This window comes from Amborella trichopoda, chromosome 10 (assembly GCF_054954075.1).
Source record: "Amborella trichopoda isolate Santa Cruz 75 chromosome 10, AtrichopodaSantaCruz75HAP2 v2.0, whole genome shotgun sequence".
NCBI lineage: Eukaryota > Viridiplantae > Streptophyta > Magnoliopsida > Amborellales > Amborellaceae > Amborella > Amborella trichopoda.
Genome location: NC_142345.1, coordinates 9,410,730 through 9,482,818, shown reverse-complemented (window position 1 = coordinate 9,482,818; position 72,089 = coordinate 9,410,730). Strand labels below are relative to the sequence as shown.

At 36.8% G+C, this 72,089-nt stretch overlaps 2 protein-coding genes across 2 annotated transcripts; one reads left to right on the top strand and one right to left on the bottom strand.

The window, feature by feature from the left end:
* Nucleotides 1-6,941: 6,941 nt before the first annotated feature.
* Nucleotides 6,942-19,324, top strand: LOC18446155 (cytochrome P450 CYP749A22). The gene is made up of 5 exons (XM_011629531.3): nt 6,942-7,341; nt 8,183-8,409; nt 8,708-8,940; nt 17,724-18,099; nt 18,854-19,324. Exons 1-5 carry the CDS (start codon nt 7,044-7,046, stop codon nt 19,280-19,282), a joined length of 1,563 nt encoding a protein of 520 aa, XP_011627833.3. The 5' UTR covers nt 6,942-7,043; the 3' UTR covers nt 19,283-19,324.
* Nucleotides 19,325-39,753: 20,429 nt separating this feature from the next.
* Nucleotides 39,754-71,386, bottom strand: LOC110008278 (cytochrome P450 CYP749A22). Its single transcript, XM_020674864.2, has 5 exons — nt 71,091-71,386; nt 70,628-70,854; nt 62,036-62,268; nt 54,307-54,682; nt 39,754-40,415 (listed from the first exon to the last, which is right to left on the bottom strand). The coding sequence occupies exons 1-5, from the start codon at nt 71,380-71,382 to the stop codon at nt 39,990-39,992; spliced, it is 1,554 nt and encodes a 517-aa protein (XP_020530523.2). The 5' UTR covers nt 71,383-71,386; the 3' UTR covers nt 39,754-39,989.
* Nucleotides 71,387-72,089: the final 703 nt, after the last annotated feature.

Genomic DNA, 72,089 nt, shown 5'->3' with positions numbered 1-72,089 from the left:
GTAAGCATTTTTGGGCTAAAGTTGCTAGTACAGCTGAATATTTGATCAATAGATCTCCTAATACACCCTTGAATGGTGAGATACCTAAAATTCTATGGAGAGGTAAAAGTGTGTCATATGAACACTTGAGAACATTTGGGTGTGAAGCTTATGTTCAAGTGCTCAGTGAACGTAAAGCCATGTTGGATGCCATGTTAAGAAAATGTGTTTTTCTTGGGTACGGTGGTGATGATAAATGTTATAGGATTTGGGATCCTATTGCAAAGAAGACTATTAGAACTAGAGCTATTCTCTTTAATGGGAATGTAATGTTTGTTGAAAAGAAGCTGGAAGAGACAAAACAAGAAAGACTTGTTATGGATATACAAGAACCAAATCCCATTGTATTACCTCGATAAGTACTAGAGAGTCAAGCTCAAGCTCAAGACAGTTTTGATGTAGGTGATGCTAGTTATGAGGATAACACTGAATTAATTGAAGATGAAGAAAGACTACAAGTTACACTTGAACCAGAATTGAGAAGATCCACATGCCCTCACAAGCCCACACAAGGTATTCTCCTTCCTTATATTATGTTTTATATACTAATAATGGTGAACCTGAGTCTTCTCAAGAGGCTATTTATTGCTCTAATGCTGAAAGGTAGCATAAGGCAATGGAACAGGAGATTGATGCTTTGCATAAAAATGATACGTGTGAGTTGGTGGAACTTCCACATGGGAAAAAAGCATTGAAGAATAGGTGGGTATATGCTATTAAGTAGGAGGCAAATAATCTTATACGATATAAGGCCAAACTTATGGTGAAAGGTTATGGGCAAAAACTAAGTGTTGATTTTAATGAAATTTTTGCCCCTGTTGTTAAACATAGCTCTATTAGAGTTGTTTTATCTTTGGTTGCTAACTTGAATTTGGATCTAGAACAAATTGATATTAAAACTGCCTTCTTACATGGTGATCTTGATGAAGAAATTTATATGTGTCAAATGAAGGTTTTGAGAACAAAACCAATCCTAACTTGGTTTGTAAGTTGAAAAAGGGATTGTATGGTTTGAAATAAACATCTAAGAAATGATATAAGAAATTTGACAGTTTTATGCTGGGTGAATGTTATTCTAGATGCGATTTTGATCATTGTATGTACTTCAAGGATTCAACATATGATTCTTTTATTGTTTTGTTGCTTTATGCTGATGATACGCTTATTGCTAGTAATGATTTGAGTGAAATCAAGTGTTTAAAGCTTGATATGTCCAAGCATTTTGCCATCAAGGATCTTGGACCAACCAAAAAGATTTTGGTCATACACATCCATAGAGACAGAAAGCAAGGTAAGCTTAGGTTACGTCAATCTGAATATATTTCTAAAGTACTTGGACGCTTCAACATGACTGATTGTAAACATCATTCTACACCATTAGTTGCACATTTCAAGTTGTCTAAAGGGACACTCCAATGAATGAGACAGATAGAAGTTAGAAGAAGAATGTTTCATATACTTATGTAGTGGGTAGTTTGATGTATGCAATGGTTTGTACTAAACCTGACATTGCCCATGTAGTGGGAGTTGTTTCCAGATTTATGTCTAATCCAGGTTGGGAACATTGGCAAGCAGTTAAGTGGATTCTTTGGTATTTGAAGAGAACATGAAAAATATACTCGTGTTTTGAAAGTCATCATTAGAACTTGTTGGTTATGTAGATGCAGATTATATAGGATGCCGTGATACTAGAAGGTCTACCACTAGATACATTTTCAATATTGGTGGAGGTGCAGTCAGCTGGATATCAAGGTTACAGGATATTGTTGCCTTGTCATGAACTGAAGCTGAGTATGTTGCATTGACTGAGGCAGCGAAGGAAATGATTTGGTTGAGAAGGTTACTTTGAAAGTTTGGGATAAAACATAATAACTATGTTGTGCATTGTGATAACCAGAGTGCAATTCATCTGGCTAAGAATGTAACTTATCACTCCAAGACAAAGCATATAGAGGTTAGATATCATTTTATTAGGTTGGCCCTCAAACATAGAGATTTGCAGGTAGACAAGATTCACACTGAGAAGAACCTTGCTGATATGTTGATAAAGGTTGCCTCAATTGAAAAGAATATGATGTGTAAAAGACTTTCAGGGTTGAAGGAGATGTAATCTCAAGTGGATGGAGAGTGATGCATTGGTGATTATTTCGGAGACTTTGTGATTTGTTTTCAAGTCGGAGATTGTTACATGTGTGAAAACAAAAAACACACGTGGAAATTTTATTTAAATTTTCTCTCTTTTATTTTGGGCCATTAGATTAAATTTAATCTAATGGTTGTAGTGTTGTATGAACTTTAGTCTTTTAAAGGGATTAAAACCCTTTTGTTTAGGGAGAGAAAGAGTGTGAGCAAAAGATAGAGAGACTGGGATGCAATTGGGTTTTCTGGCTTAATATGCTATGTTTTAAAGAGAGAAAGTGAGCAAAAGGCTTGAACAGTGAGCAAAAGGCTTGAACTCCATTGTGGGTTTGCCGTGTGCCATGTTTCAGTGAGAGAAAGTGTTAAAGAAAACTCATTTTTGGGCTCTGTTTGGAGTAGGAAATGACTGTTGGAAATTGATAGTTTGAGCTTGATTTCACTTTGTAATCTTCCCAAATCAGTCAATAAAGTCTCATGTCATTTTCGTGTGGAGGTAAGTGAAGATTTGTGATCGAACCACGTTAAATCTTTATGCTCTGTGGAATGAATGTTGTTGGATTTGTCAATCCATGTTTTTGCTTTGATATTGTGTAGTTTCAATTACTTGTTTATATTGATATGAATACACAATAGTTATAAATGTTATAAACTCATGCTGAATTTTACCAATCGATTCCAACATCCTAAGGCATGGAAAAAGATTGATGATTTTAGGTGGGGTCTTTCTTTCCAGGCATACCTAAGCTTTTCTGAGGGTTTAGGTTGGATTTTCTAAAATTGATGATTTTAGGTGGGGTCTACCTAAGGTTTTATGAGGGTTCATGATGGATTTTCTTTTGAAAAGGTTTAGGGTAGATTTTCTTTAGTTTTTTATAGTTTTTGTAGGCTCTTAAGATTAAATCTGAATTTGAGGATTTTTTGGTATTGTTGGGGATTTTTTGGTATTGTTGGGGATTTTTTGGGATTTTTTCTTATTATTTAGGAAAATTCTAAGGCTTCTTCCTAATTTGTAAGGAATTTATGAATCGTTTTTTTATTATTTTTCTAGTCTCTGTGCAGGGTTATTTATAAGTTTGAGGTAGGGTTAAGGTTGAAATTAATCAAACTCAATTGGGATTACGATTAGGTATTTTTCTCAATTGTTTTGAGATTTTTTGGATATTTTTGGGGCTCAAAAAAAACTAAAACTAGCTTCTAAAAGGTTCCTGGGTGGGGCCGGGCCCATCGAACCACACGATACCAACCTTGGTGACTTGCGTGATGCGCAGAGCGTCGTGCACGTCTCTCTGGGCACATTTAGGCAAGGACAAAAGTGTCATTCTTTAATCTTTTTAACTGTAGGTCCGATTCGGGTGATTCTTGGGCCGTTGAAAAGCTCTTTGGGTCTACTTTAATTTGGGTTAGGTTGAAGGCAATTTTGGAATAATTATATTAGGTTTCGGTTGTCTATGATCTACTAAAGTTTTTGTGGTTCTTTGGACTCAAAATTGAGGTTTTAAGGAATTTCCTTAACCAGAATTTCAAAGAGACTGTCTACAAATTTAGCAAGTGATAGCATCTAGTGCTCATTTGCCTATGTAATTTATCAAATTTTTGTATAGGATCAATAGGTATAGTTGGTCCAACTATTGAATCTAGTACTCATTTCAAAGATGCACACGTGGTGTGCTATATGGATGAGGCTAAGCACTTTCTACAAGTTTATATAGCTGAACATACATTATTGAGATACAATGACCTTTTCTTGAGGAATTCTCATTTTCAATGAGCAATCATTGCATTTTGATTAATTTAGTAACACACAGGTCCCAAGATCTTGGTTACAATTTTTGGGTTGAAGAAGGTGGTGGTACTAATACAAATTTCATCTTAATGTATTTTACCATTCAAGGACAAGTTTTCTCCAACCAGGGGAGAATGAAGCAGATCAAGATCAGATGGATACAATATTTTTTATTTTTTAAAATTTTGGGGACTGAATTATTTCTCTTTTTTTTATGAGTGAGTGTTTTATTTTTATTTATTGAGGTCAATTTTTTGAAATAGGATTAATAGGAATTTTTTTTAGTTTAGTTTGATAAAATCTATATTTTAATAAGTACATTTTATATGCAAATTAGGTCTCTTTTTTTCGGAGGTATGAATAAGTTATCTTATATTAAGATCTTTTGTGGGTGAGGTCCGTTCCTACCTTTAGATAAGAAACACAGAGATAGGCGTCTTTATCGTTTGTCTTTAGAAAGGGGTGATTATGTTTTTTTATGGATTGGGGTTGAACAAAAAAAAAAAAGGCTGTTTTGTAGAGAAAGAGAACATGACTCTTGTTATTCTTTTTTCTTCTCTAATTGACTGTATTTGGCGGCTCTCTTGGATCCCCACATCTGTGCTTTCGTCTCATTTTTTAGTTCTCTCTAAAACACGGTTGATTTACCGATTATTAGAGGCCAATACATTTCAACTGCATCAGTGGCAAACTTTAAGATCCCTTCCATCGACATTATTTCGTCCATATATTATTATTTTTTTTCTTCAGTAAGTCAAAATAAGTCTATTTGAGAGTAGGTTCACGTCGCTATTGTCCAAGTTTCTAAACCAAACTGTAAGGACTCCTTCCCGTGGATGGTTGTGAAAGCCGTTTTCACATATTTATTTAGCCAACGTATTCTAAGGACTATATATATATATGTCATGGGCAAATGACTTTTATTGATTAAATATACACATCTTACTTCGTTGTTGACAAAATTGACAATACCCAAGATTTAGGGGTGGCAACGGGTCGGGTCCCGTCTTATGGACCCAAACCCAAGACGAGTCGAATTCATTTGGACCTTGACACACGTCTAAAAATTTAAAACAAAACATTTATTTTGTTCATTGTATATATATTTCTTATATTTATACCAAGTGGACTTGACCCAACTCAATAAAGTCCAAGTTGGATATGAACCCACACCCAACCCAGATTAAGTCCAATCCCTAGGACCCAAACCTGACTTGCGGGGTCTAACATATAGAAGCTAACCCAGACCCGGGACCCGATGGCCACCGTACCCTTGTTCTTTTCAAGGATAATCTCCCAAACAAATTAGAAAAGTGGAGAAGCGTCCGAAAAGATAACCTGTCCTCGGCCCTCGATTAAAAAAATTAAGATCCCATATTCTATATAGGGAAGAGTGTTTCGTGAGTCAGCGGACTCACTAGCCTGCGCAATCATAAATGTCCATCTTTAAGATAAGCATCTACAACTAAAGATTCCTATCCGGTGGATAAAAAATATTGTAATAAAAAACAATTTAAATTTTATTTTATTATCTTTTATTTGTTATATTCATGATTATCGTAGTGTAGATCATGGATCACAACAAATTCGAATCCAAGATGGATACAAATAATGGGTGTTCAAGGGAACCTGCATGAAAATAGTACGAATCGGAGGACTCATAAAACCCTGTCCTTTATACAGTGAAAGCATACTTTCCTACTAAATCATTTCTTCTTTTTTTTTGGGTGCGTGGTCGGATAAGCACAATACAAATCTATGGAAAATGCTTCGGCTGGCCCATGGGCTATCCATCCCCTCATAAAAAAATTTATTTAATATGGGTAATTTTATTTGCTTCGTTTTTATGCATAGGACCTGGTTTCTATGCGGCCAAGCCCGCATTTGTGGAAATGTAGGCATCTTAATAAATCTTTTTTGCGATGAATTTTAAGACTCATTTTTTAAGGACATGTAATCTCTAATATGGAGACCATGCATATGAAAAAAGAAATAAATTAGTAATTTTAAATTATAAAATATAAAATTAATAATTCTAGTAAGAAAACATTTGGATCGTTAGTTTTCATTGTTTTTAGATAGAACACCAACTTGCATCCATCTTAAACCAGTTTTCATTGTTTTTAGATAGAACACCAACTTGCATCCATCTTAAACCAACCTGCATCCATCTTTAAGACGGATGCTTTACAGTTTCCAGACCGCATATGTAGAAATGCGGTCCAGCCTGCATGAAATAATTTTCCTTGTGTACATGTATTCTATGGACTGTAGTGAACATTCTAATAAAATATTTCAATAAACAAAAACAAAAAACAAAACCTAAAAGCAGTTTTATGGGGAGACAAAAATTAGGTTTTGCCAGCTCTATATTTGGTGCATCGTTAAATCTAGGCATAAATGTCCCCAAAATATTTTTTTAAAATTTTACTTAAATCTATTATATTTAAGACCAATTCCAAATGCCGCCCATTATATTCCACTACTTTCGATGGATTACCGAAAAGATGGGTGATCGTAGTAGCTATGATAAGCACACGATGAAATAATTTGAACTCTGACAAATGGACGTATATTGTACCCATTTGCATCCATCTTTATGATCCATCTTTATGAGCGATGCTTTATACCTTTGGACCTTATATTGCACAAATGAGGACTAGACCGCATGAAACAATTGTTCATTTCATGCATCAAAGTCCATCTTCATGAAAGAGTTGAAAGAATCCCACAAGCCTATATATGGACGGTGTAGAAATATCCTTAAAAGAATCGTATTTTAAATGTTCAAATTTTTTATTTTTAGCTTAGATCATCAATCCCTAATTAAAAATCCATCATTAAGATAAATTTGAGAGGGGGCCCGCATATGTCCAATATGCATCAGTCAACCTTTCTGTAAGGAGCGGTCCTTTGTCTCATAGAAGTAAACGCCCAAATTTTTAAATGAAAAGATTCACATGCTCTATTCTGTGCAATGAAATCTTGAGGTTTTGGGAGAACCAATTGAAAAGCAACCATTTCATATTCAATCTACTTATAAATTGAATTTCAAAGTGCAGCAACCTTGAGCAGGAAGCTAATGGAGAACAACACCATAATCCCAGCGTCCACCACCTTGTTGTGCTCATCATCTTTGTTAATCTTATTTTTGGTGTTTAAATTGGTGGAATTTGTGGTAAGAGTATGGTGGGTTCCTCTAAGAATAACCAGGTTAATGGAAAAACAAGGAATTAGAGGGCCACCATATAAATTTCTCCATGGGAACAACAAAGAAGTGTTGCAGATGGCAATGGAATCTGCCATGAAACCCATGGATTTCACTCATGATATCTTGCCTAGGGTTCAGCCTCATATTTATGCTTGGTCCAAAATATATGGTAAGCACAACAAAGTAAATATGAGAAAAAGGAGTACTAAATCTTTAAGAAAGTCCTAAATTCAATTTAGTTTGTTCTAGATTAACACTATGTCATTAAAATGGTTGTATTAGTTCATGATTATAGTATGTGTATATAGATTATCATGTCTACGGTCTGGTTAGCACGATGCTCTTACAACTCGGTTGAACTCGGTAATTTACCCAGCGGAGTGCCTCAGAACAAACTCAGTTGGAAAAAGAATTTTTATTATTTTACTCAATCAAGTTTATGTTTTTTTTGTGTTTTTTATGATGATTTCTGAGTTCTTCATGTATATTTTTTGTTTTCCAATTTTTTTGATTTTTTGATTTTCTTTTTCAGCTATAAATCAATGTTTTCTAAATTCTATCTTTCAAATCTTTGATCCATTTTTTTGGGAATTTTGGTGTTTTTTTCCAGTTTATTTTTCTTATAACTGTTTTTATGTTTTTTAGCATAGTTTGCTCTTTCTTTTTCTTGTTTTTTTGCCCTTTGTTAGACTCATAAACTAGTACAGAAAGCTCAATTGGACTGGCCTGAGTTACTTAGCTCACACACAGGGCCCAAGTCCTGAGCTGAGCCGTGTAATCGAACTTGGTTTAACACACACACGGGGAGTGGCCTGGAGTGCGGGCCAATGGTTTGGAATACATCCAATTCAAAGTGTCGTAATTTGACATTGTCATAAAAAATAATAATAATAATAATGTTGTAATTTAGATAGTGATTTCATAAAAGTGCTGTAATTTGGAGAGAGAGAGAGAGTTCTTAGGAATTGGAAAAGAATTGATTTTTTTTATTTTTATATTTTCGTTTGCAGGGAATAGTTTCCTGAGCTGGGATGGAACTAAACCCCAGCTTTTCATTAGAGATCCAGAGTTTATGAGAGAGGTTCTCAACAACAAACATGGAGACTATCAAAAACCGGATTTCCTTTCAGTCTCCAAACGGCTGTTTGGAGATGGGCTTATAGCTACAAGCGACGAGAAGAAATGGGCTCACCATCGGAAGCTTGCCAACAAGGCCTTCAATGCTGAATGCCTCAAAGTAAATGGAAATAACTTGTTTTGGGGTTGTATTACGTATACTATGAGACAATTATAGTTTTTTACCAGGAGGTCACATTTAATTTCAGCCATTGAATATAAAATCTATTTTTTTTTTTTTTTAATTCCCATAAGACTTGTGAACTCATTAAACCTTCATCCAAATTGTCTTTCTACCATCTTTTAACCCAAGCGTCAATCAGATTAATAGTGATCAAGTGAAATAACCTTTTGTAGGAATTGAACTTGAGATGTAGCATTGTTTATAACTGCCGCCAACCATGATTTGATTTCTGCAGAGCATGTTTCCTGAAATGGTTAAGAGTGTTGAGGAAATGATGAAGAGATGGAGAGATAATGAAGAGAAAGAGATTGAAGTTTTCAATGAATTCCGGATTCTCACATTGGACGTGATTTCCAGGACAGCTTTTGGAAGCAATTACTTGGAAGGGAAAGATAAGTTGGAATTGTTGGAGAAGTTGGTTAAACTCGTTGCTTCAAATATTCGTAAATTTCGCTTTCCGGGCACTGGGTAAGATTCTCAAGTGGTCGGCCCTTCATCTAAGTTTTAAGTTTTGAGCTTCATGAAATTTTAGCCAACACTTATGTTGAAATTTGGGCAAACTTCATTCCAAATTGAAAGAATAAATTAGATCATAAAAACTAGTTAGAACCCTATTTTATCTCGATATCGTTACATGTATCAACATTTAGCACATATATAAATGTCATTCTCAAAATTGGCATTTTCACATATAACAATGGGTAGACCATTTATGAAAGGAGAAAGCTTTGTATATACCACTAGATATACTGAATTGCTATATGCCACCCTCTTTCATCCATCTGATCTAAATGGACAGCTGAGAAGGCTCCAATCACGCCTAAACACTATTTTATTTTTAACTTTTTCGAGATATGATGTTGACATCAAATTTTTGGCATCCACTCCTCTCTTAAGCTTATGCCAACAAAAAATATGAAAAGATAGTATTCATAAATAAAATGGCCAAAGTAGCCCTAAAAGTTTCGGGGTTGGTCTGGTCGTTTAATTTTTATAAAAGTATTTTTGTATTGTTTTAGGTGCATACATTGCAATTCTATTTTAAGATCTAAAGAAGAAATGTAAAGAGAAAACCATCTTGGATGCTTTTTACCAGACACAATGTCTTTATTGTATCCTTAGTCTGTCTGCGCACGTAAAGAACCATAACCAAATTAGGTGTTATTGCAAAGCACACATGCCGCTATATCAAATATTAGTGAGAAACCTCACATTCCATTACAGGATTAACTACACGACTTTAGCCTCATATTTACATCTAATGAATACAACATAAAATGGGGGGCAAACCTAACACAATAGTCCCCATGACCTGTTGATCTTGTTGGGCTTACCCAGTTGAGGTCTCTTGTATCAATTCAGACGGGTGCAGCAGAACCCGGATTTATGGGACAGAAAAATATGCCTAAACTGATGTGTGTGTATGAGTAAAAATCATGCAACAAAAAAAATAAAAATAAACTTCATAGCACCTAGATTTACACGGTTTACCTTCTCAAGCTATATCCACAGGCGAAAGAGACATATCCACTATTAAAATAATGTTCACAATGTTCTTCCAAGAAACAAAGTTTTTTGGGGCCCTCTGATTTCTTCTAGAGGGTTTTCTCTGTCTGTGGCTCTTCTCTTTATTGGAGACTTCTTTTCTTTCCTGAAAGTTTTTCTCTCTCTAAAAGAAAAGTTTATCTCTTTCTCTCTTTAACGTGCTCCTCTTTCTCTGCTACTTCTCTGCAAAAGACAGATCATTGTATTTCTTTTCTCTACCATGGAGAGGTTCCAGCTAATAAGAAGAGGCTTTGGTAAACCCAGCAAGAGAGGAGTCACAACCACCCACGTGAGGCCTTTTATAGTTTGCTCTCTCTCTCTAGGATTGGTAAGCATGGTATTCTTGACAAGCTTATTTAACCTTATCTCATCTTTTGTGGGCCCACATGAGGATATCTCTTTTTTGGAAAGCCTACATAATCTCACGCGAGGTTATCATTTTGTAATAACTACCTCCCAAGACTTGTTCTAACATTCAACACTTCTATGCTAAATGAATACCCCTAAAAAATAGCAAGTTTAAAAGGAGGTCCTCCCACATGGGACGGACTCCCCCAACAATCTCCCCCTTTTATCCTATGGGGGAGGTTCTCTTTTTCAGATTAAACAGGTGTGCAAATGACATCCATCCTAGCCATGCTTCTATATAGCTTTTGTTTATCTTTGGTTAAGGTCTTGATCATCATAGCCGACGTATTCTTATACATATGGATCTTCTCTAGCTGCAATAACTTCTTCTCTAGAATATCCCAAATTCAATGGTAATACATATCAATATGCCTTTTTCTAGAATGGAAGCTTGCATTCTTACTCAAGTGGATGACACTTTTGACTGTCACAATGGATGATATACTTGTCCTATTTCAAGCCCAACTCCTGGAGGAATCTCTTCATCCACAGGATCTCCTTGCAAGCTTCTGGGATTGAAATGTACCCTGCCTTTGTGGTTGATAGAGCCACACACTTCTGCAGTATAGACTATCATGAAACATCACTCCTTGCAAAAGTAAATAGGCATCACACAATTGATATTCTTGAGTCTACATCTCTAGCCATGTCTGCATCTGTGTTACCATTGTAATATAGTTTACCTCCCCCAAGGCACAAACACACTTAGAATGTTCATCTGAGATATCTAAATATCCCCTTGATTGCTGCCCAGTGTTCCTTCCCAAGATTCACAATAAATCTAATCACTACACCAATTGAGTGTGTGATATCTGGCTTCGTGCACACCATTGTGTACATTAAACTTCATATAGTTGATGCATAGGGAACATTTTTCATTTCTTCCTTCTCATTCTAATTTGAAGGGCTCTGCTTACCACTTAATTAGAAATAACTTCCAAGTAGGGAACTGATAGGGTTTATGTTGTTCATACTGAACCTTCGAGCACTTTCTCAATGTATCTTTCGTGTGATAACCATAGCTTCCCAACGTTCCCTTCACGAGAAAACTTCATGCCTAAGATCTGTTGAGAAAATCTTAATTCCTTCACGAAGGTATTGCTCAACTCTTCTTCCAACCTGTAAATTTGGCAATTGTCCTGACCCACAATTAGCATGTCATCAACATATGGTAAAAGAATTATGAAGTTATCGTCGGAGAAGTTCTTGACGAAGACACAATGGTCTAAGACTGTCCTATTGTACCCATGACTCCCCATGAAGGAATCAAACTTCTTGTACCACTGCCTTGGGGCTTGTTTTAACTAGTATTGGCTCTTTTCAAGCTTGGAAACATGTGCTCCTTTCCTTTTACCTTTGACCTTGAATCAATCTGGATGCTCCATATATATCTCTTCTTTCAAATCACCATGGAGAAAGGCAATCCTAACATTTAGCTACGCTATCTCTTAGATTCAAACTTGCAACCAGTCCTAACACCACATGTATGGATGGCATTTTCACCACGGGATAAAAGATTTCATCAAGGTCGATACCCTTTTTCTGCTCGAAACCTTTCACAACCAACCTAGCCTTCTACCTTGGCTTTGAGCTTTTCTCTCCAATCTTTATTCTAAAGACCCACTTGTTCTTCATTCCCTTCTTGCCTTTAGGCAACTTTACCAAGTCATCGATGTGGTATTTTTGTTCGTTGGCTTGAGCTTCCTAGTAGATTCCTGGTTGCCTCCTTTCAGTGTATAGGATATGCTGTGATGCAAGGTATTTGGTAGAGAGTTTATGTCCCCAATAGGACCTACTCATTTCAATTATAGGTGGCACTTCTTGAACAAGTTGTTCCCTCTGTTCTACATCACCCGGAACTGGCATGTCAAACTCTTGGCACCCATCCCTCTTGCTGCACTTCTCTTCTGTCTTTATGCATCATGGTAGGAGGAACTATAACCGGTTCTGAACCATTGAATATTCATGGCTTTTTTACTTCTTCACATCTTCAATGGTAAGGTCTACTTTAAAGGCCAGATCCCTACTGTTCTCAAGATCCCATAGCTCGTAATCAAACTCTCCATTTGAGTACCCTAGGAAGATGCACAGGAGTTCTTTTTCATCCAACTTGGATCTTTGCTCCTTGGGCACGTGCACTAATGCCTTGCACCAGAACACCCTCAAGTCTGCATAAGAGATATCTTTTTCGATCCAAACTCTCTCAGGGATTTCACCATCTATAGGAAATGACGAGCATCTATCTATTAAGTAGCATGTTGTGAGGACTACTTCAACCCAATATGACTTTGGTAACTTGGCGATGGATAGCATGCTCCTAACTCTTTCCGTAATGGTGTGATTCATTCTATCTACTACACCATTATGTTGGGGGTTATATGGTACTACCTTTTTGTGCCTTATGCCATGCTTGACACAATAGCTTTTGAAGCATTCGAGGTGTACTCCGTCATTGTCTGATATGAGACACTTTAACAACTTGCATGTCTCCCTTTCCACCTTAGCATGGAAATTCTGAATGATCTCAAACAACTGATCTTTTAATTTCATTAAATACACTCATACCTTTCTTGAAGCATCATCAATGAAGTTGACAAAGTATGATGTGCCACCAAGCCACTTCACATCCATGGGACCACACATATTTGAATATATCAGATCAAGGATTTTCGTAACTTTAGAACTAAAACTGGAGAAAGAGACTCAATGTTGTTTTCATTGCAAACATGTGGTTAGAGATGCATTCTTAACATTGGGAAGAATCTGCTTCTTTGCTAAGATTTGCATTCCTTTCTCACTCATGTGGCTAAAATGCCTGTGCAACAGGTCTTGTGGGGGTTCTTCAATGGCATCATTAACTTCGCCATTTGAGACTTGCACCTATGTATTGTAGAGTGAACAACACTTCTTGCCCTTCGTTATGACAATAGATCCCTTTGTTAACTTCCAATGTTCCTTACTGGACATTGAGTAGTACCCTTCATCATTTAAACACCTTCTGAGATGAGTTTCAGAGAGATATCTGATACATGTCTGACGTCCATTAGCACAAGCTTCATCCTAATGTCAGTCTTGATGTGTACATCTCGCTTACCCACAATCTGTCGCTCTGTAACAAGAAAAATAATGTATGGGTGGTAAAATGTAATGATACTCTGGTATATAAAACCCAGTCTGAGTTACATGAACCTGATGCAATACTGATGTACCTGTCACTACAGTTTTGAACCACACCAACATCTGTGGTCACAACAATGGTTTGATTGCCATCACCTTTGGCATTGTCCTCATTCAACTCTTTCTTGAGCTTTTGACGCGATTTCTTGATGTGCCCTTTCTTGCGACATTGATAACGTGTGACTCCCATTTTTTATTTCGATCCATCTTTATCCTTAGATTTGTTAGTTTGATTTTGGTCCCTATTTTTTAACCTTCCTCGATTTGTGACAAGAGCTTGTGAGTTAGATGTGTCGAAGGATTTGCTTCTCGTTTCCTCATTCTGTAGGCTACTAGTGAACTATCCCATTTGGTGCTATGCTACTCAGACTACCTCCCGACTATTCAGTAGTGAACTGAATAAAAATAGAGCTTGTAGCTCATCTTTTAGGAGCAATTTAATCGTTGTGAGTTGGTTTTTTTCACCTCAATCAGGTGCTCTGCAACGGATCCCCCGTCCCTGAACTTCATGATCATAAAATTTTGGATCAAGAATGCCTTATTTTTTGTGCTCTTCCTCTCGTACAAGCCATGTAGCTTATCCCACAATGATGTGGCAGATGTCTCCGTTGACACATGGTGGAACACATTTTCTTCCAAGAGTCTTTTGGTCCAATTTCTTCCACCCTTTGTTTGTCATACCTTCGGGCTTATGCTCTACCCCTTCAATAGTGTGTACAAGTCCCTACAGTATAGTATATGTTCAATCTTTGGCTTCCAAATGATCTAGTTATTCCCATTAAGCTATATCATCCTACTCCCGGTATTGGAATCCATCATTGATCCATACACATTGTCTTTTACACCTCTCTAATCTTTTCACCGACAGTTAGGGAGACTCATCGACTGTCAATCTCCTGTTATTAGTCAAGATTTTTTTGGCAGTTAAGGATCCGTCATCTATCAAGGATCCATTGTCCGTCAATTCATTGGCGGTCAATATGTGATGTAGGTCAAGTATTTGTCGTTAGCACTCACCAGCTGTCAATTCGTCATTGGTCAAGTATCCATCAGCGATCAAGTATCCGTCGACAGTTAAGCACTCACAAACTGTCAAGTCATCGACGGTCAAGTATCCCACATTGGTCAAATATCCATCAGCGGTGAAGAACTAACAGGCAGTCAGGGTGTCACCGTTAATCAAATATGAACCAATCCTATAAGGAGGTTTTCTTCCTTGATCATCCTATGACCATTAGGATTGCTACACTGGCAAATGGTGTTAGGTATAACCGAGCGGTGTATCGGAGTCAAGGGAAACACGCTCGGATACCAATTATTGGACTCACCCAATAGGGCCCTATCGCAAAAATACGGATGCGCGCAGTGGAACCCATATTTATGGGATACAAAAGTATGCTAAAACCGATGTGTGTGTGTTTGAGTGGAAATTATGTAGTAAAACAAATGAAAATAAAACTTACTAGCATCGAGATTTACATGGATTACAGTTTCAGTCTACGTCCATAAAAAAAAGAGATAGATCTACTATTAAAATTATAGTTACAATATTCTTTCTAGAAACAAGCTTTCTTGGGCTTTCTGATTTCTTTCAAAGGGTTTTCTCTCTCGGATGGTTCTTTTCTTTCCTAGAGGCTTTCTCTCTCTCTAAAAGAAAATGTTCCCTCTTTCTCTCTCTATCTCTTCTTCTTCTTCTTCTCTAGAAAAGAAGGATCACTGTATTTCTAATCTCTACAATACAGAGGTTCTAAGCTATAACAAGAGGCTTTGGTTAAACCCACCAACATAGCAGTCACAATCACCCACGTGAGGCTTTTTATAGTTTGTTCTCTCTCTCTCTCTATAATATATATGGATGGTAACTTTGACCACCTTATTTAACCGTATTACATATTATGTCGAGCCCACATTAGGATATCTATTTTTAAAGAAGCCTACATAAGCTCACGTGAGATTATCCTTTTGTAACAACTACCTCCCATGACTTGTTTTAAAAGTCAATACTTCTATGCTAAATGAGTGCCTCTCAAAAATAGAAAGTTCCAGTGGAGGTCCTCCCACATGGGATGGACTCTCCCAACAGTTCTTTCCTCTTACATACTTTTGACGAGGAATTGATGATTCAATTTCTACGTTCGTTTCTCGTAATTCTCAAATCTTACAATGTTATTTTTCCATAACCTCTATGGTCTTTCCCATGTATGGGTGTAGAATTGTCATAGTTATATGGGAGCCTTTCACATGCCTGTGCCTGGCATATGATCTATGGCCCCCGAGTCTAATATCCAAGGAAAAGTATCATAGGAAGGCATGATAGCATAAGGGTTACGAGTTTGAGAATGAAGAAAAAGGATCTTACATGGAGGAAGAGCCATTCTTGTTACTTGGTTGCTAATAATGATCACATTTACGGTGATGGGCTTGAATGGTTGCGGTCAGCGTGTTCTGTTATTAATCGGCATTAAGTGTAGGTATAATACCCAACACATATCTTTCACATGTCATTTATTGTTGCAGTGATCACATGTAGGATGCCCTCTATTACTACGACCGTTTTCTACTTCTACAACGATTTTGAGGCCTTTTATTTCAAATTTCTAATTATTGGCAACTAGGGAAGATTTTTCAGCACTTTCTTCAGAGGTTTTGAAATCAAGATTTATTATTTTCTTCTTGGATATGTGTCGAAGTTTAAATTTTCCAAAGAGAAAACAATAAACAAATTTGGACCAAACAATAAAGTTAACTCCATTCAAATGAACAAGAGTAAGTTTAATGCTGCATCAATTTTCTAAATCAACCATTATAAAGAGATAACAAGAACCATAAGACTTGACCTGAACAATAGTAAAGGAGAGTAAATAATAGAAGGCGATTCAATCAGAACTCACCAAAGATCATAATGAGAATTACAGTTTCTCCCTCTAGAAATTGCCGATGCATACAACTGCCTGTGAATTAAAGGGTCTCTCTCTCAGTTCCAAGATGCCGACCTTATTGTTGTATGCCAAAAGGGTTTGACGTCACTTGTTGCTTTCAAATTGCTTCACAATGCTGGCTATACAAACCTGCTTTGGATTTAGGGGAGTCTTGAAGCTGCTGAATAAGAGGATTTTGCATACGACGAAAGAAACATGTTCAAAACCATAAGCCATATCTTTGCAAATAGTTTTGGGTATGAAAATGGGTTGCAACGATAAAAAAGGAAATAGTATAGAGTGAGAAAAACAAGTTAAAGAACTTTTTGGTAAAAGTTTGGGCTACAATGGCTTGCAACAAAAAAATGTATCTTAGAGGGAAGGAGCAAAAATGTAACTTCAAAGGGCTTGACTAAGTACACCTGAGCAGCTTCTTGGATGCGAGAATAACATAACTCCAGCCAGCAATGGATCGCTAGTGGTAGATCAGCCTGCTCTGATAAAAGGGCCATAACTTGCGCCTCAACAAGTTCCCGGGAGCAGTGGGCTGGAAAGGGACCTCGCATTTGGCATATGCACAAAGTGGCCACTCTCAAGACTCGAACCCATGCTCTTGCGCTGGCTACCCGAGTTTTTTATGGTCACAGCAAGTGATGGTCCATATCATCCTGCTTTGATACCATGCAAAATTGCAATAAAAGGTAAAAAGAAGAGAGAGAAGGAAAGAGATCGACAAGGCATATATGTTGTTCAACAATGGTGCCTATGTCTATGGAGGGTAAACCAATTTCTCATTCATAGGGAGTACTTTGGCTTACCAGATATTTATAGAATTACAATTTTTGTCTTTTACGAGATTTATAGAATTACAATTTTTGTCTTGTAGGAGACAAATCTCATTATATCTGTAATCTAACCAAATAGAAAACTCAATATCTTGTAATCCACAAGAGAAAAAACTTAATATCTTGCAGCTATAACCATCAACACTATGTTTGTTTTCTTTAATTCTGAAAGCATGCAATGTCCTTGTTCCATAGCCTATGTGGTCTTACCCATTTATGTGTGTTTGTGTGTAAAATTGCAATGGTTATATGGGAGCATTTCTCATGCCTGTGCTTGGCATGTCTTTGTGGGCATGTATCGTTATTTTCAAGTAGTATCCAGTCTCCTTAATAACATGGGGTATCATTTTCCATGAAGATTTTTCCGAACCAGAGACGAAGAGAGGGCCGATGAAATAGATCAAGAAATCACAACAATGCTTACGAAAATGATGATTGCTAGAGAAGAGAAGGTGAAGAATGGTGAATGTGATGGTTATGGGAAAGATTTCCTTGGGATGATGTTAGAATCCAACCATGATACACAAGTTGGTGTTAAGTATTCCTCGCAAGATATCCTGGATGAATGCAAGACTTTCTATTTTGCTGGTCATGACACCACCAGTGGGCTACTCACCTGGACAGTCGTACTCTTGGCCATGCACCCAGAGTGGCAAGACAAGGTGAGGAAAGAGGTCATAGAGGCCTTCGGTTCCGACACACCTACCATTGATGGAGTTAACCGGCTTAAAATTGTAAGTTATTATTATTTTCCTTTTTCTCTCACTGTTGGAGCTAATTTGATCGCCATGTTTTACTAATGTAACTAAGTTAGTGAAAACCAATGTTTGTTTACTCAGATGAGCTAGCTCAGACTCACCTGAGTAACTTGGGCTTGCCACCCTGGCGAGCGAGAGCATCCCCGAGTTGAGTTTCCAACTCAAGAATCTTAAACAAAACAAAAAATAACAATAATAAAAAATACATAAAAGCAAGAAATTTATTAGTAATATATTTTTTTATGTTTGTCTATCATTTTGGGAATGATTGGAAAGTGTGTTGGCCATGAATACTTAATTTTACGTTTTCCCTTTTTTTTTCAATTATTTTTAAAATACCCCCATCATAAATTGATTGTTTTCGAAATCTATTTTTTCACTATTTTCTACTCTCATTTAGATGTATTTTATTTAACTTTACTTTAAAGATATTTTTATTTTTTGGATTTATTATTATCACTATTATTAACATCTTTTGGTCTTGGCAAAAAGTCAGCAAAACTCAGGCCGAGCACCCAGCCTGAGTCACTCTTTCCAATACTGGTAGAAACTAATGGGTGGAAGAACAAAATAACATAGGTAGTTAACTAAGATTTTGTTCCCTTAAGCTTGCCTAAGTTTGCTATTAGTGTTTTCAATCTTCGTAATTTTACTTATATTGGAAACCCTATCATCCTCCTCAAGTGCTCATTTCATCTATTACCTTTCTTATTTCTTCCGGTTTTTTTAGATGAACATGATCATTCACGAGTCATTGAGGCTTTACCCACCAGCTGTTTTTATAGTCAGAAAATTGAAGAGAACGACAAGGTTTGGCGAACTCATCATACCATCAGGAATCGAGATCGTGCTCTCGCCAATAGCAGTTCACCATGATCCAGGGCAATGGGGAAACGATGTGAACCTTTTCAAACCCGAACGCTTTTTACAAGGACCGGTAAATGCAGCAAAGAGTCCAATGGCTTTCTTACCATTTGGTTATGGCCCTCGCAATTGTGCAGGCCTGAATTTCGCCAATCTGGAGGCCAAATTGGCTCTCTCAATGATCCTTCCACGCTATGCTTTCATGCCCTCACCTTCTTACCGGCATGCTCCTATAATGAGGCTTACCTTGGGTCCACAACATGGAGTTCCGATCATCATTAATCCTTTGCAATGATACATTTTCATTTAGTGAGATGCATTTGGATTCTTCAGATTTTATTTTGTTTGATCACTATGCATTTTCCCACTAAGAAAACTGTTATAGTCTCAACTTTCAAGTTGGGAGGAAGGTAAAATTTGTTGTTGCAGGGAAGTAGGCAACAAGAACTCAAAATACTAAGCACCCAGCCTATTCAAAATGAACTTTCCTGTGAAAATCAAAATCTGCAAATAATCATTGTGCATGTCTAAGATAGATAATACTCAATATTTTGCATATTCCCTTAATATCACCCATAAGATAGATAACATCAACCACAGTCGTTTGTCAAATTCCTAATGTGTGTATCGAGAGAGATAGATAGAGGGAGAGAGTTCAATCTTGTAGCAAGTGATAGCATCTCACTCGCATGCTTGTAATTCATCAAATTTGCGTGCAGGATCATCAAACTAGAATGCACTTAGACACATGTCTGCAATCACCAATTTTGTTGGTGATGTCGTCAGTCTTATTAAGGTTTACTCCAAATCTTCAAACACCAACTTTTGTACTAACTAATAATTCATAGAGTTCATTTACTCCCTTCACAACATCTATGCCATATTTTTTATTTGATAGCTACAAAATAACTTAATTACCATTTGCAGTTGTGCAAACCGAGTGTCAAGAACCCTAACCTTCTAAGAATGGATTCCCCAGGGCAAGAACCAACCATCTACCAAGTCAGCATAAGGTTCGATCACAACCTTTGGAAGGTTGCCCGAGTTCCATCAAGGTTATTGACATCACTTCAACCACCCCAATTAGTAGGTGATACCACTCATTTCTGAACTTCTCTATGTTGAGGGTTCCCATATCAGTACTCAAGCACATAAAATTCTAGGAAAGGGGCTAGGGTTGTTTGTGGCAGCATCCCCACACTTAGTCACCACATTGTGGTTTCCATTCCTACCACTAATACTACCCTGCTATTGCCTTCAAAAATCTAACTCCTAATCTGTTGAAGAAATTTAGAAGATGAGACAAGAAAAGAAGAAGAAAATACAACTTGGGAAAGAATAAGAATATAGCTTTACCATGATCTGTCTCATCGATCGAGATCGACAGTTGAAGGCCTATTCAGTTCTGCCCATTATTTCATTCACCTAGTATTGAATAGAAGCTACAAGATAACTAAATTGAAACTGATCCTCCAAATATCTTTTAAATATATCATCAAGATAATCTTCACATTTAGTTACCCAAAATATGGAATTTGGGTAACCATATTATCTATGTATCATATTTGAGTTGCTGGTTGTACATGGTTACATTTCAACACTCTCCCTCAAGTTGGTACGCTGATATCTATCAAGCCCAACTCGTTTAATGTTTGTTGAAACTGTACTTTGCTTGTGGCCTTTGTAAGGATATCAACAAATTGATTTTTTCTTCTAACAAATGGAGTAGTAATTTCTTTGGCTTGAGCATTCTATTTCACAAAACAACAATCTTTTTCTATGTGCTTAGTTCGTTTATGAAATATGGGAATTGATGCGATATGTATAGCAGCTTGGTTGTCGTAGTTCCTAACCATTGGATGCAAAATATTGAAACCCATATCTCTAAGAAGAAATTTTAGTCAAATTTATTCGCAGGTTATTGTCATGGCTCTTTATTTGGCCTTTGCACTAGATTGAACAACCACCGACTGTTTCTTACTTTTCCAAGTTACAAGGATACCCCCTATAATGTACAACACCCTTTGTGGATCTTCAATTTGTAGGACTACCTGTCCAATCAATATCAGAAAAGGCAATAATATCATTATGACCATTCTTTTTTATTAAAATTCATTTTCCAAGAGATCAATTAAGGTACCTTAAAATTCGATTGACAGCTTCAAGATGAGCAGTCTTTGGAGAATGCATGAATTGACTTACCATACTGACCGCATAAGCAATATCAAGTCTAGGGACGATGAGATATATTAGTCGACCAACCAAACGTTGAAACATCCAGTATCTTCCAAAGCTGTGCGCGAGTCTATGTTGGCTTTACAATTTGTCTCAATTGGAGTATCAATAAGTTTATACCCTATCTTGCCAGTTTCGCGCCAAAAGTCTTAAACATATTTCCTTTGGGAAATAAAAATTCCTATGTGAGAGTAAGATACCTCAATCTCAAGAAAATAAAGTTTTTCCGAAGCTTTAATACCAAACTTTGTATGAAGTAATCGTTCAACTTTGTTATGGAATTTGAATCACTTTCTATTATAACAATGTCATCAACATAGATAAGGACAATAACATTCCTAGATTGCCTTCTTTTTACAAACATGGATGAAACAACATTAAAACCCTATATCAATGAGAGGTTAACTTTACTTTGCAAATCTTGTACCTGAAAGCCAAAATTTTGTTGCCTTCTTGAGGAGGAGCATGAGGAAGTTTCATGTTAACTTCTTCTTCCAAATCTCTGTGCAAGAGGGAATTTTTTATAACTAGTTCATATGAAGGCCAATCATTGTAGGTAGCAGTAGGAAGTAAAACCCTCTTAGTATTAATGCTGGACACATGAGTAAAGGTTTCCTTGTAATCAATTTCATAGGTTTGGGTGAATCCCTTTTCAACAAGTCTCGCCATGTATCTCTCAATATTTCCATCATTTTTGTATTTCGTTTTATAGACCAACATGCATCCAACTGGTTTTTTTTTTTCCTTTTTTTTATTTTTTTTTGAAAGGGTAAGGATATGCCAAGTATGATTTTTCTGTAAAGCAACAATTTCTTCTTCCATCGCAGTCCTCTATACTGCATTTGAATTAATTTCCTCGAAGCTAGTGGTCTTTTGTTGAGAAAATTTTGGTCAAAAAAGCACAATATTTAGTAGATAATTTCTCAAAATCCATTTGTTTTTCAATAGGTAACAAAATTGTGATTGCTTTCTTTGACATGATATGTATAACAATCCTTTAAACCAAGAGGAGGTTGACTAATACGACCAGATCATCTTGGTTGAATGTCTTGAGGAATTATTTTCCCTTGATATTCATTTGATTGAACCTCCTCACCGGGGTCTCATGGTGTTTTAGGAAGAATTCTTGAGGTATTTCATATGTGTAGTATTCTTAATGATTTCAACCCTAGAATTAAAACCATCCATTATTGATAGATCTTGGGTCAAAGTTGTCTTGCTAACCCCCCTTTGAGGCTTATCAGTTTGAGAATAAGTAATTTGTTCATTGAATTCAATATTTCGAGAAACATATATTCGCTAGGTTTTTGGTCATAGCATTTGTAACCCTATTTGGTAGGCTAATTTCCCAAGAATATACATTTAATGGATCATTTAGCAAGTTTGCCGCATTAATTTTCTGATAAATGCACAAAGAATTCACAACCCAATCTCTTTAAATGATGAATAGTAGGAGGGGCAACCATACAATATTCCATAAGGACTTCTATTATCCATGATTATAGTCGGCAGTTGATTTATAAGATGATAAGCAGTAAGAATACTATCAGACCAATATGATTTAGGAACACTTATTTAAAAAAATAAGGCACGTGTTACTTCAAGAAGATGCATCTTTTTCCTTTCAGCAATTCCATTTGCTAAGGAGTTTCTACACATGACATCTGATGAATAATCCCACGATCCATTAAACAAGAAGAAAAAGGTTTATTTTAATATTTTTTCCATTATTAGTTCCGAAAACTTTCAGCATCAAATTGATTTTTATCATGGCATGAAATTCCATAAAAGCAATGAAGACATCACTATTAAATTTCAATAGATAAATCCAAATATAACAAGTTCTATCATCGATAAAGGAATGCATATATCTAAAACAAGAAAAAGAATCCACTAGAGCTCATATCTAGAAAATCAATGTTATCAAAGTTATCAATGTTGTCTCTATTCTTTTATGTCGCACGAGTTTGACGTTTTTGCATTGAACAAGGTGGTGGTACCCTAGATACACCCGACCTTTCACGTCATACGGGGCTAGATGGTACCTGCCTCAGGTATTTTATGTCGCACAAGTTTAACGTTGAACAAAATTGGCTTTGGTTGGCAGTTTAGGTTTATGCCACCGAGGAGCATTTCTTTTTTATTATTCTTGAAATATTTTTTTTGTTTTTGGAAAATTGGTTGGCAGTTTAGGCTCGTGCCACTGAGGAGCATGTTAAAGTTTTTGAAAATTAATCAAAAATTTTTAAAATGGTCATAAAACACATGATAAGCCAAAGATCAATCCTTGGAAGGCCTAAAAAATGAGTTGGGGCAGTTTTGGAAAAACATTTTTGGGTGACACTAAGGGTGTTGCCGGGGGGGCATTGGTGATGTCGCCCATGTCTAGGCGACACGGCTGGTGTCACCCCAAAAAAACTTTCCTTTTTTTATTAAATGGAAACATGGGGAATAAAAAAAATAGTTTTTGTACAAAAGATTTGATCAACACCAGTAGTGTTGCCCACACAGGCTAGGCGACCCGAGGCATGTCGCCCATGAAAATTTTTTTTTTTAAGTGTTTGCTGGTGGTTAAAACAAAAAAATTCTGCAAAAAAAACATTGGGTGACACATGTGGTGTCGCCCTCACAGGCTGGGCGACATTAGGCATGTCGCTCATATAAAAAATATTTTTTTTTCATGTTTTTATTATTTGGAAATTCTACATCTATTGAGAGGTAGTTTTTCAACTTGCCCCTGTTATTGGGAATTTGAAAAAAAAAATTATTTATTGCCCCTGTTGAGGGGCCTTTGTTCAACTCTACGTGTGCATTTGATTCATTGAAGCATAACAAGACACTTTCCTTGCACACACTTTTCAAATTGAATTTTTACAAACTTAACCCCCTAGTTGTACAGTTTTTGTCCCGAATGCTCGGCTATTGGGTCATCCTATGCACACATGGGGATGAGCTCACCTCGTTTTGACTCAGGGGATCTAATGGAGAGAAAAACGCTCCCAGACTAGCCAATTTGGTCATTAGCGAGATTCACCCATCTCCTATATGTGGTAGTTGGTAGTTATACTCATACAACCATGGAGTGTCTGGTTAGTTTCAAGCCTTCATAACAGGCATAAGAAGTTGGCTTCGAGAATGATGACAGGTCCACTAACAATTTAACCTCTTGTAGTGATGGAGGAAGTCCTTTCTAAAACGGTTTTGGAAATGGACGATATTAACAATCAAATTGAAAAAGAATTTTCAAAAGGAATGGGCCTTACAGTTTTGCCACTTGTGACCCCTTTGGTGGTCATTTTCTTTTATTTTACCCGAAAATGATGAAAGGGTTTCCTTATGGGATCGAATGAACTCGAAAGTCTCGAAGTTGTCCCTTTACCTTTGGAGCTTTCATCCTTGTCTCGCGAGTCCTTGAAGAGTTCTTTAGATTCTTACCGGGCTTCTATCTTGGAGAGGTCTTGACGTTCTTCCAGGGTTCGTCGAAGTTGCTTCGATTTTCCATTCATGTCACCCTTCCACATCTTTCTAAGTTGGTTCGATTGGGAACCTGCAGGGTTTTAGGAGGAGTCTTCGTCCTCAAGGTCTGCTTGTGCAATATTGTTTGAACTTGCAAGTACTGGTTTTTACTTGAGTGTTTTGCATCGGAAAGTCCTTTTTGGAGATTTTTTATTTTTTTACCCATGATGCCCTTTCAGGTTTTCACCACATCCATTTTCTTTTTTTTTTTCTTGTGATGTCTGTTCAAGTTTTCACCACGCTTTTCAGCCCGTTACGGGTACTATTTTATGAGATACATTACATTAATGGGGTCATTGAGTTCGTACCCCCTCATGATCTTTTATCTTGTAACTTGCCTGCATGCACTAGGGCAACCATGAATGGGCCCTCGCAATTAGGTTTGAACTTGCCTAAAAGGTGTGTATTTATAAGAGTGTGGAAGATTTTCTTGAGTAATGTGTCTCCTTCTCTGAATTGTCAAGGAACAACTGTCCTTTAGTATGCCATCTCGATTCTACACTAGTAAGTAACAATATTTTGGGTCGCTCGTAGTCGTCTTTCATCCAAAGCAACAAGGGCAATGATTCGTGCTTCGATTTTTTGTTCCTCATCTGAATCTTTATGAATAAGCACTCGGAGAGACGGTATCTCAACTTCAATGGGTAGCATTGCTTCCATACCTTACCCCAATGAGTATGGGTTCATGCTAGTAGGACTCTTCTCAGTTGTCCAGTTGGCCCATAGCGTGTCATTTAGCTTTTTGTGCTAATCTTTGCCACCTTCTATTATTTTGTCTATAATTTTGAGAAGTCCTTTGTTTGTGGCATCTGCTTGTCCGTTTCCTTGAGGGTAGTAAGGTGTGGAGAATTTTTGCATTATCCAAAACGTTTTGCACGCCTTGGTGACCCTTTCATTTTTGAAGTTGGATCCATTGTCAATAATGATTGACTCAAGAACACCGAATCTGAATACAATGTTGTTCTTTATGAAATGGGCAACATGTTGTCCTTCAATTTTCACAAATGATGCAGGCTCTATCCATTTTGTGAAATACTCTGTAGCCGTTAGTATAAAATGGTGGCCGTTTGAGGATTTTGGTGAGATCATGTCGATGATATCAGGACCCCACAAGGCAAAGGGCCATACGGGCGGTGTTGAGTTGAGTGGTACGGACGGTGCATGGATGAGGTCTCCATAAAGTTGACATTTGGGACACCTCTTAAAAAACTTCCAACAATCTTCGACCATGGTGGTCTAGTAATAGCCTTGGCGCCTAATTTTCTGAGCTAAGGGGGCTGCCCCAGAATGACCTCCTTCATTGTGTAACTCTGTCTGTACTTGATCGATTTTTGGTTGATCGAGACACTGTAGAATGATGCCATCGAAGGACTTATTGAACAGGAGATCACCTCTTACTAAGAATCCCATAGAGAACCTTCGAAGTGCTTCTTTGTCCTTTTTGGTGGCTCCTTCGGGGTATAACCCATCTTTTAGCAAAGACAGAGGATCGTGGAACCATGGTTTTGCCTCAACTAGCGCATCTGAAGCCATGAGAGACACTTCCCCATCGTTCTCATTTTCTTGCTCTATTTCTTCTTCAATCCTTGGTGGAGAAGGATCATGTTTGTTTCTGATGTAGAATGACAACGTAGTGATTTATGAAAGAATATCAACCATTGAAGCCAGGGTCACGAGGGTATCGGCGAACTGATTATTTTCCCTAGTTACGTGCTGAAAGGTGATTTTCTTAAAATATGGGATCATCTTTTCCATCTTTTCTTAATAGGGTTTGAGCTTTTCTTCTTTCACCTTCCAAATCCCTTGAACTTGGTTTATGATGAGTAAGGAGTCACCAATCACTCGTATTTGCTGAATTTTCATTCTCATGACGTTCTCGAGCCCGGCTATCAAGGCTTCATACTCAGCAATGTTATTGGTACATGGGAAATTCAATCTGATGGCTGTTAACATTAAAATCTTCTCGGGTGAGCATAGTATAACTCCTATACCTGACCCGTATTCATTCCTTGCATCGTCGAACTATAGCTCCCAAATTGAGTCCTCAATTGTGAAGAGGTTTTCATCAGGGAGATCAGCGTTGACGGGAGTGTCATATGGTAGTGCGTGTTCAGCCAAGTGGTCAGCAATGGCTTGTCCTTTGATTGACTTTTTAGTGACATATTCGATCTCTAACTCACTCAATAGCATTCTCCATTTTAGCAAACGCCCATTAAGGACTGGTCTTTCCAATAGGTGAGTGGGTTCAATTTTGAGATGAGCTTGACTGTATGAGATAAGACATAGTGTCTTAACTTTTGTGTAGACCACACAAGCGTCAAGCAATGCTTCTCCACATCAGTGTATCTTGTCTCATAGTCGACCATGGTTCTGCTAATGTAGTAGAAATAAGTTCTCCATTGCATTATGAATGACATTTTAGTTTGGTCTTCTTCTACCATGAGGATCTGGTTGTAACTCGAGACGTCGTCCATGAATGATAACATCTCGTGCCCCACATTGATGTCGACCAAGGCATCTATATTTGGTAATGAGAAATTGTCTTTGGGACATACCTTGTCGAGGTCTAAGTAGTCAACACACACTCAGATTTTCCCATCTTTCTTGGGTACGACCACTATGTTAGCCAACCATTCTGAGTAGTCGACGGGGGTAATGAACTTCGCCTTGAGCAGTTTGTCGATTTCTTCATTAATTTTGAGCTCAAGGTGGGTCTTCTAACTTCGCAGTTTCTGCCTTGCAGGCTTGGCTCATTCGTTGAATATTAGGTGATGTTGCACCAATGTGGGATCGAGCCTTGACATATCATCGTATGACCAGGCGACGACATCACGATATTCTTTGAGAAAAGAAATCGTATTTTTCAGCTCTTCAGGAGATAAGGAGATTCCAATCTTGGTTAACCTTGGGTACTTCTCAGTTCCTAGGTTTACATCGATCGTCTCTTCCATGATAGCCGTTGGGTCACCATCAAACCTCTTCATGAATTTCTCAACATAGGAAGTGAGTTCCTTAGGTTGAGAGATTTCTTCAGACTCTTGGCTCTCTTGATCTTCGTCTTGGTCATCCAATTCGTCGTCTTGGGTATTATACACCGTTATTGGGCTATCTTGAGTGTTCACCATTTTTTAAAATCCTTTTTCATTATTATCCATTTTATCATGTTTTGAATTTCCAACGGATTTTGAAACATCGCAAGAGGTGTTCCTTATGGGACTCGTGAGAGAAATCTTGGGGACTGAACGCGCAGGGTGGTTAGATGGCCACCCTACGCCTATCCATTTTTTGGCACCGGGACTTGAAGGTGTCGTTGGTATGCTTCCAATGATTCTCAAGATAAGGGAGTGATTGACCAATTCTGTTCTTGCGTTTGTATTGGTGGATGTGCACGCTTGGCTGTGTTAGAGTCGATTGTGTACACCTTCAAATCCAGGTCAGCAAAAAGATCTTCAATCCTTAGTTCTTCTTTGTGTTGAGATGTGGAAGAAGAATTATTCCCTGTTGGGGATTCAAGGATCACCTTTAGTCGTTTTGAAGGACGGGCATCGAGAGGATCAAGGCTTTGAATGCCTTCATATACAAAGCCCGAATAGCTTGAAGGCTTCATCCGACAGTGAAATAGGGTGAGAGAACACCCGAGACCTCTTCGATCCCTGTTTTCGGATTTGGCTTGGAGTAATTCAGAAATTGCCTCAATTACACCTTGCCCATGACTCCTCAAGCATTAGCCTGGATGGAAGCCTTGGAAGAAGAGCATGTGCTGAGCCTCGAAGGACCTGAGACTGTTTTGATGTTGACATTGGATAATGTCATCCATCGATGCAGAAGTTTGCAAAATTTACGGAATAGGGTCGCCGGCCTCTAGGCGTAAGGTGGCATAATCGGCTTGCTCGAAGGAAGCGAGTGGGATTTCTCCAAGCTCGACCCCTACGGCTAGTTTCCCGTTATGTATATTAGGCTTGAGAAAAGTAGGGAGTTCAACACATACCTTCGTGATGCCATTTTTAGTGGGAAATTTGGGGCATTGATGGAGCGTAGAGGCGACCACGAGGTTTTCATACAGCCCGAGGTTTATCACTTGGATGGTAGGGCCGATCTTGGGTGTGAGAGGTAGTATGCCTTCAGCTTGTAGCTTGGTCTCATCGTATGCAGCAATAGTTAGTTGACATGGCTCGAAGTCATTAGGGCTTTTGCCTATATGCTTCACTATTTTCATAAAGGATCAAGAAGCACTCTCCGTATCTCATATCCTTGCAAGAAAACGATGATATGCAGAGGTTGGACATGAAAGCGGTTGAAGCTGGCTAGGATATCATCGTCCGTGAACACGATTGCCGTTGGTTCCATCAGTTGGTTGATCATCCCGCACAACTCCTCCGATTGTGTGTTGCTCGGGATGTGTGTCTTGGCGAGGACCTTTTCGATCTGAGCTCTGTGTACAGGTGAATTGCCAAGTAGCTCCAAGATGGTGATTTGAGCTTGGATCTTCTGGAGAGGAGCCAATAGATCGTAGGTGGTTGTGGATCCTTAAATGTTCTTTTTCATTTCATGATTTGCGACCCCTGTTGGTTGTCTGGCTTTCGAGGTGTTTCCCATTCTTTCATCGAGAGTATCGGCCATCAATTGAATGGGTTTGAACACTCAGCCTCTTCGGGTTAGGGAGTTGACCTCACCAGCCTGAAGCTTGATAGTGTCAGCCCAAGCAAAAGTAATGGAGAGCCTTTGGGGTGTTAGCCCCTTGTTTGGAAGATGATCCCTTTTTGTTGATCCTGACCATATCGATCTCCAGCGTATCATCTTCACCATATTAGTCCCATTTGGGAAGGTTATCGAGGTTTGGAGATGAAGGGTTTCCTCTTAAAAGGCTCCAAAGATCTTCTTCGAGCTCTTGAAAGTGACGATCACAAGCAAATATGAATTAACTAGAATCATCTTCTTTGTCTCCACTCTCAATCATGTGAATGACGACATTCTCTTTTGAGTTGTCTTGCACTCCCAACTTTTCGGTCGTTGTGATCATATGTTTAGGGAGAGGATTTTTGAAGACACCCATCTTTTGATTAGGTTGTGTGACAAGTTGATTTCTAGGTGCGACAGTGATGTCCCCCCTATTGATTAGCCCTTGAATCACCCGTTTCAGATACAAGCAGTTTTGGGTATCATGAGCATAGTTTTGATGCCATTTGCACCACTTGCTCTTATCCATGACTTGAAATGGTGGTTCAGTTGCTGGCGGGAGAGAAACCATAGTTCTAGCTAGGAGTAAATTCCATTAATTTTTCTAGTGGGTCTTTGAGAGGGGTGAAATTATCATCTCTCCTTTGGTTATTATAGTGAGCGTTGGCTCGAGACTGACCCCTTCGGTTTTGGTTCTGATTGTTGCGCTGGGTGGCTGAGCCTTGAGTTGGTCTGTTAACGACAATCTCATTAACTTGACCGAAAGCATTCCCCTTGTTATTATTTTGTTCTTATTTTGGGGAGTTGTTATTGGTTTATTTTGGGGAGTTATTATTGGTTTATTGGTTTACTGTGGAGTCGAAGGAGTGGGGGATAAGACCTTGGCTAAAGAAGGTCCTGTATTCAAAAGCAGCATTCTCTAAGACTATGGAGATTTTGGCTGGGTCAGTAAGTAGACATTCTATGACCCGCATCGCCGCCTCGCGGAATCGATCGATGAAATCCTCGAAGGATTCTCTTAGGTTTTGTTTCGTTGCACTGAGCTTGCCCAGGGAGAGAGGTCTTGATGTTGACCCACGGTAGTGAGAGACAAATAGGTTGAACATTTCGTCTAGAGTGATGTGTGGTCGAGCAGACATTGTTCTCCGATGTCAGTTCAAGGCCTCGCTGATCAATGTTTGTGAAAATATGGCCTTCGGTTAGGCCTATCTCGCAAAGCTCGAACAAAGAGGAGGTACGCGTTGACATGAGTATATGAATTGCTTTTACCGTTGAACTTGTTTCTAAATTCTGGGACGACAAATCCCAAGGGAAGGTCTTCCATGTCTCCAAGGGTCTCATGAACATAGGCCTTCGGGGGTAGAATTTCATGCATGCACATTCTTACAAGCATATCCTGCATTGCTTATAAGGTGCCTTCGTGTTTGGCATTTGGCATGACAGTAGGCCCACCAGTCCATGGGTTCCCAAGGGTAGACTGATGAGTCGAGACTAGGGGTACATGTTGGCCAGCATGGGCTTGAGCTTGATGAGATGCAGTCACCGGTACTGATCCATGGGTGTCGCCACTGGTTGAGAAAATTGCACGAATTGTTGAACCGGATGAATTACATGGACCAATTGAAGGATCGGCTGACTCGTTTGTGCTAGGGGTTGACCTATACCACTGAGTTGGTTTGGGATCGACCCGTAAGCTGGGGCATGAACAGTGTAACCTAGGTCAACTAGACTTTTAGGGGCAGCTTGGACACCTATCTCGCCTAAGGGTTGGTCTAGATTGCAACCTCTGCTTCGTACAGTGTTCAAGACAACATGAGCTGTACTATGGTGGCTCGAGGTTGGGTTGGATCCCTTAGACCTAGGGGGGTCTTGATTTTGAGGTGTTGTGCCTCGAAGTTATCTTGGTTTGAGTTATGGGAATTGGCATTTGAAACTGCATGAACATCTTCCCTCACTCGACTCCTACTTTGGTTGCTTAAGAGTCCCTGTTGGACGACGCCTGGTCGGCCTTAATTATTCAGAATATTTCGAGCTAAACTAGCTTTTCGGACCATATAGATCTCAGGATTAGGAGTGGACCCTTGTGACTCTGCCTCTAATTGAAGATCTAGGCATTAGATAGTGGATTGACCTGAGTTTTGTCGATAATACCAAGGGATCGCGACATACTGGTCCCTAGGTTTAAGAAAGTTAAGCATAGAGTTGGTCGTAGAAAGATCATCATAGTCACCTTGAGTGACTGACATGGTGATTGCTTTTGATGGGATTCTAGAATCTAGACTTAGGTAGGATCTAAACTCCACGACTGAGGGCAAACCTTGTTTGACTCTAGGGGCGAAACCTTAACTAAGACCTAGGCTAAGACTAGATTGGAACCTAGACTTGCTAGACTCAATGGGTTTTAGTTCAGACCCTGAACTAGGATAAGCCTAGTTTAGCTCTAAAGGCAACTCTATGCTTAGACTTATGTTAGAACCTTGACTAAGACCTAGACTAGATAGGTACGAGTCTCCGCTCGGACCAAGAGTGGGTCTGGGTTCAAACCTGGTGTGAACCTGGTTCAGACTAGGACTGAGCTGAGTGCAAGCCTAGGCTTGGACCAAGAGGGGTTTGAAGATTAGACTAGGTGTGGACCCGAACTAGATCAAGATTAGTTTAGGCACGAACCCTTGGCTCGAAACAAAAAGGGGCCTAGGTTCGGACCTGGGTGTGAACCTAGTTCGAACTTGGTCTAAGCTGCGGATGAGCCTGAACGTGGACCTAAAGAATTTTGATGATCAGACCAAGTATGGACTTGGACTGGACAAAAGTGAGCGAGGAAAAAGCCTTTGTCTAGAACCGAGAGGGGGTCTAAGCTCGAACCAAGACGAACCCTGCTTCTAACCTGGACTAAGCTGGGTTCAAGCCTGGACTTGGACCTAAAAGGTTCAGCTCGGACCGAAAACAGGTTCGGACTGAGATCTATGATTAACCAACAGAAATAAGGAAGCAAAGCACACGAAAACGTTTGACCTAGATTATAAGTAGGCTTGACTTGACAGTTGGCTCCTAACTATTAAAATACGGCTAGGCTGATATAGGTCCCCACATTGGTCCTGGCCTCCAGTTATAGGATGTTCACCAGGTCCTACTATACGTGGAGTTGCTTTGAGGCAAAGGATTACGGAGGGGCACTCACAGTTAAAGTTACGAGAATCTCAACCGCCTCATCTCTCAAAGCTAGGTTCCCTTTACACCGTTAACGTGGATTTTAGGGTTTTTTGAAATATTTATTTACTGGTTTCCAGAGCATTCCTGGTCCAATGTGTGCTGGAGTTTGAAAAGAAGCATGCAATCAAAAATAATTGCCAAGCAGGCAGGCACACAATGCAATGAAGAAATAAAGCGAGCGCTTGGAAACTGATTGTGCCTAGCGATGCGCGCTTCGAGGCGAAGCTAGCTCGAAGCACATTATAGATAGAGGGGTAAGAAACCCCTAAGAAGCTACAATCACAACAGTGAGACCAGGCACAGTCCGTGCTAAGTCGAGCGCAGCCCTAGTCGAGGGTGACTCAAACGGGACACAGTTCAAGGAGGGTGCAAGTAACCCTCAATGTAATTTCTTTTTTTTTTTTTTTTTTTTTTTTTTTTTTTAACTTTTAGGAAACACAGTTAAACTCAGCATGGTGAAATCAGGGAAAACGTGATTTCAATTACAATCAACAACGTAAAATAAAATAAAAAAGCCAGGAACAAGATAGACCTATCTGAGCAAAATATTTTTTTTTATATTTTTAAAAATTTTATTTTTAGCCAAAACTTGGTCAATAGGGAGAAAAAATGCTATGGAATAGGTCTATGGGGTCCCATAAATTTTATGGGACATTTGTAGTTAGGCGACACGGGTGGTATCGCCTTGGAGGCACTACTGATGTCATCCTAGTAGTGTCGCCCCAAAAGATTAATTTTATTTATTTCTTTATTTTTATTTTGTTAAATTGATGAAATACAACTACGATGAACTTGGAATAAGCAGGAAAAAAACTATTTATGATGAAATAAATTAAAACAAAGTAAAGTAAGAGAGTGCAGATAGAACAGATATGTGTCAAGTAAAATATTTTTTTGGTATTTTTAAAAATTTTATTTTGATCTAATAGTTTTTGAGAAGTCACGAGAGATACACTAGAGAAGATATAAAAAGTTTCAGAAGATTCTGAAACTTTTAAATTTTGGCGACACAAGGAGTGTCGCCCTAGATCAGGGCGGCACTAGTGGTGTCGCCCAAACAAATCAAGGTTTCAGAGCATCGAACCCCTGGATCCTAGTTACTGCTGAATTTTGGGACCTTTTGTGACTGAAATCAGTGAAAAACAGTGAATAAAAATCATATTTTGGCACTTGGATCAAGCTTGAAACGCCCCACGGTGGGTGTTAAACTGTTGATGATGAAAATATGAAAGATCTTCCGATGAAGATATCTCGAATCTTAACACTTTAAACTAATGAAAAAGAAATGGTAGAGAAAGTGGGACAAATCGAATACAGATCTAAGGTCAGATCTGCTCGAAAATGAGCAAATCTAGTCTCAGATCTGTGGCAGAGCCAGCATGATCCAAAATATCAAAATACGATTTTAAAACAGTGAATAGATCAAAATAAAATGAAGACAGTAAAAAAGGAAGAAGAAAGAAAAGGAAGAAGCAATACCAAACCGGGACAGATGGCCCAAGACTCCCGAGTCTTCGAGGGCTCGCCTGTCTCAAAACCGGCATCCTCTTTGCCTCTCTTATTCAAATTCTGACAAGAAAATCTTTGGTGCAGAAGGGTTGAATAGGGTGGTTATGCCCTGGAGATTGTTCTAGAACTAGGGTTCTTGTGCCCTAGAGATTTAAGCTTTTTGGCATAAGGTTAAGGTTTCAGGAAGCTAGGGTTTCTGAAGAAAGTCTATGTAGGGGTTTTTTTTAATCAAGAGATCACTTTGAATGGTCACGAAAAGGAGACTTTATAGGGCCTAAGATCTGTTGGAAAGGATAACTTTCCATAACCAACAGATCCCCATCCAAAAAAACTAATTTTCGAGGTACGAATCTGAGCGACACGCCTAGTGTTGCCCAAATAAATTTGGTAAAAATTGTACAAAAGGTCAAGAAAACCAATTAAGAAGATAAAATTTCCCTTTGGGGCCAAAATGTCTGGGCAACACCACTCATGTCACCCAGTTTAGGCTAGGCGACATCGCAAGTGTCGTTCAAATCAAAAGTGGTCCAAATTGAAATCTGTCTTTTTAGGTGTGTTCCTCCTCCTCTTGTAATGTTCTCAGAGAAAATTTGGGTCAAAACGAATTTTTTCTACTATTTTTTATGATTGTTTTGGTGAAACAGGGCGTTTACAAAATTATGGGTCAAAACAGGGTTTCTACAGGGTTCTGGGTAAGCAGATTTCGTTCCGAGTCCTAGGGTAGGCTGTGTGAACTATAGATTTTGGGTCTACTAGGATAATGTGGTCCTAAGAGTTCAAGAAACCATAGAATTTGTCAAATTTAAAATGGGGTGTCTACACATCTATCTAAGGAGCTCTCAAAAGGGACCCTCAAAGGCGGGCATAAACCAAGCTGGCCTAGGTCTACTATCTCGCTCTCTTCTTTCTCTTTATTTTCTCTCTTCTTTCTCTCTTCTTTCTCTTTGTTCTATTTCTATCTCTTCATTCTTTCTTCTCTTCTCTTTTTTGTTTAATTAAAAAGGAGGCTCATTGAGTTAGTGCCTTTTCGATAAGCTAATCCCACAAATTCCCTTCCCTCACCCTCCGGGTACCAAGGCTGCGACCCTATGACCTTCCTTTGTCTCTGGTAATACCTCTTAGGGGAAGTTACGCTAGAAGGCTGCCCAATTTGTGGGCCTCTTCTTTCTCTCTTCTTTCTTTTCTCTTCTTTTTTTTCTCTCTCCCTCTCCAACCCCAGTCACAGACCCACACCAAGGGCTGGTCCATCTTGCTCTTTCTCGTCGTTCTCTCTCTCTTTCTCTTTCTATCCGACCCCCGTCTGCCAATGGCAGGTCTATCTCTCTCTTTCTCTCTCGCTCTCTCTCTCTCTCTTCTCACTCTTTCTTTCTCTAACCCCGTCATGGACCTGCGTCAGGGGCGGGTCTGCCTCTCCCATCCACTCTCACACTCCCTCTTCAAGAGCTCTCTCGTTCTCCCTTTTTCAGTCTAGCGCGGGTCTATCTCCCCTTTCTCTCTCGTATTCCCATATGCTCTCTTCCTCACACACTCTCGTACACGGACCCATGGCGGGTCTGTGACATTCCATTTCCTCTCTCTCTATCATGTTTTCTCCCTTAGTCTTTCTCTCTTGTTCACCCTCCTTAATCTTCTCTCTTATCCATTCTCTTTGCACTTATCTCCTACTCATACAGTCTCTTAACCATCTCCTTCTTCTCTCTTATCTCATTTTTCCTATTCTCTCTCTTCATTCATCTATTCTTTCACACCCGATCATTAGAGTCGAGGCCCTCCTAAGAGAACTCCTTTAAAAGGGTTTTATCTCTTGGACTGCTCTAACCATCAGATCACATAGTGTTTTGGGTTGTAAGAGACTTAGATTCTCTTGTGCTCGGTCACTCAGGCTGGGGTCCTCTTGAGACCGTTTTCTTAAAAAGAGTGTTCACTGTTGGACTGCTCTAACTACTGGGTTGCACAGTGTTTGGGTCATGGGGGATCTCTATCATTCTTTCTCACTTACTTTCTCATTCTCTTCTTTCTTATATACTTTCATCTTATCTTCTTCTGCCTACTCGCTTAATTCTCTACTTTATTTTCTCACATTGAATTTATCTCTCTCGTCTCTTATAAATCTACTTCTCTCGTGCTCTATCTATCTTTCTAAACTCGGACAGCTCTCGTGAGGCTCTTCGAACGCTATTTCGTGATAGTCTGGTATTGCAGACCTCACTCTCCAGCTTCGGTAGTGATTTCTTGACAGTCTAGAACTACGGACGTCACTCTCTAGAATCCTCTGGAGTGCTCTTGACTTTGGTCTCGAATTCTATAAACCATTCCGACTTTCCGGTTACCTCCTTAGAGAGGGGACGCCGGAAGGATTTCTGAGTTTCAAGAGGCCTTCTCTTTCTTATATTCTCACTCCTTTCTCATAGCATCTTTTATTTCTCTATTCATCTTCTTCTTAGTTACTCATTAGGAGGATTATACGAAAGTGAGCTCACGATAGTCTAAATCTACAGACTGCACTCTCCCTTTGCGGATTTGAACTCTCCATGTACTAGAACGACAAACCACACTCTCCTGAATCTCCCAGGATATATATGGCCTCCAATTGCAGTATCTTTTTAGTCTTCGGTAATACCTCTTGTGAGAGGTGACGCCGGAAGGCTGTCCAATTTCTAGGTCAGTTTCCTCCTTTCCCTTCTCTACTTCTTCTTCTATTTCCACTCTCAACCCCCCTACCCTTAGACTAGACCCCCAATCTACAGCTGGAGAGCTTTCAAAATGATCTAAGAGGAAGAATTAACCCGACTCCTCCCTTGAACCCAAAACGGTGAGGTAGGTGCTCGAGCCCCGCTTTGTCGATTAAAATCTCTCTCTTTGTCAGTTCCGATCTGCATATCACACACACGCGCATGGGCCTCGTGGTTGTTTGAGAGATGATTCCTCCAATCGAGTCACCCATATCGGGCTTACACGGGACGATAAGAAATCAGGCTCAACCAGTCTTAACAACATGAAAAAAGCTAAAAACTATTAGATAATTATTAATTCAAATGTATCACCCTTATTGCATGGCTATGGAATAACATCTTACAGTGTTCATCCAAAATCATGACATCATACCACTCGCATCCTCGATAGAAAATAAAAATATCTTTTATTTTTTTTCTAACTTAGTTTTATTCTTCTAAAATATTTCTAGTTTTAAAATAAATTATTATTCATTGAAGAATGACAATTCTATTAACGAACCTCCAATGTCCAAAACAAAACGTGTCCAAAACAAAACGTGTCCAAAAAGGGATACGCCATTAGACAGTCCATAAAAGTGTCATACGCATATTTAGAAGTGTTGACACGTATATTGGTATCAACCAAAGTGTCTGCATGTGATCATACACTTAGTCACACATATCGATCACAAGGATTTATTATATATATAATGGTAATACAATGGTGTAATAAACAATTTCCTATCATGTTACATTCTGCTCTCAAAAGAAAAGAGTAACACACTTTTCCGTTAATACAACTTTATTTTTATTAAAGGTAGGTCACAATAACTTTTAATTATCATATATGAAATCCACCAACCCGAGGAGTATCACAAATCCTTTTTGTATTTTTTATTTTAAGAGTGGAAGGGGGTAGAGGATTTGATATTGGTTAATGGCAAACCACCATCCAATTATTTGACATCAAATAACCAAGTGTGATTATGACACTTTTTACAATGACCTTATATATGTTTTCCTATCGAAAAGGTTTTTACGATCACGACATCGACTTTTTGGGGATTAGAAGCTTTAATTCTCCTCAATTTTGAGGACAAATTCAACATATTTTAACTAAATAGTTATTTTAAATACTGTTTGAAAAACTGCCCGATTAGATTGAAATCGGCCCCTTGTCGATTTCGGTTTTGGGTAGTTTTGGTGATTGGTCGATATTTTAAAAATAAAAATTCAAAAAATGTCTATAAAATATCAAAAATAAGGAACTTAATTTGTAATACATTTTTTATGTTTTTATATTATGGTACATATTAAAATTTATTTTAGTCATCAATGCTCACTTTTAAAATCCATTTTTTCATTAATTTTCAACTTCATTTGAATGTGTTTTGTTTTAGTCACTCTTTATATGCTTTTCATATTTTAGTAGATTTTTTTTTTTGCATCTTTTTTATTTTTTTTCAACATTTTTTTGGCCGCCCGGGACTTGTTTGATTAGAACGGTTGAATCGGCCGGTTTACAGATTAAGCCGGTTTAATTGCTTCTGGCCCCATGTCCGGTTAACCGTTCCGGTTCGATTTTACGAACACTAATTTTAACCAAAGTTCTCAAAATTACTTCCAAAGTTAAAACACTAAATTTTCTCAAAGCATCAATCTCCTCTTGTTCATATTGTTTTTATCTTTTCATCATCTTCTCATATAAGGGCAATAATTGGATAGGGTTAATCCACTAACCTGACAGGCCAACCAGATAGGGTTCCAGGTGGATCGAAATATTGGAACCAATGACATGGATCTAGGATTGCATGACCAATACCTAACCTAGGGCGAGTCCTGGTCCATCTTGGATCTTTTTGGTTGGGTTGGATCCAATCAAAGTCAGCCCAACAGGACCTGACCCTAGTATGAATATATGGAGAATTAGGTATATACTCAAATGTCTATAGGAAAATATATTTTTCTTTTATTTAGACCTTGACGTGAAGGCGAGTTGGGTCTAGATCCAGTGACAGATCCAACATGGGTCTAGATCCAGTGACAGATCCAGTGACAGATCCAACATAGGACTGAGACTAGTTGGGATCGAATTGGACTTGACCTTAACATTAACAGCTCTATCCCGAAAAAAAATTACCGTTTTAGAAAAAGTGCCCCACAGTCACAAATTTCATTTGTTATTTAAAGTCTATGGATGAAATTTAGGATTAATATGTCATTATAGTAGTATGACGAGGACTTTGTTTGTATCGAAAATAGCGTTTCAAGACCACATTGAAAATTTTTAGTACATTATGGCGAAAAGTTTTAGTACATTATGGCATTTTTTAACTCATAGTATAATTAAGTGAAAGTTTTTAATCTTGCACTACCCTAGAGAAAAGGTTCTCTATAGCTATATTGTGTTATCAATGGGAAATCTTCTTTGTCATATAAGGTTCTGAAATGCTCAATGGGCGATTTTAATGTATTTGCTTGCTAAAATACATAGATGACTCAAGCTGAGCAAGGTCTTGGCAAATGTTTGGGACCAATTCTAACTGTTCATTTGCCAAACAATTTAGCCTTTGAGCATGGTTTATAAAGAAGTTCAATTTCTCATCACGAGTTATGGCTGTATATGCATTCTTCAAGTCCTAATCATTCACAATAACATTAGTGACATTTGGACCCAATTGTTAAGGAAATATAATCTCTAACATGGAAACCATGAATATGGAAAAATAAATAAATTTAAAAAATTAAACGTAATAATTTTGTAGATGAACCCTCATTTGCATCCATCTTTAAAGTGAACGTTTTATACCTCGGGGAACGTAAATGTGGAAACGCGGCCCTGACTCATGAAACAATTTTCCTTAGAATAATATAACTTAAAGAAAATTGTGAGACACTAAAGTTGTATCTAATAACTTTGATACAACATGTTTTAGACATAAGAGCCTAAATTTGAAAGTGAGAGGTCCCATATCCGTCATGGATCTTATCATCTTACACAAGCACATGAAATATCCAGCGTAACCAGTCCCACAAATGATTTGTGCTAATGAGGAAGACTCTGAAATTTTTCTCATTAGCACAAAAATGATAAAAAAAATTAAACTCTAATGTTCTACAAAGCATCCCCACAATGACTGATTATAGTGGATTGATGATAATAGGAGCTCCATGTTGCGGCCGTGTAGTAACCATCAATACAGGAGCATGGTGATAAGATGGAGACAAAAGTAGGCTGTAACGTTGGAGTATCATAGAGACAGCCAATTTACTCTCAAGAATAGCGAAGTTGAGGCCCACACACATGCGAGGGCCAAAGCCAAATGGTAAGAAAGCTATTGGGCTCTTTGCTGCATTCGTAATCCCTTGCGAAAAGCGTTCGGGTTTGAAGAGATGAACATCCTTTCCCCATTGTTGTGAGTCATAATGTAGTGCTAATGCTGGTACCACCACTTCAGTTCCTGATGGAATGGTAAGTTTCCCTAACCTTACCTCTTTCTTCAGTTGCCTACTTAAGACTGTGACAGATGGATATAGTCTCAAGGTCTCATTGATGATCATGTTCACCTGTCAAAAGAAATAAAGAAAAATCAAAAGGAAGACTAAATGATAGGCCATAGTCCAAGACCTTAGCTATTCCAAAACTTATATATGCAAAGCAAAGATTTTTTCTAGAAAAAGCAGTGAAAATATTTTATTCACATTAGTTGGACGAAATAAGGCATAATGTACAAAGCTTTAACTATGGAAAATAATGATTATGGGCATTTCATCTTTATTTCTCTTTCTTCTCTTTCAATTAAATTAGTGATTACCTTCCATAATAATTTTATAAAATTTTAATAATTGGTAATTAACACCAATATAGGTCTGCAAAAAATTCTTGAACAAAGCAACTCCGATATCTAGAATTTACTGTCATGGTGGTACCGGTGCGGGTTTACATAGAAAGTTCAATATACGCCAATCCATGGCACAAAGTTTATTATCAAAACCATATTATGTAAATTATAATATATTTCACCTAATTTAGTATTCCAAACACAAGAAAAACCTTTTTAGATGGGTCTGGAAGTGTAAATTTGCAATCCTAGTCCACCCGATCCAATGCACTTTGAAATGTTATGGTCTATATATCTTAAGCCTGTGCACTAGGCACATGTTTTGAGCTCCAAATCAAAATTTTACCTAAATTACTTTTCTAAAGGCAATATTTGGAGTTTTAAATTTGATCTAGAGGTTTTTAAAATCCCAACCACTCTTCCCACGTAGACCCCAAAACCAAGTAGCTTTTTCTAGGTACGCGAAACTCTAAAAATGGAACTCTGGCAGGAGCAAACTATATACTTACTCTCTCAGGTAAAAGGCCAACTTTTAAATTTTTTGAAGTAAATATTAGGATCCACTTTAGAATCCACTGACGAGTATATAACAAAAAAAAATAAAAAAAAGGATTTTTAGTTCCAAAAAACTAAGATCAGTCATCGTAAGGTCATTGTCCAATATTTGGGCCTTAATTTGAAGCCCTCAAGCAATGGTAAGAATTTTTTTTTTTTTTCCTTTTATCCATTTGAAGTTGGTAGCCAAGTTGAGGGGATAGATCCTTAAAATTTTGGGTTTTACATGAGTGAGTGAATGCTCAGTTTGCTCATGTGAGAGAAATTAGTCTTTTGACACTGAAGAATAATCAACTTTCTAATCAACTAAAGGGTGAGAGCCGTGAGAGCAAAATCGAACCGGATCGGTTCACCGGACATAGGCCCGGAATCGGTTTAACCAGCCTAACCGGTAAACTGGCCTATTCAACTGCTCTAACCGGAAAAATTCCGAACGATAAAAAAAGTGTTGAAAACAATAAAAAGAATACAAAAACAAATCCACTAAAATATGAAAAGCATATAAAGAATGAGATTAAAACAAAATACACTCAAAAAAAGTTGAAAATTAATGAAAAATAATGGATTTTAAAGAATCGATTTGTGCCTAGGGGTATTTTAAAATTTTTTTGAAAAAGATGGGCAAATATAAAAGTGAGTATCAATGACCAAAAAAAATTTTAATGTTTACCATAATGTAAATAATATTAAAATAGTATTAAAAAACATCAACTTGACCAACTCTTTTTCTAAAAGAAAATGAAAAAAAACTTAAGTTATATATAATAAAAGCACTTTTTTTTATCAACTAAGTAGTAGATGGTGTATTGGTTATTGGGTCTAGTAATAAAGGGCTTTTGTTTATCAACTAAGTAGTTTGTGCTTCTTTTTTTTATCAACTATATATAATATAGGCACTTTTTTGTATCAACTAAGTAGTAGATGGTGTATTGGTTATTGGGACTGATAATAAAGGTTTTTATTTTTATCAACTAAGTAGTAGATGGCATATTGAGCTTTTTTTTATCAACTAAGTAATAAATAGCGTATTGGGCTTTTTTTTTGGGCTTTTTTTTATCAACTAAGTCGTAGATGGTGTATTGGTTATTGGGTCTGACAATAAAGGGTTTTTTTTTTTTTATCAACTAAGTAGTAGATGGGGTATAAAACGTAATCATCACTAACCAATAAACCATTCTAATATATTTGATATAAATTTAAAGTAACATTTTATTTAAAGTTTAAAATATCAATTGATCACCAAAACTGCCCAAAACCAGAACTGACCATTGGCCTGTTCCGATCTAACCGGCTGGTTAGCGGTTAGATCAGACAGTTTTGCGAACACTAGGTGAGAGTGAGTAAGGTGTCGAGAGTGCCCTTCACAAACTAGGTTGGGCTAGACATAGGGCCTCAAAACCTAGCCCAAGGCTCTGCTATGTTTTTAGTCCCCACAACTCAAGTCAGACCCAACAAGCCCCTTGTTTTTTCATGACCTTAGGTCTAGCCTATCAGAGGGCACCTTGCCTACATGGAGCCCTACAACATAGAAAGCCTCAAATAATGCCCATTTTCTTCTTTTCCAATTTCCATTGCTGTTAAACTTCTCTTGACACAATCACAAATCATGGTAGAAATTTCCAAATAGCTGTTGTAACATAAATCAGTTCTCCATATTCATAAAAAAGACAAAAAAAAATGTAGTTCATGGTGAAGAGGGGAGAGAGGTGTGGGGTCTGACAGGGATTTATGGTGAAAGTTTTGAAGAAGCTAGGGAAAATGGTGAATATTATTATGGTGAGATGTTTGATGTCACGGGGATTTGTCTTTATGGACCCTTTGTTAAGATGTTTACTGCTGTATGAGGGGACATTAAAAAGGCAAAGGATGCAGATGAGAAGCGTGTTGAGAAGAAGGGTGGAGAAGTTGCAAACTATACTTAATGGAAAGCTAAGAAGGACTAGAACAAGCAAGAATTTTCAAAATTGAGAAAACAAACAAGCGGTGATTTTCACTTGCGACAATAATATGGAGTGATCGAGAGTGAAGAATTTAGTGAAGGTGTTCGATAGCATGTCAAGTGATTTTTGTTTCACAGTGATTTTTGCTACAAATTTTTATTTTTATTTTTATTTATTTTATTTATTTTATTTTAAAAAATATGGGTAGATTTTTTTTTTTTTTTATAGGAACAATTTTTAAAAATAGGATTAATAAGGATTTTTTTGGTATAGTTTAATAAAGTCTAATTTTAAGAATTACATTTTTTTCTTAGAAAATTAAGTCGGTATTCTTTTTAGTTTAAATGAGTTGTAATCTTGTCTTAGACGGTAAGTCCGCTCTTAACCGTGGGTATGAACGTGAATAGGAATGTTTACATAGGATAAAAAATTTTATGGTTATCTATTAGAAATGAAGTGTTTTTTTGTTTTTATTAAAATGGAGATCCTTTAGGAGTTTAGGCTGATCTTCTGGAAAGTACGTGAGGTTAGAAGGTGAACATAATAGTAGGAAGTGGTTCGTTTTTGGAGAAAGAATATTTGGATCTATCTTTTACGGTATGAAGGAGTGAGCTGCTTTAATAGATACAGTTTTAAAAGCTTATCTTTTAGAAAAACATTAACGTGACTAGTTGGAAAGGAAAGTTGTAAAGGGTATTTAAAAAGGGAAGAGCACATTGTACACGATTGATTTTGATTTAATGAAACAAAGAAACTTTCTTTTGTAGAAAAAAAGGAGCCCTTTTGTGGATGTTATTTCTTCTCTTGAGTTTGTGGTCCATATCGGAATACTCGTATCCATGTATTTTGATCTTTTTTCTTGTGATTTTCTTCACAATTTTTATATCTCTCTCTTAAACGTGGTTACTTTTGCTGGTAATGTTTTCCATTAAATATTGTACTGCATTAGGTGGTATTAGAGTGCAATCGATTCTTGTGAATCGTGGTATTCGCCGATTGGCCTTATTGCTCGTGGACAAGGTCTATAGCCAGGCATTGGGACTCAACCCATCCAGATAAAACAAAACCTCTGAGATCTCTGAGAGAGGGAGAACAAAAGCTTGAGAAGGCAAGTAGAAGAGCTGACCCTGCGCTTAGCGCAAAAACCAGCTCTGACACACTATCATGATGGTAGTGAGTCAGAAGCTGCTTTCGAGAACCGTTCAATGCACACGCTCCGAAATAGGAGTCCCATGTTTGGGATAACAGATCTTAGGGTCTTTGTACTAAAGTTGATCTACCAGACTTTGCAGGAGGATTGCAAGTGGAAGAATTTATTGATTGGATTGATTATATCGAGCGCATCTTCGAATACAAAGATGTGACTGATGATAGGAAGGTGAAGCTCGTGGCTATTAAGCTTAAGGGAGCTGGTGGGAGAAATTGAAACAGACTCCGAAAAAGACAGGAAAAATCGAAAATCTCTTATTAGGAAAAGATGAAGAAAAGGTTGAGGGAGATATTCTTGCCCTTGAACTATACCCAGACGATCTTTCAATGACTTCATACCCTTCGGCAAGCGGGGCAGTCCGTTGATGATTATACTGAGGAGATCTATCAACTAGTTTTGCACAGAACAACTTGTCTAAGACTGAAGAGCAACAGTTTGCTCGATATACTGCGGAACTACACCCGTCAATCCAAGATGTCTTAAGTTTATACTCTCCTATGGACTGTATTAGAAGCCTATCAATAAGCTTTAACAAAAGAGAAGTAACAGACCAGGAGCATGGCTAGTGCAGCCACGAGCAAAGATTCTGGTCTCTGAAGATGCTAGTTTCAAGATCGTGGTGCTGAGCCAGAAGATTCACGATCTGGGGCCTGTAGAGATGTCATTGCAACACCGATTAATCTCCCTAATACTGCTGGTCCAGGTGCTAGAGTTCAGGGCAGCAGCTCAACTATCCGTTTTTTCATGTGCGGTGAGGGGGGTCACAAGGCTGGAGATTGTAGGAAGCCGAAATCTTGTTCTGATAAAAGGAAGAAAATCATGATTGTGGATAATAACCTAGATGATGCTAATGGGTATGACAATGATCCAATTTATGATGACGAGCTAGATGAGAATGATCTTGTCTATGGAGATGTTGGAGAGTCTGTAGTTATTCGAAAGAGTCTACTAACGTTTATGCAAGAAACCGAAGAGGATTGGTTAAGGACAAAACAATTTCACATCACCTGTACCAATGGAGGCAATGTGTTCAAGCTTATTATTGATAGCGGGAGTTGCGAGAATATAATCTCACAAGATGCAGTTACAAAACTCAAGCTCGGAGCAGAGAAGCATCCCCAACCATATGAGTTCACTTGGTTCAAAAAGGGCAATGAGGTACAAGTAGAAAGTAGATGCCATGTTTTTTTTCCTATTGGAAAGAAATATTTTGATGATATATGGTGTGACGTGGTTGTCAAGGATGCTTGTTATCTATTATTGATGAGACCATGGCAATATGACCATAGAGCTATACATGATGGGAGGAGGAACACATATACTATTTGGAAAGATAGTAATATAGTGTGTTAGCTCCCATGAATAAGGAAATTATACCTAAGCCTAAACCAAAAGAGGGTGTAAATTTACTCTCAATAGCTAACTTTAAGGAGGAAGTTCAAGAGACTGGGTTAATGTTTGATTCAGTAGCTCATGAGGAGGGTTTAGATTTTGTTATTCCAAAGGATATCGCTGACGAAGAAAAAGATGCATATGTGGTGTGCCCTAAGGAAAATTTTGAGCAATTTCAGCAAGTTTATGTTGTTGAAAATTCAACATACAACGACCATTTCCTCGAGGACTTATCAATTTCAGTACATAATCGTTGTGTTTTGATCAATGATGTAACCCATAGGTTACAATATCGTTTTTTTTAATATTTAGGTTGAAGAAGGCGACGGGGCTACTACAAATTTTATCTTAGCATATTTTAAAACTCGAGGTCAAGTTTTCTCCAATCAAGGAAGAATGATGCAGATCAAAATCTGGTTGCTACAAATTTTAATTTTATTTTTCTAATTTCATTTTTAGAAATATGGGTGGATTTCTTTTATATTATTAGGATCAATTTTTAGAAATAGGATTAATAAGGATTTTTTTTGGTATAGTTTCATAAAGTCTAATTTTAGTAATTATATTTTTGTCTTGAGAAAATTAGGTTGGTTTTTTTTTTAGTTTAAATGAGTTGTTTTCTTTTCTTAGGCAGTAAGTCCGCTCTTATCCATGGGTATGAACGTGAATAGGAAGGTTTACATGGGATAGAAAATTTTATGGTTATCTATTAGAAAGGAAGTGTTTTTTTTGTTTTCATTAAAATAGAGATCCTTTAGGACTTTAGGTTGATCTTGTGGAAAGTACGTGAGGGTGGAAGGTGAGCATAATAGTACGAAGTGGTTCGTTTTAGGAGAATGAATATTTGGATATATCTTTTACGGTATGAAGGAGAGAGCTACTTTAATAGATACAGTTCTAAAAGTTTATCTTTTAGAAAAAGGTTAACATGACTAGTTGGCTAGGGAAGTTGTAAAGGATATTTAAATAGGGAAGAGCTCATTGTATACAATTGATTTTAATTGAATGAAATAAAGAAAATTTTCATTTTAGAGAAAGAGAACCCCTTTGTGAGTGTTGTTTCTTTTCTTGAGTCTGTGGTCCGTGGTGAAATACTCGTATTTGCGTATTTTGTTCTTTCTTCTTGTGATTTCCATCACGATTTTTATTTCTCTCTTAAACGCAATTAATTTTGCTTGTGTTGTTTGCCGGTAAATATTATACTGCGTCAGTGTGGGAAGCTCATTCTAATAGAGTTTTTTGTATTAGTTATTTGTATACATTGCCTATTTATGACCGGCATAAGTGGAGTCTTATTATAGTTCCAAAAATTTGGAAGTTCTCTATTCCTTGTAAATACAAACCTTAGGATCCTCTCCTTAAGGAAGAATCTTACTATTCATGCTTCAAGGATAAGGGGACAAATTATTGTTAGTATCAATGAATCTTATGTAACGAAGATAGCGAGCATGGCGATCACCTATTTCCTTGGTGCCCATAGTCAAATGATATTTGGATGTGGGATTGTAGTAAAATGGGATTGGTATTTTCCTAAGCATGCAAAGGAAATCATTGATCATCTTGACATTGCTTTATTACTAAAGTTGGGAGGTTTATTTAGAAGGCCGGTATAGTTGTGATTCTTTGGGGATTTGGAGGGAGAGGAGTAAGAGGATCTTTGATGGTGTTGTTATGGATGTTGAGAGAATTATAGGTGAGATTGCAGGTGCGTTGTTTGAGCCGTTGAGATTTGAAAGGTGTGATGTAGCATTCTTAAGTATGATGTTAAATTTAATCTTCACGAATTGATTAAGTGGGGTGTTTCTAAAATGAGGATCATTGCTACTTATCCTCCAAATGTGAATGTCATCAAGCTGAATTTTGATGGGAGTTCTTTGGGTCTCCTAGGGCAATTAGGTGGATGGTATCATCACAAATCTTGAAGGGGTTAATGGTCATTGAGGTAGCACTGGTACCACTAATATTTTTGCGGAAGATGATTCCTTAAATGGCAATCAAATGGTGCAATATTGACCAATTAGTTCCTCGAAATTTGTGGTATCAAGGATTTCATATTCAAGAAATCTGCGGTAGGGTGGATATTTCTTTTTTGAAATTAATTACTATAAATTTCATTTACTCATGAGCAATTGCAAGGAGCTTCAAGAATGAAAAGATTTGACCACCAACTATTGTTGGTGCACACCACCATTTGCCAAAGCGTTAGCTTCCATAGAGCCCTCCCTAAAATAAAGAGATAACTCAAAAGAACCATTATTTAAAATGCATAAAATTCATAAGAAATGTTGTATAATCTCTAAGGTGGCTTCATTTCTCCTTTTGCCCGAGCAATGACATTACTTGAATCATCTTCAATCATCCTTCGGCGCTCGAGATTTTTTATTGTCTATAAACCATCCAATAGAGCTCTTGCCTCAGATTCGTTCATTGTTGTATGTCCAAACAGCTTTCAAATAGGTGAATTTGTAGTTAACCATATGATCTCTAATAGCGCCGACTAAACTTACAGGGCCTGGGTTTCCCATCAAGCTTCCACCAAAGTTAAGTTTTAGACAATTTTCACGAGACGACATCCAAATAACATTTCATGCATGTTTGCTATTATTAACCTTATCAACTTCTAATGAGTTCTCAAAAATCTGTGATTTTGGGGTAAACTTACAATCCTTGTTAGTTGAAAACTATTCAGTTGCTACTGCTAATGTGTTGGACATCAAAATTTCAATCTCACATTGTGCCCCTTCAAAAGTTCTTCTATTTGTCACTCCAAATATTTCAAATAATGCTCACCCGTAATTGTCTCCATAGCACGGTGCCAATCTTCGGTAATCCAAGGTTCATCCATTGAGAAAGGATCAAGTCTGACCTTTGAGGAATCAAAATATTTAGATTCAACAACTTTCTACACCAATCCTATGACCTAGGAGTAAAAGAACACTGTAAAAGAATGTGATCCACAATTTCTTTATCCTTCAAGCACAGCCTAACAATTATGACACATCTCTTATAAAGGTTATCCACAATAGGCATACCCACAGAAATAGTTGAACCTTAAGTGGCACCTGTAAATTCCAAATTCTTGTTAAATTATGATTAATCTCTCCGCAAGCCTCCTCATGCAGTTGTCAATGGATGGACCTAACTAAAAAATTCCCCGACACTATAGGTTCCTACACCAATTGATCATATTTAGTGGGAGCATAGAAAAACTTATGCAACTAATTCATAAGTAATTGGAACTCAAGAAATAAAGAGCCTGTGACCCTCCTGTACTTGCAAATAACATTCCAGGAATAGTTAGTAAAATCAGCCCCTCAGAGATCGTTCATTGAGGCTAATGAATTGTCAACTTTGGTAAAGACCCCAAGGAAAGAATCTTAAAGAGCAAGGTCCCCCAGCCCCATATCAATCAAGAACAATGTTTGATCTACTTTTTCAACTACTTTACGATAATGACTAAGGTATATTGATCGGCAAGCATCAACTCCTTTCCAAATACTTGAAAAATCAATCTTACATATTGGACTTTTAATAAGATCAGTCAACACATCTACTCCATATTTCTCTTTTAACATCTCTTCTCATAAACCCTTCTGTTGATCTTGAAATGCCACCACCACTTATTAAATAAGCTAGTGTTCATCAATGAGAGCTTTTAATTTCTAGAAACCCCATTTTTCTTAGAAGTGCATACCTTTTCTCAGTTCAAAAGTTTTAGCTTTTTTCTTGTTCCCACATTGCCCCACAAAAAAGATCATATAGTGTTTTTCAAATTCTTCACCACCTACTTCGACATTCTAAAAATAGACAAAGTAAATGGGTAATTTGGATAAAGTATACTTAATAAGAGTAGATCTATCTCCAAAAGACAATGCTTTGGACTTTCATTGATCCAGTCTCTTATTAAATCATTCAATAATAGGATCCCATAAAGTTGTTGTTTGAATTCCTCCAAATAAAGGAATACCCAAGTATTTGCAAGGAAACTTTCTGCCAAAGATATAACCAAGTTTTCAAAACATCCAATCCCAATCAGATCGGTCATTTTCAAATTCATTTTGAGACCCGAGGTTATTTCCATACACTATAAGAACACCCACAAGTATCTTACCTCTTATTCCTCTGGGCTACAAAAGATAATAGTAACATCTGCGTACTTTAAAAGAGAGATAGTTAGTCTACCAACAATTACGCCAAAAATAAGGCCTCTACTCATAAAAGAAGTCAGCATTGTGTTAAAACTTTTAGCCAAGATAGTATAAGTTTGGAGACAAAGGATGGAGAACATTAACTCCCTGCCGAATTCCTCTTAAAAATTAAAATAATCACAAGATTTTCAATTGAAAAGGATGAAGTGAGTTGACATCAGAATCCTTGAATGCGTACTCCTCATCAGGATCTAAAACCCATATCCCTAATATTTCATATAGAACATGCCAATCTACTTTGTAAATACGCCTTTTATTTTGCATTGGAGACCTGGTTTTTGCACTTTCAACCATGTATCTATGCATTCTTGTGCCCCTTAAGTTACTGTCTATAATATGATTGTCTTTGAGGAAAACAAATTGAGGACCATTCATAACTAGATGCAATATTTCCATCAATCTATTAGCCAAAATATTTGCAATAATTTTATAGACACTTTTTAGTAGGTTAATAAGCCTTATACCCTTAACATTCTATTGCAGTTTTTTTTGTAATTAAAGCAATAAAGGTAAAATTAGAGCTGTTGAAATCTTACCTCAATTATAAAATTCATCCATGAGTAAAAAAAGATCCTCCTTTAGGATCTCCCACAAGGTTTGAAAAAATGGCTAAAAGAAAGTTGTTTGGCCCCTGCATCATATCCCTCCTCAAAGAGAAAACAACAACGTTATCTCATCCATTTTGAAAGGCCTTTCCAGCCATAAAGCTCTTTTTGAACGCAATCTGTTGAAATTGACATTCTTAAGACTAAAATGGTTCCTTTTTTACCCTATGCAAGCTTTCCTTGAAATGGTTAATTAAATTTCTTTTAATGCTAGTTGGTTTAGTGAGCTCTACACCACTCACTTCATTTTTATTAATTGAGTTACCCCTTTTACCTGGCAGTAGCAACAACATGAAATAATTTAGTGTTTCTATTTCCTTCCTTTAACCATTTCATTCTAGATCTTTCCTTCAGTATAGTTGTTCCAAATTTAGATGGTCATGCAAGGAAGCAAGGGAGTTATTTCTTTGTCTCCCTTTTTTTGGAGGCATATATCCTCCTTTTCAATATTTGTTTTTGTCACTATAATTTGGACTGTAGGTTAGCTCAAGATTCTTTTTAAAATTTTTTTTTTTTAACATTTTCATTTCAATAATGAACTGATGACTTATCCAACCTTCTATCTTGGTATTTTGCCAAAAATCTTCTATCAACTTAATAAAACTTCTATTTGATAACAATTTCAATTCCATTTGAAAAGGTGATGGGAAAAATTTCTTACCCACCAAATTCAATAGGAGTGGGACATAATCAAAGGCAATTATCATTAAAGCTTGACCACAAAGATAAAGGAATTTATTTAGAAAGGAATCAATACCCAAAACCTATCCAAACGGCTAAAGGTAGGGTCTGAAAGAGCATAGTTTGGCCAGGTAAAAGCTGCCCCAATCAAAACTATATTCTATAATTCATGATTCTGAATAAAAAGAATTAAACTTGCACATACTAGCAGACATCCTAGAATTAGCTGAGGATTTACTAGGCCACTGAATCACATTGGAATCACCTCCATTACACCAAGGCAAATTAAAGAAATTTTTCAATGCACATAATTCATCAAAAAATTGTGCTCTTTCATCAGCAAAATTTGGGACATTACACATTTATCAAGCATCACTTAAAACCATCCACAGGGCTAGAAAACAAAATAGAAATATGTTTTTCATTTAAAATACAATCATCTTTTTTAACCACAATCGGGTCCCATATGACCTGCAAACCACCTAAAAATGCATTAAAATCAAAACCCATAAATCCATAAAGTCCATTGGTCTCTTGCCTCAAATTAACTTAGCAGACTGAAATTTCGGGGCCTGAATCTTTGGTTCTTGTATCATCAAAATATCAAGTTTTTCCTACCTAACCTAAACATGACATCGTTTTTCCTTCTACTACTATTGAGGCCTTGAACATTCCAGCAAAGTATTTTCATTATGATACATAACCCCTACTGTGCCTAGTGATCGTAGACGAAGCAACAGACTGAGCACCGCAAGGCTTAGATTTGGTGCAAGCACACCCATTAACAATTACCCTGTCATAGTTTCTGGAGCATGCCAGGTTGTTGAGCTGGCTTTTCATATGCCCTTTGTGTTTTGATTTTTTAATCATTGAACCAGTAGGTTGGGCATCAACAACCTTGTCCTAAGATCTTTGCAACATTTTGGTAATAAGAGTCCAGAGAGTTTCCATATTTGAGATTCATCACATCATCAACCTTGCCAAACTTTTGAGGCATTGCAGAACGACATTTCCATTACAAGGAAAATTCTTATTCACATCCGCCATGAGGGGGTTCTTCATCTTCGCCCTCTTCCAGGTTGTAGCCAATCAAGGGGTGATGGCTAGGCTCCGGGGTCTTAGTTTTGTTCGGGGATTTCAAAGGTTTTGAAGCCGCTCTCTTCATTAGTATCTTCTTATCGGAAGCCATGGCCACCAAACATTTTTCTTTTTCTTTTTTCAACAAGAGGGATACCTTGGGGTAGTTCAAGATGTCACTGAAAAAGCACAAAAACTGGCCCGTCCACTGAGATTTTTTTCTTTACCTTTTGCCAATGAAAGGGATAGTTGGGAGTAGCTGAGTAGGGCACTAGAAAACGCACTGAAAAATGGTTGCTTGGGAAGCACTACTTTGTGATGTTAAACTTGAGATTTCGTTGCATGCACCACCATTTCCAATTTTGAGTGCCATCCTTCCAAACACGTGTCCTGAACACAACTAGGGAGATCTTTGACTACTAGGGAGATCTTTGAGCACATTGATTTTGGATGGAGATGGGAGGTATCTCTTCATTTGAATTTTGAGTTTTAAAATTCAAATTTTTGTTGGCATCATACTTTACAATCCACTACTGAACAATGCGTTTCCTAGTGAATGCAGCCCTGGATTGCGATGAATAGCTGGGATTGCTCTGAGAAGCATTTGATTCCTCCGATATTCGTACTATTGTACCAGGTCGACTATTCTTACGCACAAAGTTCCCCATGCTTTATCCTTCGTTACGCATAGAGTCCCCATTATCTCAATAGATATTGTATTGTGTGGAGCTGACTTCTTTAAAGTCAAGAGAAAATCAAATAGACCAACTTTTAGAACACTAGAAGTAGGATTTTTTTCTTTTCTTTTTTTCTCTACTTAAAATATCAGCGAGTGATACGAAGTCTTCGTCCATTCAACCCTAGATATAAACTAGCAATTTCTTTGAAGACATCCATCAAACATGCTATATTTGGTATATAATTCACAAAAAACTATGAAGATCTGGGTCTAACGATAGATTATTCCATTGTTGAGACCCATTTTTCGGCTATCAAAATCTCCAAAAATTTCACTTCGATCACTACATCCAAGAAAAAATATAGCTTTATCTCCTTGGATGCTTCTAGAGAGGCTGGGTGTCGAAGTCAAAATTTTTCCACCCATCTTTGAAAAGTCGTAATGTATGTACCTTTAAATAGAAAAGATAACATAACACTGTATTAGATACGTTGGACTTTATCTTTGACAATATTATCATCTACCACAAGCACTGGATCAACACAGTGATCAAACCAAGTAGAGGAACGAAGAATCTGAGTGTACAAAGGATGCTTTTCTCCCTCCTCGCTTCTTCCTCCTCCATCTCTCCCTTTGGGTGTTGCTCTCTACGTTCTTTCCGTTTTTTCTTTATCTCTTTCTACTTGGTAAGGCTTTTGAAGGCCATGAGGGTTCCATGGGCTCGACTCGGGGCCCTCTCGGTCAATCTGCTCGTTGCCTTTTTCTTTTTATTTTTTACTTTTTTTTTGTTGAATTGGTGTTTTTCGTTGATGGATTTACATGTACGAATTGCTCTATGCACATGGTGGAGAAGAAACGTGGAGGGCGGATGAATTGAGGTAAATAGGGATGTACCATCATCCTACCATTACTTCTATTTGATTAGAGAGAAAAGACAAGTACAGTTGCAGAGGATCAGGGAAGAGAGATAAAGACAGCATGGTTAGAAATTAAACTTGATGAGAAATGAAAAGGGCAATTGAACCTCCGGTTCCCATTATCCCGGCCATTGGGTGAGCTCTGCACGATCAAATAATTGGATGCATTCTGTTTCTCATCGTCGACTATATCAGCAAGGTGGTCCGTTGCTTGTTCTTTTTTCTATTCATTGATTTCCTGTTCTTTCCTATTAGTTTCCAGTGTTATGCGCAAGTTGTGATGATTTCCTCATTCTAAACAGCATTTCTCAAAAAATAAATACATAGAAAAATAAAAATGCTAGAAACTTACTATTTTGAGGCGGCCGATTCCATCCATGGTCGGTATGCTTGAGCCGAAGACTTCAGTGACCTCTTTCCTCGCCCTATCTTGCCACTCCGGGTACATGGCCAAAAGAATAATTATCCAACTGATAAGGCCAAAGGTGGTCTCATGACCAGCAAAATAGAAGGTCTTGCATTCATCCAAGATGTCTTGAAGTGATAGCTTGGCTTCATCTTCAATTTCATGACCAGATTTTAACAACATTCCAAAGAAATCATTACCATACCCTACTGACTCTCCATTATTCGCTTTCTCTTTTCTTGAATCAATCATTTTCATCATCAATCTCATTATTTCTGTGTCCAATATTTTGGCTTCAACTTCATCTCTAGATTGAAAAAATCTGCACTCAAAATAAAAAGAAAACGAAAAGGGGGAAAAATAACACTTAAGAGATGTGTATATTACATACCTAAGGCATTGAATAGAGCATAGCATTTAAAAGAGAAGTACTTTTGCTAACCCATCACATTGGGAAAAGGAGCCGTATAACTTAGAATTGTACAAGTCGACAAATGAAGTATGTAAAACATATCTATTAACAACGCGTGAAAGCGAGTACCACAACATGACATCTTGAACACTATTCCTACCACGGGTAGGAGACCCAAGACCCCATCCCAACTAAACTACCTCCAAAAAAAAAAAAAAAATTGTACAATTTTTTTCCCATTTCTCCAAGGCCATGAATGACGCTTGGAATTTGTCGAAAGTCTTCAAGGCCATAACTAGAGGCATTAAAAAAAGTCAAATAAGGGAGTTTCCTTAAAAAGCAACTTAAAGTAAACCACTTTTGGAGATTATGGACAATGTCACCTCTAATTTCATCCGTCAAAACCAAAGATATCTGGGAATTTTTTTTAAATGAAACAAATAATCCTTCCTGTCTCTCTACCTTTCAAAAAATTACCGACGTGAAGAGTTGGAGCCTCATGTTTGTCACATAATCCCAAAAAAGGAACCTAGCCCATTCAGTTGGGAACCTAGCCTATTCAGTTGGGATTTTGTGGCCATATAAAGGTCTTACGAGAACATGTAATGAGTTTTATAATATAATAGACTCCAGTGAGAGTATGGTCCTGAGGGGCAGAAGTGGGCAACATTGATTCCATGACTCAGACTATGCTAGACTAGCTAGGCTGAGTTGAGTTCTAAAACCCTATAGACCTAGGCATATAGTACAACCGAGAAGGTTTTGTAGGGTTAGCCCTTGATGAAGTTAGAGAGATACCCATAGTAGTTAGCAAAGGGACTTACTGATTCTTGAGTGCGATGGTAGGTCTGAATGGACAAGGGCTAAATCCTCATGATGACCATTACATGGTATGTACATATGATAGTTATATTGGGAAATGCATACCATTGAGGGTGAGAGATTTCCTCATGCCCCATTTGCAATATGTTTGCACAACTCTTTGTGACCTAGACCTGTCCCTAGTGTGGGGGGGGGACCTGTAATCCATGGAATAGGACTATGTTCTCCTCACCTATTTGCTAGCTTTGATAGTCCAATCTTGATTTTCTGTGATGAACTGTGGGTCATGGGAACTATTGAGTCAGTTTGAGAAAGTGAGTGTGGAACATGGCCACTGGAGGATATGGAGTGCCTCAGTATATTCGCATTTTCCTTAACGAACCATCCAATTCCCATTAAATAATTTTAAATGTTTAATTTTATATTAAGTAATTTGTAGAATATTAATTTGAATTTTTAGATAGCTCTAAATATTTTATTTTTTCAAAATTGATTTTTAGAAGGGCCAGAATTGATTTTTCAGGAATTAAAATATATTGAGAAAAAATATTTATGCTTTCCTAAAAATCATTTTAATTATTTTAAAATTCATTTAAGTTTGTGGGGGCCCAAATTACATTTGGGCCTACCTCATTAGGCTTACTTGTGTGGGGTGTGGGGGTCACTTGGGTCACACATAAATGGGACACCCCACTCTTTCCATTTTCTCACCAAGCTCATGAGATGCTTGTTGAGGATGCCATCTAGCAGGTATGCAGTGATGTGGTTAAATAATTTCAAATGGAAAGTACGATGTTTGATTGAGAGTTATATGACACAAATTTAAATCATATGACAATTTTCATCAAAAAGATTTTGATGGGATTAGGTTAAAGAAAGCTAAGGGATAAAGTTCTAGCACTTTCAAATAGACATGATGGCTAATTTAAAGATTGTATGACTAAGGTATCTCGCCCGATATGTCATCTACGATCAACGGTCAAGATGAAATCTTTATAAATAAGGCTAAACCCTAAATCCCAAACGACTATGATAAATACATCTCTTTGTTGGGTCAAATCTCCACACCCTAGCCTAGAGTTCTCTGTCTCTCCCTCTTCTTCATAGGTGGCAACCCACCCTCTCTCCCTACTCTTCTCTCTCTCATATTCTCTAACAAAAATAAGAAAGGGGGCACGTACCTAGGTAGTTTGATAAGATTGGAGGATACACCGATATACTTAGAGAAACAAGATCCCATCTCATGCTCATACATGCTCTCATATTTTGATTAGAGGGTTTTGACACGCTTCCTACTTGTTGAGATTCAAGAAAGACCAAGATCTCGTGTATCTTTGGTGTAGAAGACCCGGCGTGGGGTATATATATTCCATTAGATGTAATCTTTTGACATATTATCTATTTTTATGCTTTATTGTGCTTTTCTTGTTCTGAATCTCCAATGATATAATTTTTCTTATGTAATAAGAAAGGTTTTGGAAGGTGGTAGCAAGTGAAAATCTAAATAATGTTTTCTCTTATTTAGTTGAATTATAATTGCTTTTCTTGGACATATGTAAGAGTTCTAGCTGGTTCACATTGTCCACTTTCATTGGTATCATAAAAAGGGTTTCTTGCTACCGATATTTTATTTCCTTTTTCAATTTTGTATTCTTGGGACAAGGAAGCATGACAGCCAAAAATTTTATGGCTGAAATTTTAAACACCGAACGGTTCGATGGAACAAACTATTCCTCGTGGAAGCGCAAGATCCGCTATGTGATCTATGAGGCAGGCTTGTATTTGATCATCACTGAGGCTCCACCATCACATTCTAGAGGGAATGCATCTTAGGCTATAAGAGATGCATATGCCGAGTTGGAGTACAAATATATGATTCCTAGGCATATCCTACTCATGGTTATGCACAAGTCTTACGCTATATAGATAATGAGACCATCAAAACCACTATCTATGAGATGCTGGAGAAATAATTTGTTGATCCATCCTTCATGAGAAAGACTCTTACAATGAAATGATACCACAATTTAGAGATTCCCGAAGGAGGAAAGATCACCGAAAATGTTCACACTTCCAGAGCCTTGGTTCATGAATTGCAGACGATTGACATGCGGTCCAATGGACATATGCAAGTGGTTCAACTTATATATATACTTTTCCCCCCACATGGGAGGTATTTGTAACCTATTTTGCTGCTAGAGTGACTGCTCCATATGAAAGTGGTTCACCTTATATATAATCTCCCCACCTCATGGGAGGCATTTGTGACCTATTTTTCTGCTAGAGAGACTATTCCAAGGATAGAGGAGCTCGTGACCCTACAAAGAATTGAGGAGGAGAGAGAATGTGCGCGATGCACAGGCACCAAAATATTCGGTGCATATGGTAAACACAAAACCCTATTCAAACCAAACAAGGGGAAAGGGAAATTTAATAATAAAAGGCATTATGAAGAAAGGTGAAATAGGAAGACGGAGAACAAGAAAAGTTTAAGCCCGCAAAACATAAAAGACAATGCTTTGTCTGCAAAAAGATTAGTCACATTGTTAAAAACGCAGGTTCAATAGAAACAATGCCAGTAATAGGGAACATGCCTGTGTATTTTTAAGAGCATGCTAGCTATCTCCAATGGTGCATCTTGGTGCTTTGACTTTGGTGGCACATGGAAAATAACAAAGATGGATACCTTAACTTTAAACTTGTGGGGTCCGGTGAGCAACATATCTTTATGGGAGGAAACCAAAAGACCGAAATTCTGTCACTGGGGACAATGTGCTACAAATGAAGAATGGAAAGACTATGGTCCGAAAACAAACACTTTAACCTCCTGAAATGAGAAATTGTTCGGTTTCGGTCCCTACATTGATTAAGGCAAGGTATGTCACCACTTTCTCTATTAAAAGTTGACAATCAAGAATTTTGGTGAAATTGTTATGATCGGTCTTCTCAAGGATGGCCTGGTTTCTAATGAAATATAGGAAGAAAGGAAGAAATTACTTATATTTTGTCTCCCACTTATGAGAATGATGCTTATGGCACATGTGATTAGGGAACATAAGTTACTAAAGAATGGAAAGATAAATGAAAGATCGGCTCTTGAAAACTTACAAAGGGTTGATCTATCCAAAGTGTGTGGATCATGCGTGAAAGGAAAAATGATAAGAAAACTCTCCATTGGTGCACAAAATATTTCTAATGTTTTAGAAATCATCCATAGTGACACATGCAGACTCATGAATGTGGCAACTACGAGCCATAAAAGATGCCTCATAACATTTATTGGTGACAACTAGCAATTTGGCCATATTTACCTATTGTACTCAAAATCTGAAGCTCCGTACCGATTTAAGAAATATAAAAGTACTGAGGACATAGGAGCGATGAATACTCCTCACAACTATTCAAGGATTTATGTGTAGTGCCAGAAATTATACATCAATAAACCATACCATACACACCTTAACAAAATGTGGTAGCTAAGAGACGGAATAGGACCTTGGTAGAGATGGTGAGAAGTATGATAGGGCATGGAAAGCTCTCCATTGAGTTTTACGGAGAAGCATTACTAGCAGTAGGATATATTCTCAACCTCACACCCATTGAAGCTACTCCTCCAACTCCTCATAAAATATTCACTATTCATGATTTGTCCCTTGAGCATTTAAGAGTGTGGGGTTGTTCTACCCATATTTAATCCCATACCAAAATATGATCAACCTTGATCCCAAGACCATTAAACGCTTCTTAATTGGTTACCCAAACCACGATAAGGGGTATACATTCTACAACCTTGAGAATTCAGCTAAAACCTTGAGAATTTGGCTATCATTGAAAAGAAAGACACCCACTTCTATGAGGACGAGTTCCTTGAAGCAAAGACTGGTCACAAGAAGGCTGACCTCTACGAATTGATTAGTGATAAGTTTGTGTCTCAAGAACCCGAACTGCAACCTTTTAAGAGAAGCAACTGTATCAGAAAACCCGAGTTCTTTACCTACCTGGGGAAATATTACGAAAGAGTTGGGGACGAAAAAAATTAAGATCCAACCAAATGCAAAGGAGCCACAACCTATCCTGAAAAAAACATTGGGTAGAAGCCATGAATGAGGAATACAATTCCAAAACACAAACCATGTCCGGGAACTAGTATCTCTACCGTATAACCAGAAGCCTATTGGATACAAATGAGTCTTCAAGAAAAACTTAAATTCAGAGGGGAAACTAGAAAATATAAGACTAGACTAGTAGCTAAAGGGTTCACCCAGAAGGAGGGGATTGACGATGATGAAACCTTCTCTCTAGTTGCAAAATCTCCATCCATTAGATAAAGAAATGGAGAACCTAGTTTGTAAACTTTGTAAATCCTTTTGTGGCCTTAAACAAGCATCGCGATAATAGTACATCAAACTTCACAAAACCTTATTTAAGACAGGTTCACCTTGAATGAGCAAGACTACTTCATTTATAGCAAGGTAAGTGGGAGTGATGTCATGTTCATATCGCTTTATGTGGATGATATGCTAATAGTTAGTTGTACAATGGCCCTTGCGTGGAACAACAGAATTGATTTTATGATACTTTGATATGAAATACTTGGGAAAAACTTCATATGTATTGGACTTCAAGATAACAAGAAATAGAGCAAATCAAACCATTCAACTTTCCTAGCCAACCTATTATAAAAGAGTACTAGAAATGTTTGAAATGGATAAGTGTAAACTCATATCTACCCTTATTGATAAGAAGACAAAACATAGCCCGCAAGTGTGCCTTAATGATGATAATGAGAAAAAGGTCATGGAAAGAATATCGCACCACAATAGGATCTCTAATATATGCCATATCAGGAACAAGACTGGACTTGTCCTTTGCCATGAGCATAACTAGATGGTTCCAATGCAATCCAAGAATTGAACATTGGAAGGCAGTTAACAGAGTTCTTAGATATCTGAAAGAGCTAAAATATATCGCTCACATATAGTGGGGGATCAGAAATTGATGTTCAAGGGTATACTGATGCGAATTATTGAGGGGCCCCGGATGATTTGAAATCCATATCTGGATATGTGTCCATGCTTGGTGGAGGCGATGTAAATCAATGAAACAGGATGTTGTAGCATTATCTACCATGGAATCAGAATATGTGTCATGTTGTATAGCCGCCAAGGAGGTTGTATCATAAAGAAGTTTCTTAACCAACTACAGTTCGAGACCATGCAATACACATATATAAAGATCTTCTGCGATAATCAAACCACAGTTTGTAATGCTAAGGAGCCACAATTTGTGATGCTAAGGAGCCACAATTTCATAAAGGTCTAAGCATATCAAGTTTTACTACTATCACATTTGGAATGAAGTAGGTCTTGGAGAGAGAGAGAGAGAGAGAGAAAGAAAAAGAGAGAGAGAAAGAGAAAGAGAGAGAGAGAGAGAGAGGGAGAGAAAGAGAGAGAGAGAGAGAGAGAGAGAGAGAGAGATTACATATCTTCCCACTGAGCCAATGTTGGTAGACCCTTTGAAGGATGAAGGATAATTCTAGCACCTTTCATTTGATCATGATGGCTGATCTAACAATTTTATGGCTAAGAATAGGTCACTTATAAACAATAGTCAAAATTGAAGTTCCATACAGATAACTAAACCCTAAATCCCAAACCCTAGCTTCAATATTATAAATACATCTCTTTGGGGGGTCAAATCTCTATACCCTAACCTAAAGCTTTCTCTCTGTCTCTCTCTCTCCCACATTGGTGGCACACCACCCTTTCACCCTACTCTTCCCTTTGTCATAGACATAGAAAAATAAGAAAGGGTTCATGCCCCTAGGAGGCTTGATAAGAATGGGCGATATGCCCATATACTTAGAGAAAAAGGATCTAATCTCATGCTCATATATGCTCCCATATGTTGACTAGAGGGTTTAGCCAAGCTTCCCATTTACTAAGATTCATGTATGCCTAGTGGAGGAGACCTAGTGTGGGATGTATAAAGTCCATTAGAGATAATCTTTTTGTACAATTTATTGTTTTATTCTTTCTTATGTTTTTTTTGTTCCTTGATACAATTTTACTTATGTAATGAGAAATTGTTTGGAAGCTGGCAACAAATGAGAGCCCTAATATTATATTTTTTTCTTTTTCATTTGAGTTATAATTGTATTTCTTGTACATATATAAGTATTCCATTTGGTATTGCAAAAGAAAATTCTGAACTATACGTATTGTGCTAGTTCACGTCGTCCATTTTCACTTTCAACTATCCCTCTTGTTTCAAATATCCCAACAAATTTTCATTCCATTTCTTCTTGGAAAAAATGGACATCGTTTCATTCCTTCAAAATTCATTTGATTGTATCGTGAGGCAGAAATTTAACAATAATGTTTTGACAGGATTTGTCCCACAAAGAGTTCAAAAGTAAGATGAGGGATAATAGTATCTTACCCACTGCCAGGAAATGTGATTTTTCGAACATTTGAAGAGACTAGAATTGCCATCTTTGAAAACAAGTTGAACAATTCTTGGCCCTCTAAATAATTGCTACCAAATGCTGTCCTTGAAATTATATCTTGTGTCAAGACCCTTAGTTCACTCGAAATTTCAATCTCCCGGCCATCACTTTCTCTCCATCTTCCTAGCATCTCCTCTGTACTCTTCACCATTTCTGAAAACATATCCTACAGCCAAGAAAAAAGAAAAATAAAATATTGGGCTAAATTTAGGCATTATTTAAGTATCCACCATTAATCCAACAATTTAGTGGAAACGTTTTAAAAGGTATGTGGGCAATAGTGTGGTCCAGCCTGACTTTGCACATTGGGCATTTGATGTGCAATTTTTCTTGATCATCTTTTACACAACTTGTTAACATTCCTTTTTTCTTTTTCCTTTTTTCTTTTTTAAAAAAAAAAAATGGATATTTTGGGCCTTTACAATCTTGGACTCTTTTGAGTCCATAAAACGAGTGGCCTAAACTCTAAAGCCTCTAAAATAATTTGTTTACTATGTCTGACTTGGATCATTTTTGGAAACTACTTGGGATTTAATTTTAGAATTCTATAACATGAGACCATTTATTCTTGGCACGAGGTCACAATTACTTTTGGCTATTAGATGTGAAATCCAATAGATAAAAGTATGTCATAACATTCGAGAAATTTTATTTTGGACTCTGACTAAACAATGATGCATCCTCAGCTACCCAATTTCATATCTAACAATCAATGATGATTGCGACCTCCTTATATCAAAAGCAAATGGTCTCATTGTATACATGGCCGTTAATATTAGTGATGATGAATGTAGTAGTTTGAGATCAAAGATATCCCGGACCATGTATTGTGGGGGTTCGACCAATCTAACATGTACTAATACTAGCGGGTGTTCATGATTGACTGCTTAATTTTTATCCTTACGCATAATTTTCATATTCACAGTATACATTCATATCCCTCTTAAGTCATGTTTACTATATATATGGGTTTGTCTAGAATCAACAACTTAACTATTAAGTAATGGCAAATTTGGAATTTTTACAAATGTTTAATGGCAAATTTAGAATTTTTACAAAAGTATAATGGCATTTTGGAAGTTAGTGTCCTGGAATTTTATTTGTTCAGTGTCTTTGTCTTTTAGTAAAAATTTTAACTTTACCTTTTTATGGAGATGACAAAAACTTGTACTGCAGTAATATTTACAAAACTGTCATTATTTACTGATGAAGATATCACAAAAAGTAAGTTTTTTAAAAAAATAGACTACAAAATTAGTAAATCCACCCTTCACAACTCTCTCTATCTTTAACCTTTGTAATTTGAAGGGTTGTGAAGTTTAGACTATCCTTATATATATATATATATATATATATATATATATATATATATATATATATATATATATATATATATATATATATATATATATATATATATATATATATATATATATATATGCGAGCTTTTTATGCTTCCTCTACAGCATAAAACTTATATACTTCCCCTTATCCAATCGTCCATTCTAAATGGACGGCTAAGATTGCCCCAATCACAATGTTACGTCTTTACACTATCTTATTTTTAATTTTTTTTATAAAATATTTTGACACCAAATGTTGGATGTCTAATCCCCATTAAACTCACACGTACAAAAAATATAAAAAAATTATTTTCAATAAAATAAAATGATCAAAATACCTGTGAAAGTTTCCAAGCGCATTTTGGTCATTATATTTTATTGAAAAATTATTTTTAATAATTTTTATAGGTGCACCCCAATGAGAATATAACACGTACCAAATTTTATATTTATACAATTTGTATAAAAAAACTAAAGATAAAATAATTTGAGATGTCAGATCTAAGATCAAACGGTGAGTGGCTCTCTTGATCAAAATTGGACGGCTAGATGGTAAGGGAAGAATAAATATTCTATGCTATATGAATCTTCAAAAAATATCAAAAAAATATTTTACATGAAATAAATTGACTAAAATACATCCAAACCTTTACAGGGGTATTGTGGTAAATTTTATTTTTGCGAATTATTTTTTAATATTTTCATTAAGTGCGGCTTGATGAGAAGAACACATGCCTAAAATTTTAGGTGATTGGAATTTGTAGAAAAAAGTTAAAATTCAAACACTATCGAACATCCGTAATATTCAAATCAGCCCAAATTCAATCTAGACCGTTGGGCTTATTTTTTCTTGTGAGCTAGTGGGTTTACCCAAGCTTTTTCCATATCTATATATATATATATATATATATATATATATATATATATATATATATATATATATATATATATATATATATATATCCATGGGATGACGGCTAAAGTGTCAGCAAATGACCCAGATTAAAGATGAGCCGAACTTACGGTCATAAACTTCTTTCTTATTTGAATTTTTATTTTTTTCTACAAATCCAAATCGTTTGAAATTTTAGACGTTCAATCTTCTCATCAAGCCACACCTAATAAAAATATTTAAAAAATAATTTGCAAAATAATGATTGACCAAAATACTTTTAAAACGTTTTGGGGGTATTTTAATCAATTTATATATTATAAATTATTTATTTTGTGTTTTTATTAGATTCTCCTATTTTTGAATAATAGACTCTTAAAATTTGAATGAGACCATTTATCTTTGATACAAGGTAGTCACAATTCCCTACAACTATTTGATGTCTAATTTAATAGCTTGGATATATCACAAACATTGAGAAAGTTTATTTTGATGTTTTGGCTTGGTCAACGGAATAATTGCAGCCACTGAATTTCACATCCAATAGAAATGATTGTTGTGACTACCTTGTATCAAAAGTAAATGATGAAGTGTCCAAAATTTGTTGAGTACCATGCTAAATTACTCTAGAGTGTGAATATATATATATATATATATGGAAAATTCTTTCCAACGCCTATAGGCGAAAATAAATAGTGATTTCACCTACCCTCATCACCGTCCAAATTTCATCGCACATTCACGATTATCTGGTAGTGTTTCATTTTTTATTTTTTTTCTACAAATCGGAATGACCAGAAATTTTGAGAGTATGTACATATTACTGAGGCTCATCTAACATATTACTGAGGCGCATCTAATAAAAATATAAAAACAATTACCTGTGAAAACAATTTGAACAAAATAGCCCCAAAATTTTTAGGGGTATTTTGATCAATTATTTTCATGTAAAATATTTTTTTTATGTTTTTCGAAGATTCCACTATTTTTTATGAACAAATGTTCCAAATTTCAGGTCATTTCAATTTGTAGAAAACAAATGAAAAATAAAATACTACCAGATAATCGTGACTGTGCGATGAACTTTGGACGGTGATGGGGGTAGGCAAAATCACTGTTCATTTTCGCTTATAGGCGTTGCATAGTATTATATATATATATATATATATATATATATATATATATATATATATATATATATATATATATATATATATATATTTAGGATTAGCCCACTAGCTCATATGAACATATGAGCCTAACATCCCAGATTGATTCTGAGCCAATCTAATGATTACGGATGTCCGGTAGTATTTGAATTTTAGTTATTTTTCTACAGATCCAAATCACTTGAAATTTTAAATGTGTGTTCATAAAAAATAAGTGAATCTTAGAAAAATATCAAAAAAATATTTTACATGAAATAAATTGATTAAAATACCTTTGAAAAGTTTTGGGGGTATTTTGATCATTTTGTTTTTCACAAATAATTGTTTTTATATTTTTATTATGTGCGCCTTGATGAGAAGAACACACACCTAAAATATCAAGTGATTTGGATCTGTAAAAAAAAAAAAAATTCAAACACCATTAGACATCCGTGATCGTCAGATTGGCCAAGATTTAATCTGGACCGTCGGGCTCATATGTTAATATGAGCTAGTGGGTTATTCACAACTTTTCCCATATATATATATATATATATATATATATATATATATATATATATATATATATATATATATATATATATATATATATATATATATGGAGTAATTTCATGCAATGAAATAATCTTTAAAAACCATGCTAGGCCCATTTATTTGACCGTAATTGTTAAATATATACTCTTTTCATTCTAGTTATCAATCGAGAAAAAATGAATTTGAAAGCGCACCTTAGAAAGTGTTTTCTTTGCCCAATTTTCTTTGCCCAATTTTCTTTACCCAATTAATATAGGTCATCCATTTTAGTGAGATGCTTAGATATAAGCCTCAAAGGAATTTTTTTTCTTTCCAAAATTTTTAGATAGCTTTATTGTCATTAGGTTAACAATATTGAAAAAAAAAAAAATCAATTGCAAGTTTGTAAAGACCTAGATCTTGAAATTTACTAAATAGAGGTCTAAATTTATTATTGGAGAGGACTCATTTTGACTATATCTAGGGTGCAAATTGAATATAACATTTTTAGAGATTTATTATTAGGATTAAGAGAGTGTGCGAGCAAAATTTGAAGCCAAACAAATACCACAAATATGGTTTTCTAGAAATGTGGTTTCATTATCTATACTACATGATTATTATCTATACTACATTATTGTGTACGTCCCATTCCCGATCTTTAGGGGAGGAGAGAAAAAGAGAGATTTGGTACTCATTCTTTATAGAGAGAGAGAAAGAGAGAGAGGTAAGTACGTAAGTCACATTTCCCATCTTTAGGGGGAGTGAGAAAGAGAGAGAACTTAATTATCCTTTAGAGAGAGAGAGAGATAAGTACATAGATTCCTTTATGAATTTTGATTGTCTTGCCACTTTTTAAGCAAAGAAAAACACACAATAGAGTAGAGAATTGAGATATTTTAGGAGAAATATGAGAGGGAGACTCACGTATGGAACGTATCTAACAATATTCTAGAGAAAATTAAGGGGATTTGACGGTTGATAGATATTGAGAAATTTTAGAAATAAATGTATTTCTCTATGTTATCCCTCTTCACAAATTCCTCTCTCTCTCTCTCTCCCAATCCCACGGCATCCTCTCTCTTTCTATCTCTTCTTCACGATCTCTCTCCCTCCTTCGCGATTTCTCTCTCTTTCTCCTCTTTCTCTCTCTTTCTCCTTTTTCTCTCTTCCTCTTTTTCTCTCTTTCTCCTCTTTCTCTTTCTCTCTCTTTCTCTATCCTAAATGCTATGATGGACCCGATCTATGACATGTATGCCTCTATTGGCATGGCGGGAGAGCTATGGAAACTACTTGAAACCAAGTACCTCATGGAAGAGTCTGGTAACAAAAGATTTATGACCTCTAATTTTTTAGATTTTAAATTCATTGAAAATATGCATATACTCTCTCTCAAGTATATAAGTTGCAGCTTGTAGCCAATGAACTTAAAGATTATGGTATTTTTTTAGATGAATATTTCCTAATAGGCTCAATAATTCATAAGTTACCCCTATCTTGGAGAGAGTACCAAAAGAATATGAAACACCAGAAAGTTGATCTTGATTTGGTACAACTTCGAAGATATCTTCGAATTGAATAAGAGAATAGACTTAGGGAAAAGAAAGATGAATCAATATATTTTCACTCCAAGGCAAACCTTATTGAGCAAAAATCAAATGCTCCATTTAACAAGAAGCCTTTTTTTTATAAGGTCCACAATGAAAATTATAAAGACCAAAAGTCTATTATCAACAAAAATAAAAAGAAAGCCACTTGTTATGTATGTGGAAAACGGGGACACTATTTAAGAGAGTGTCGACACTGGAAAAGGCTCAAAAGGCCTGGAAACTAAGTGAACTTGACCATTGGCAAAAAATTTGTAGCTATTGTAACTAAAGTAAACATGATTGATAAAGACAATGGATGGTGGGTCGATATCGGCGCTACCATTCATGTGTCTAACAATCGAGACATGTTTAAGACTTTCGAACCAGTGGGTGACTGTAACTCAGTTCAACTTGGAACCCAAGCTATAGCAAATATTCTTTGAAAGGGTACGGTGGATCTAAAGTTGAGTTTAGGCAAGGTACTCACCTTATAAAATATGTACTACGTACCTGACATGAGAAGAAACCTTGTTTCAGGATATATCTTGAACAAGAAGAGCTTTAAAATGATCATTGGATCTAACAAACTCATCAAGACTATAAATAGTGTATTTGTTGGCAAGGGATATTCATGTGATGTGATGTTTAAATTTGATCTTGTTAATGAAATGAATGTCTTTTGCATATATTGTGACTTCTTATAATATATGGACTAGGACATCTTAATTTTGCTTCTATTAAATATTTGGTTAAATTAGGATTAATTTCTAAATGTGATGAAGTAACTAAAGAAAAATGTGAATTATGTGTATAAGCTAAAATTGCTAGAAAATCATTTCCTTAAATGAAAGAAATAGTGAATTGCTAGAACTAATAGATAGTGATGTATGTGATCTAAATAATGTTCTAACTAGAGGAGGAAAAAGATATTTTATTACTTTTATTGATGATTTTTTTAGATTTTCTTATGTTTATTTGCCTAAACATAAAGATGAGGCTTTTAAAAAATTTAAAATTTTATGAGCGGAAGTTGAAAATAAACTTAGCAAGAAAATCAAAATTATTAAAACTGATAGATGAGGAGAATATTTATCAAATAACTTTAATGAATTATGTGAAAATAATGGCATTATTCATCAAGTAACTGTTCCTTATAGCCCTCAACAAAATGTGACTAGAGGAAAGAAAAATTAGGACTTTAGGTGAAATAGTAAATGCAATGGTTATCCCTTTTTATTTTCCATGAAATTTGTGCGCTAAAGCTTTATTATCTGCATGTTTTATTTTGAATAGAATTCCATATAAAAAGAGTGATAAGATCCCTTATAAGCTTTAGTTGGATAAAAAACCTTCTTTGAATTTTTTCAAAGTGTGGGATTGTCTTGCATATGTTAGACTTCAAGATCCTAAAATAAATAAATTGGGTCCTAGAACATCTATTATTCTTCGTTGCAAGCATAACTTTATTTATTTAATGTTTTAATTTTATTAAAAAATAATTTATCTAATTTTATTAAAAAATAATTGTAAATTTATTTTATTAAAATATGATTATAAATTCATATTTCTAAATTCTGTATTTTTTTCGATACTAATTATCATATCTTAAATCTATTTGATTACAACATATACGTTTTGCTTGCTAAATTTCATATAGTGGGCATCTTCAGGGACATTTGGAGGTGAGAGTTTAAATGCCCGACAATGATGTGCTTCTGTCTTTTGTACCTACTCGTAACGAAAACATCTATAAGGTAGCGCCTTCTTTTTATAGTGTTAAGGTTAAAAATAGGCAACTTTTCCTGATATTTGGAGAGGATTTTATTTTATTTTATTTGAATAGTAATCATGAAGCAAAACTTTGGAAATGATTCAATTAATTCAAACATGAGGTTGTTTGCTTTCAAAAAGCTCTAAAAAAAAATTGGAATAATGAAATACAACCACCATGTCCGCCCTTGTCAATCTCTAAAGAGAGAAAGAGAAAAAGCCTAATGAAATAACTGGTTGAAAAAAAAACCAAAACTTGATCAACACGCATTTAAATAAGAAACAGTATTTCAATATTCACTTATTTTTATATTATAATGGAAATTCATAATGCATTACTCTTATTTTTTCTTCAAACTCAAATAGCAATATGTATAATAATTTTAGTAATTTTTGGAAATTTTTTAAGGCTAAATCTTGGAGATCTGGTCAATTCTTCGATCCAAATCACCAATCGACTGACCCGATCCAGTTTTTGGGATAAATGATCTGGATCACCGATCCTTTTTTTTCAAATCTTTCTCTTAAGCAATAAAAAAAAGTTTTATAGCTCAAAAATTCAAAATTGCTAAAAAAAATATGAAATGGAGTAGTGCTATATGTACTCCTCTGTCGTAGCGACTTTGGAAAGGTCCTAGCAGTGAGGACCACGAGGATCCAATCTATAGGTTGGACTACGATGGAGATAGAATGAGAACTACCATGCCCTTCCCCTTTCTCCCTCTTGATCATCATCCAAACTTTTATTGGATGATAATGTGATGATTCTCCTACCATGGCTTATGTTGTGTAATGGGAGTCGGCTTGGTGACGGGCCGGCCAGACCTGGGCCCCTATAGGATTGGCTCTGGTCCAGCCATGCCCAGAACGGGCCAAAGTGGCCACGGCTCAATCAGGGCCATGCTAGGCAGAGTAAAAAAAGAGAAATTAAAAAAATAAAAATAAAGGAAACCACAAGGCTGGACTAGGCGGTCCGATCATTGCTATGGTGGCCAGCCCAAGAGCAGCCCTCCGGCCATGTTTTGTGCCCCAAGCCCTATATTTTAGGACTGGGCCAATCGGGCTTGGCCAGCCACCCGGTTCATTTCCAGCCCTAAAATTTGGGAGTTGAAGATCAGGGGATACTTGTTGATAGGAGATGTCACCCCTCTTTCTCTCTCTCTCTCAAAATGTCCCCAAAAATCCATGAGGTACTTTAATATAAAGTCTCTATGGATTTGAATTAATGGTAGACAAAGGGATTTATTACCTTGAGGCATTCGGCATTAAAGGCCTTGTTGGCCATCTTACGGTGGAAAGCCCATTTCTTCTGTATGTTAGTGGACGCGAGCCCATCTCCCAATAGCTTTTCGATTATTGGATTTCGGTCTGGTTTTCGGTAGTCCCAACTCTTGTTGTTGAGTATCTCCTTTATTAGCTCTGGCTCTCTGATAAATAGCTGAGGTTTTGGGCCTACCCAGCTCAAAAAAGTATCCCCTGCAATTATTCAAAGAAACCCAAAATCATCAATCATAGTTGAGCAACATTGTAGATAGTTGTCGTGTTTTTCGTTTTGGATAGATGTGGGGAATATAGGACCCTACCCGTTTTTGAAATAAATAGTTAGTGGATTTCAAATGCGTCAGTGGGAATAGAAACCTAAACGAGAATAACTGGGTTGATATTTCTTTTGTTTGCTTTAGTATTTCTTTTGTATCCAATAGAGCGATTACCATAGATTTTGGTCCAAGTGTATATGTAAGGCTGGACTTTTGAAAAGGTGTCATGAGAGAGATCCATTGGTTTTGCAATTGCTTCCCTCATCATCAGCTCCACTTCCTTGTTGTTTCCATGGAGAAATTTGTATGGGGGTCCTCTAATTCCCTGCTTCTCCATCAATCTGCTTATCTTAAGAGGAACCCACCACACTTTTACCACAAATTCAATCAATTTCAATAGCAACAATAATACTAATAATAAGCATAATAACTTAGAAATATGCAACACCAGGATTGTCTTCTCCATGAGTCTCCTTAATGCCACATTACCAACTTTTGAACTTCATTTTATAAACAGGATTTTGGCTTCGAATTTGAGCGGACTTCGATAACTTCGATGAAATCCAGTGATGGGAGTTGGAACGTTCTTCCTTTATTAAAAATAAGTGTTAAGCTAGCAAATATACTGTGCTTCCATGGGAGCTTCTTGTACATTTACACCCTCCATTGAAAGTTAGGGTTCTACATTTTTGTATTACAACTTGTCCAGACTTGGTTATGTCCCTTGTAGACTCAGCCCAAACTATACTTGGGACCCTACAAAAGCTGCTTAATATGAATATGAATTTTCGAATTCCCCTAAGACTCGCATCGGGGATATTTTTTCCAACTGAAATTTTTGAAATCGTTGTCATGGAGGTTGCATATGCACAATATTCATGAGCCTAGGAATACTCTTCCGATTCGGCTACCTGATGGAATAAACGGAGGAAATGTTCCTGCGGGAGCATAGAATCTTTATAACGTTTGTTTAGTAATAAAGTGGAAAATTACATGGTATGGCGTCTTACGGCTTGGAGTTTTGGAAATGGAGTGAGCAGATACCATCCATCTATTATGTCAGGATGAAAACTTTGGGGGAATTTTTTTTAATAGAAAATTTTTCCCTAAAAATGGGCTATGTAATTAGTTTTCAAATGAAAAAAATTGAATTTGAAGTTCATCTAACATTTA

Coding starts and splice junctions, on each gene's coding strand:
- LOC18446155 (XM_011629531.3), top strand. CDS start 7,044: ATGGAGAACAACACCATAATCCCAGCGTCCACCACCTTGTTGTGCTCA. Junction 7,342..8,182: donor TGCTTGGTCCAAAATATATG/GTAAGCACAACA, acceptor TTTCGTTTGCAG/GGAATAGTTTCCTGAGCTGG. Junction 8,941..17,723: donor TTTCGCTTTCCGGGCACTGG/GTAAGATTCTCA, acceptor TTTTCCATGAAG/ATTTTTCCGAACCAGAGACG.
- LOC110008278 (XM_020674864.2), bottom strand. CDS start 71,382: ATGGAGAAGACAATCCTGGTGTTGCATATTTCTAAGTTATTATGCTTA. Junction 70,855..71,090: donor CACTTGGACCAAAATCTATG/GTAATCGCTCTA, acceptor GAATAATTGCAG/GGGATACTTTTTTGAGCTGG. Junction 54,683..62,035: donor ATCACATTTCCTGGCAGTGG/GTAAGATACTAT, acceptor TTTTGAGTGCAG/ATTTTTTCAATCTAGAGATG.